At 39.5% G+C, this 72,089-nt stretch overlaps 1 protein-coding gene and 2 long non-coding RNA genes across 4 annotated transcripts in view; 2 read left to right on the top strand and 1 right to left on the bottom strand.

Moving 5' to 3' along the window:
* Positions 1-39, top strand: part of LOC132104668 (uncharacterized) — an 11,915-nt gene extending 11,876 nt beyond the window's left edge. Inside the window, exon 3 of the long non-coding RNA XR_009423567.1 lies at positions 1-39. This exon is cut by the window's left edge and continues 549 nt beyond it. This is a non-coding gene — a long non-coding RNA (uncharacterized LOC132104668).
* Positions 40-32,337: 32,298 nt separating this feature from the next.
* Positions 32,338-36,478, bottom strand: LOC132104125 (uncharacterized). Its single transcript, XR_009423512.1, has 3 exons — positions 35,710-36,478; positions 33,406-33,458; positions 32,338-32,884 (listed from the first exon to the last, which is right to left on the bottom strand). It is a non-coding gene; the product is annotated as an uncharacterized LOC132104125 (long non-coding RNA).
* A 177-nt stretch (positions 36,479-36,655) lies between these two features.
* On the top strand, positions 36,656-69,747 carry LOC132104124 (teashirt homolog 1-like). 2 transcript variants are annotated; one of them, XM_059509363.1, is made up of 2 exons: positions 36,656-37,751; positions 65,174-69,747. In XM_059509363.1, the coding sequence occupies exons 1-2, from the start codon at positions 37,712-37,714 to the stop codon at positions 68,548-68,550; spliced, it is 3,417 nt and encodes a 1,138-aa protein (XP_059365346.1). In that variant the 5' UTR covers positions 36,656-37,711; the 3' UTR covers positions 68,551-69,747. The 2 variants fall into 2 exon arrangements, with proteins under 2 accessions (XP_059365346.1, XP_059365345.1); XM_059509362.1 differs by lacking the exon at positions 36,656-37,751 and adding an exon at positions 38,905-38,990.
* The last annotated feature ends 2,342 nt before the right edge of the window (positions 69,748-72,089 follow it).

Genomic DNA, 72,089 nt, shown 5'->3' with positions numbered 1-72,089 from the left:
TGTAAAATAAACAACAGAGTTACCAACTGTACATCTGCTTATTACATGGCAAAAATAACAAATAAATTAATAAATTAATGAATGAACATGGAATACCGCATAAAAATATGAACATATAGAGTGGTGCACATAAGTGATGCGACCAGATCGAAAAACTTATGTGCTCCCCTGTACATATATATATACATGTGAGAAGAGAGCATGGAGTGATAGGAGAGACATGCAAATTGGTTGCCAGATACAACAGTCAGTTATAGTTTAGTGGTTATTATGCAAAAATACTTGAACCCCAGAATGGTGCAATGGATCGATCAAAATAAAGTATTTCAGAGAGCGAAAAAATAAAGAAAAAATAAAAAAATTATAACATTCTAACATTCATTCTTTCATTATTTTTTGACTATTATCACAACTAGCACAGTAACTTTAATGATAATAATTACAACATTTTTATTCAAAAGACAGACATTGTTTCATTAAATACAGTAACAAAACTTCAGTTCAATTCAAGTTTATTTGTATAGCGCATTTTACGATACAAATCATTTGAAAAGCAAATTTACAGACAATTAAGTTTCTACAATATTTACTAGTAGCTTATCAGTGGTGACTGTCAGTTGGGCGAAGTCGTGGCCTAGTGGTTAGAGAGTTTGACTTCTAACCCTAGGGTTGTGGGTTCGAGTCTCAGGCTGGCAATACCATGACTGAGGTGCCCTTGAGCAAGGCATCGAACCCCCAACTGCTGCAGGATAAATGGCTGCCCACTGCTCCTGGTGTTTGTTCATGGTGTGTGTGCACTTTGGATGGGTTAAATGCAGAGCATGAATTCTGAGTATGGGTCACCATACTTGGCTGTATGTCACATCACTTTTTTTTTAATCACTTTTATGTGAATATGACAGAAATGTTCAGAAAAATGAAAACAATCACACTTGTAGCAATATTTGGTAGTTCTGTATGTTGTTTCAGGGTTAGCATCATCTGAGGTCCTCTGAGGGGTTTGCATCATCTCTTCTCAGGTGTTCTGGATCCAGACTGAAGCTTGTGTAAATCCTAGTTACCACGGGATGTAAATCCTGTGGCAAAACAGAGAAACAAATAGAGACATTATTAGCATAGCTGCTGTTCCAACCAAGTAAAATTAATTAGTTTAACCCAAGCTAAAGAATAATAATGTGCATTTGATCAGATACAACTGCAGTCACAAATTATGAGATGCATTATTTGAATGCTTGGTGAAAGAGATGCGTTTTTAATCTATATTTAAACAGAGAGAGTGTGTCTGAACCCCGAACATTATCAGGAAGGCTATTCCAGATTTTGGAAGCCAAATGCGAAAAAGCTCTACCTCCTTTAGTGGATTTTCCTAGGAACTACCAAAAGCCCAGCATTTTGTGACTTTAGGGAGCGTGATGGATTGTAGCATGGTATAAGGCTAGTTCGGTACGCAGGAGCTAAACCATTTAGGGCTTTATAGGTAAGTAATAATAATTTGTTACTGATACGGAACTTAATAGGTAGCCAGTGCAGAGACTGTAAAATTGGGGTAATATGATCATATTTTCTTGACCTGGTAAGGTCTAGCCACTGCAATTTGGACTACCTGTAGCTTGTTTATTGAAGATGAAGGACAACCACCTACAAGTGCATTACAATAGTCCAGTCTAGAGGTCATAAATGCATGAACAAGCTTTTCTGCATCAGAAACAGGTACCATGTTTCGTAGCTTGGAAATGTTTCTAAGATGGAAGAATGCTGTTTTTGTAACATGGGAAATATGTTTTTCAAAAGACAATTTGATGTCTAATATAACACCCAGATTTTTGACTGTAGAGGAAGTAACAGTACATCAGTCTTGTTGCAAACTGTAATCTATGAGATTCTGTGTGCTGTTTTTTGGTCCAATAGGTCCAATATGTAATATGAGTATCATCAGCATAACAGTGAAAACTAATCCCGTATTTTATAATAATATTACCAAGGGGCAACATGTATATTGAAAATAGCACTCCCACTATCCTTGTGGCACTCCATATTTTACTGGTGATAAATGAGATGACTCCCCATTTAAATAAACAAAATGGTAGTGGTGGGACAGGTAGGATCTAAACCATCTTAGAGCCTGCCCTTGAATACCTGTATAGTTGATGATCTATGGTGTCGAACACAGCACTAAGATCAAGTAAATCTAGCAATGAGATGCAGCCTTGATCTGACGCTAGAAGCAAGTCATTTGTAATTTTAACAAGTGCAGTTTCTGTGCTATGGTGGGGCCTGAAACCTGACTGAAATTCTTCATACAGATCCATTTTTTTTTGCAGGAAGGAGCAAAATTAGGCAGACACAACTTTTTCTAAAATTTTAGATATTTAGCATGTTGTTGGTTTAGATGCAGTTTATTTAGCTCTTCCTGTCCTATAGTTGTAAAGCACTGCAGTTTATCTTTGGGTGCGATGGATGAAACTGAAGTATTACACTGTAGAATATAATATTTGTCAAAGGTGGGAAGAGTACCCAAAAACTGTACTCAAGTAAAAGTAAAAGTACTTATAGAAATATTTACTCAAGTAAAAGTAAAAGTACTAGTCTGAATAGTTACTTGAGTAAGAGTAAAAAAGTATTGGATAAAAAATCTACTCAAGTAGTTAGTTACTAGTTACTTTGGGTCATATATACGGAGCCTATTTTTATTTAGATATATAGATAAAATGTATGTAATGTATGTGTGTGTGTGTATAAATATATATATTTCATCAGCCTTTACTCCAGTCTTCAATGTCACATAATCCTTCAGAAATCATTCCAGTATGTTGATTTACTATCAATTATGTTCTTTTTATCTTTCTATTCATCAAATAATCCTAAACAAAATGTCACAGGTTCCAAAAAAAATATTAAGCAGCAAAACTGTTTCTTGCACTGGTAATAAATCAATATATTAGAATTATATTTTGAAGGATCATAACTCTGAAAACCGGAGTAACAGCTGCTGAAAATTCAGATTTGCATCACAAAATAAATTATATTTTAAAGTATGTATTATATATGTATAAATAACCTCTGAAACAGAGAAGAGTGAAAACTCTTTACTGAAGTTACTGAACATCTGAACATTAACGAACCAAATGCACATTGATGGATCTTCTTCTGTCTGCTTGCAGAAGTATATTTCTGCAAGCGTAAATATTGTGGAAATATCATAATTAATTGTGTCTAGGCATATGGGGGTCGTCATGTGACACACAGCAGCCACAACAGCATATTGGCAAATTATTATTAAGCATTATTTATTTTATTTTTTTCATTTTTATTAGAAACATTCCTAGACGCATGAACTATATAATGAAATATCTCGATTCTCACATTTCATAGAATGTTAATAATGATAATATGCGATGGTCAAAGTAGCCTAATTATGTAATTTATTATAAAACCCTGTCTGTTTACTTAAGTAACAGATATAGGTGTCATGCCATAACATATTTTTAATACGACTGACTTTATATTAAATGTGAATTTAACATTGAAAGTTAATGTGATATAAAAACTGCTACTAATCTTTCATTGTTCAGAAAGAGAGCAAATAACATTTACATTATCAAAGATCATTTTAGTCTAGAGTTTAATCACTCTCAGAAACTCCCATTAAAATCACTGAAACTGTTTTATCAATATCTTAATTATAGATTCGTACACACATCTGCACTTTGTTGTATTCAGTCAGTGAGCTAGTGAAGGAAGCACCGGCATTTTAGCGATGACTCATCTGAACACATCTGATTGGCCAATGCATTCATAAGCTCAACAGAATCTTGTGTGATTGGTTATAATGCGCAGCGCTGTAAAAACGCATCTATCTCTGGCTCAGCACCAGCCAGCGAACACAGATCTGAATTTAGCAGCTGATGATATGACTCGCTGAACGTACTCGCACCGGTGTGATTGTATTAAAACTAATAAAATCTTAATCGGCTATTTTTTGTCTTTTGCAAGTTGCATTCAACTTGACTCAATTGATACAACAATTGATACAACAAACTAATGTCATAGTGGTATCGTGTACTTTAATCGAATGTAGCCCAAGTTATTACCTGTTGAACAGCACACGCGGTGTTCATCTAATAAAGATCTTCATCGCCAGCAAATAATAGCCTTTGCAGATTTGCTTTCAATTCAGTGGAATATTTGGTGAATTGGGTGGCGTCTGGTTATTTGTTCATCTAGCCACTGTACTAAATAAAAATCTTGGATTGTTTTGGTTATTTTCAATGAGTTTGTGGATATGCTCGGCCCTGGCAGTTTTTGTAGCCTGTCTATAGCTGGACATACTGTTTTTCCACGCAATTCTAAAAACTTCCAAGTTAGTTTTTCTCCATTTGCACTCAACACTACGAATTTCTTTCTTGAGAGAGTGGGTATTACTGTTATACCATGGCACAGCAAGTTTTTCTCTAACCTTTTTCAATTTGATGGGGGAAACAGCTTCTAATGTATTAGAGAAGATAGTGCCCATGTTGACAGTCATTTCATCTAGTTTTTTTGGGTACACATAGCAGTTGAGATAAATCAGGCAGGTTATTTGCAAATCTGTCTTTGGTGGCTGGAACAATAGTTCTGCCCAGACGGTATCGCTGAGACATATAGTTAATATCAGTGATACACAGCATGCACGATACAAGGAAATGGTCGGTAACATCATCACTTTGAGGTATGATATCTATATCAGTAAGATCGATTCCATGCGATACAATTAAATCTAACATATAATTAAAACGATGAGTGGGCCCTTTGACATTTTGCTTGAGTCAAAAAGAGTTTATTAGGTCAGTAAATGCAAGTCCTAATGCATCATTTGTATTATTAATGTGAACATTAAAATCTCGGACGATTAGCGCTTTATCAACTGTAACCAGAAGGTCTGAGAGGAAATCTGCAAATTATTTTAGGAATTCTGTATATGGCCCTGCTGGTCTATACACAGTAGCCAGAGCAAGAGATACATTAGATTTCTTTTGTAAATCTGACAGTGTAACATTAAGCAGAAGTATTTCGAATGAGTTAAACCTGTATCCTGTTTACTGGGTAACATTGAGAATATCACTATACTGTATATTGTTGCAACACCTCCCCCATGACCAGTCTGACGGGTCTCATGCTTATAACAGTAGTTTGGTGGAGTAGACTCATTTAGACCAATATAATCATTTGGTTTTAGACAGGTATCAGTAAAGCAGAGTACATCAAAACTATGATCTGTGATCATTTCATTTACAATAACTGCTTTGGGTTTGAGTGATCTAATATTTATGAGCCCAAACTTTAAAAATAGTTTTTATTCATTTATTTTAAATTTTTCTGGTTTAATCACGATAATTTTTCTTGATCCTATATTAATTGTATATATTGACCCCACTATTCGGGGAACAGACACAGTCTTAATAGATTGGACAGCACTAGTCCTTCTATCATTTAAGCGGGTAGAACAAAAGTCATCATAGTAGTTACTTGAGAATTGGCTTACTAGTCACATCGACTAGTCAAACCGAACAGAAACTGCACCTGCACTTAATGTTGTCTCTTTTGAGTTCTGCTTTAGCTCAGCTAAAATAAACATCCTAGATTAATTGGGACTCTTTCTGGGGTACTTACCTGAGTGGCCCGCCTTTGAAGTCTTCAGCTGGTGCAAATGTGCTGCTCTCTTTTAACATGTGACAGATTGACTCTATTTTCAGCTGTGATGAACTGTTACGGTGAGAGAGACGTTGCAATTTGATGTATAATCTGTGACAAATGGTACGAAATGTGTGACAATAATAAAAGTCTAGTTAGTTATAGATATTATTTAGTTATAGATATTGTGTGCGTTCATATAAACGGTTTCATCAGGTATCATCTTGTTAGAGTGCACGCCATTGTTTCTAGCAGACTAAACTGTATTCAACTGTAATGTATTCAGTGTGGGCTGTTATGTACAGTTCATGGACAAATGACTCTTATGAAATGGTTCATTTTAATGAGACCGTAAAAAAGTTTTACAAAAACCATTAATGAGTTAGTGCTTCACTCAGTAAGTTAATCTTTCAGAGCTGTTACTAAGTTTACAGCCGACTCGCTCAGTGAGCCTTGAGTCATTTTTCAGTTATGTCTGATTCAAAATGAAGCTATGCGTAATTTATAGACTACCTGAGGTTTGTGAATGGTTAGTCATATGACAAAGTGTAATCCAGATACGTAAAGTTGTTTTGTTTTATTGACATTAATAATAATAATAATTATATTCTAAAAACACCCTTAATTTATATATATATATATATATATATATATATATATATATATATATATAGTATGAGGTCTGTTTGAAAGGTTGAATTGATTCTTAAGTAAAACTTTGTTAGGACAACATGTTGGAACCACAATATCCAGAACATCATTCATTCATTCATTTCATGCAGAAATTGTGACGCTAACAATGGAGGACAGGAGGCAGATGCAAGTAAAGGTAGTTTATTGACAGGAGTTGTGATGGATGAATGCTGGTGAGTGACGCAGGAACCACGATGGCAGCACAGACAGGTGGGTAGGTGATTTGAGTGCGTTGGTAGAGATGACGGTGGTGGTAGATCGGTGATCCGTGGTGATAATCCGTGAGTGACTGTGATAATCCAAAGTAGACCGAACAGGAAACAGGGCAAGGACAGGAACACAGGAGCACGAACAGACATCAACACATGGACCTCAAACAACGATCTGACAAACAGGAGACGAAAGACAGGGCGTTATATAGGCGGTTGGAATGAGATGCACCTGCCGCTGATCAGGCGATCAGTGGCCACACCCACATGAACCAATCAACATGACATAACATGACTACAGCTGGAGACGGTGCGTTCACGAACCGTGACAGTACCCCTCCTCCTAAGGACGCCTCCTGGCGTCCCCAGAATCTCTTACCTGTCGATTGTAATCATCGATAAGGGAGTGATCCAGGATGTCCCTGGCAGGTACCCAACTTCTCTCCTCCGGACCGTAACCCTCCCAGTCCACCAAGTACTGAAATCCGCGTCCCCTCCTTCTAGAGTCCAGAATACGATTTACCAAATAGGTGGTCTCCCCATCTACGAGACGCGGCGGGGGAGGGACCGGGGTAGACGGATTAATGGGAGAATGAAATACGGGCTTAATTTTGGACACATGAAAGGCGGGATGAATTCTCCTGTACGTAGGAGGGAGTTTAAGGCGGACTGCCACCGGACTAATGATTTTGGTGACAGTAAACGGGCCAATAAATTTGGGAGCCAATTTATTAGATACGGACCGGAGAGGAATATTCTTGGTTGAAAGCCACACCTTTTGACCCACGACGTATACGGGAGGCCTAGACCGGTGGCGATCGGCCTTGGCCTTGGTGCGCGCCCCCGCTTGGAGTAGAGTCTCACGGGCTCTGGTCCAAGTGCGGTGGCACCTCTGGACGAAGGCGTGAGCGGAGGGGACCGCAACTTCGGATTCCATACTGGGAAAAATAGGTGGCTGGTAACCTACACTACACTCAAAAGGAGATAGGCCCGTAGCTGATACTGGTAAGGTATTGTGGGCGTACTCCACCATAGACAATTGTTGGCTCCAGGAGGAAGGATTCTTGGAGACCAAACATCGCAACACCCTTTCCAAATCTTGGTTGGCTCTCTCGGTTTGACCATTGCTCTGGGGGTGAAACCCTGAGGACAGACTTACAGTCGCTCCCAGTAGTCTACAGAATTCTTGCCAAAATTTAGCCACAAATTGGGGTCCCCTGTCGGAAACCACGTCTATCGGGAGGCCATGTAAACGAAAGACGTGGTCTACGACGGTCAACGCTGTCTCCTTGGCTGAGGGTAATTTGGGCAAGGGAATAAAGTGGGCCGCCTTCGAGAACCGGTCCACCACGGTTAAAACTACCGTGTTTCCCTGGGAGGGTGGGAGGGCGGTAATAAAATCTAGAGCGATGTGGGACCAGGGTCTCGAAGGAACCGGCAGCGGTTGGAGTAACCCATCAGGGGGCCGATTGGAAGTCTTACCAGTGGCACAAACCGAGCAAGCCAAAACAAAACTGTGAATGTCGCGAGCCATAAGTGGCCACCAGAATCGTTGCTTGACTAAAAATCTAGTACGGTTAACCCCTGGATGGCAAGCTACATTCGAGCAATGTCCCCACTGGATAACGTTGGACCTTAATCCCTCCGGCACAAATAAACGGTTCGGTGGGCACCCGGGCGGAGGCGTTACCCCTTCTAAGGCCGTTCTGACCTTCGATTCGATCTCCCATGTGAGAGTGGAGACCACTAATGTCTCAGGAAAAATACACTCGGGAGTGGACGGGCGTTCGGAATGGTCAAAAATACGCGACAAAGAATCGGGTTTGATATTTTTGGAACCCGGGTGGTACGAGATAGTAAAGTCAAAACGTCCGAAAAAAGTGCCCACCGAGCCTGCCTGGAGTTCAACCTCTTGGCGGTGCTAATGTACTCTATGAAAAATATGAAAAATACGCGCAAGGGTGGACCTTGTCGTCTAAGGGAGAACGTTGAGATAACACCGCCTCTGATGCGTCGACCTCCACCACGAACTGACGTGTAGGGTCAGGGGTAATCAGAATAGGGGCTGAACTGAAACGGCTCTTCAGTTTGGCAAACACAGCCTCAGCTGTGTCCGACCACCTGAACGCAGTCTTGGCGGAGGTCAAGGCGGTCAGAGGTGCGGCTAGTTGGCTGAAGTTGCGAATAAAACGCCGGTAGAAGTTAGCGAACCCCAGAAACCTCTGTAGGGCCTTACGGGAATCTGGGCTTGGCCATTCTACCACAGCCTTAACCTTCTCGGGATCCATGCGTATTCCCTCAGTCGACACGATATACCCCAAAAATGGAATTGACTGTGCATGAAATTCGCATTTCTCCGCCTTGACAAAAAGCCCATTCTCTAGCAACCTCTGAAGCACTCGTTGGACGTGCTGCACATGTTCCTGGAGAGAAGAAGAAAAAATCAATATGTCGTCCAGGTAGACATAAATGAACTGATCGATCATATCTCGCAGCACGTCGTTGACAAGTGCCTGGAAGACCGCTGGGGAGTTGGAGAGCCCAAAGGGCATAACCAAGTATTCAAAGTGCCCTCTGGGGGTGTTAAAAGCGGTCTTCCATTCATCCCCCTCCCTGATCCGAACCAAATGATACGCATTGCGTAAGTCCAGTTTTGTGAAAATTGACGCTCCCTGCAACCTCTCGAAGGCCGAAGACATCAACGGCAAAGGATAAGTATTCTTTACCGTGATGTTGTTCAGTCCCCGGTAATCAATACAAGGTCGCAGAGATCCGTCCTTCTTTCCCACAAAAAAGAACCCCGCCCCCGCAGGAGAAGAGGAAGGGCGGATGAATTTAGAAGCTAGAGAATCAGAAATATATTTCTCCATAGCCTCCCTCTCTGGAACAGAAAGTGAATAGAGTTTGCCCTTAGGCGGAGACTTACCTGATAGTAAATCTATGGCACAGTCGTAAGGACGATGCGGAGGAAGAGAAGCAGCCCGAGACTTACTGAACACTTCCTTCAGATGGAGGTACTCAGCGGGCACGTTAGACAAATCCACCGCCTCCTCCTGCAACACAGACACAGACACAGACGGACAGGCAGACACTAGACAAGACTCATGACATCTTTTGCACCAAGACAAAACGGAGTTAGAGAGCCAGTCAATGCTAGGGTTGTGGAGGAGGAGCCAAGGGTGTCCGAGGACAATGGGTGCCAGGGGAGAGTCAAGGATGTGAAAAGAGATGGTTTCGGAGTGATTGCCAGAGGTGATGAGTGTAATGTCTTCAGTGATGTATGATATGGTGGGAAGTTGCTGACCAGTGAGGGCGTGAACCGTGATGTGGTGCGGAAGAGGTCTGAGGGGGATGTGGAGCTTGTGGGCTGATGTGCTGTCCATGAAGTTACCTTCTGCCCCGGAATCCAGTAGTGCCTGACAGTGATGTGTCTGTGCTGACCACCGCAGCCATACCGGGAGGAGCGTAGAAGATGATGGTGATGATGATGATGATGATGATGAGGTCTTCTCGGCGGAGATCCCACCCGATAGTAGCCTCATACGTACTACCGGGCCTGGCCTTTTACCGGACAGGCGTGGGCTTGATGTCCGGCTCCCCCGCAGTAAAGGCAAAGGCCCAGGGACCTCCGCCTCTCCTTCTCCTCCCGGGAAAGCCGAGCTCGCCCTACCTGCATGGGCTCGTGATCGTAGACGGGGCTGGCCACGTCCCCGCCACTGAACCGCACGTCTGCCGGTCCCCTGGATGGGGTGTTGAGTAGCCCCCTCCTCTCCATCCGTGCCAGACGTGCGTCGACCCGAAGGGCCAGCTCAATGAGTCCATTGAACGACGGGGGAAGGTCCAGGGCGTAGATCTCCCTCTGGACGCGGTCAGCCAGCCCATGCAGGAACATGTCCCACTGCGCCTCCTCGTTCCAATGGCACTCCGCCGCCAGTGTCCGGAACTCGATGGAGTAGTCCGAGACGGATCTCTCGTGCTGGCGCAACTCCGCCAGCCTCCTGGCCGCCTCCCGTCCTGCGGCGGCCCGATCAAAGACCCGTCTCATCTCGGCGGAGAGGGCCTGGAACGAGGCGCAGCATGGGTCCTGGTTCTCCCACACCGCTGTTCCCCACAATGCCGCCCTCCCAGAGAGCAGGGTCAGGACGAACGCCACCTTGGCCCTCTCAGTGGCGAACGTTCTAGGCTGGAGGGCAAAATGCATATCACAACGGTTAAGGAAAGCTCTACAATAATCGGGTTCACCTGAGTAAGCCTCCGGAATCGGGAGGCGTGGTTCCGGCTGGGAGGGGGCCTCCGATGGTGCTGGTGGAACAGGCGGTGTGAGTGGCGCAGTGGGAGCTCGTAATAGCTGGAACTGTTGGGTGAGCTCGGACACCTGCGTCACTAAAGCCTGAACCGCGCGACCAGTGTCGTTAAGAGTCCGCTCCTGGGAGTCCATCCTCCGAACACTGGCGCTGAGGAAAGCTTCGAGAGAGGAGGGTTGATTACTCGCTGCCTCCATGTTGGTCAGATCGTTCTGTGACGCTAACAATGGAGGACAGGAGGCAGATGCAAGTAAAGGTAGTTTATTGACAGGAGTTGTGATGGATGAATGCTGGTGAGTGACGCAGGAACCACGATGGCAGCACAGACAGGTGGGTAGGTGATTTGAGTGCGTTGGTAGAGATGACGGTGGTGGTAGATCGGTGATCCGTGGTGATAATCCGTGAGTGACTGTGATAATCCAAAGTAGACCGAACAGGAAACAGGGCAAGGACAGGAACACAGGAGCACGAACAGACATCAACACATGGACCTCAAACAACGATCTGACAAACAGGAGACGAAAGACAGGGCGTTATATAGGCGGTTGGAATGAGATGCACCTGCCGCTGATCAGGCGATCAGTGGCCACACCCACATGAACCAATCAACATGACATAACATGACTACAGCTGGAGACGGTGCGTTCACGAACCGTGACAGAAATACTATTACAAATACCAGTGATATTTATATGGCTGAGATAAAATCTGGATCACTGTGACAGCATGAAATTGGAATAAATGTATACACAATACACCTAGAAAAACATCTAAAATAAATTAATGATTTTGTTCTTAAAAGTGACAGTACAGGCATCTATAATATAAAGAAATTTTAACAACGTATTCTTATTGCAAATAAATGTTGTTCTTTTGAAATTTATATTCATCAACAAATCACGTATCATGAAAAATATATAATTGTTTCCACAAAAATAATAAGCAGCACGATTGTTCTTAACATTGATAATAATAAGAAATGTTTCCTGAGCAGCATATTGGACTTATTTCTGAAGGATCATGTGATCATGATTGCTAAAAGTTCAGCTTTGCCAAGATTAAATTACATTTTAAAATAAATTAAAGTAGAAAACAGTTATTTTAAAATGTAATAATATTTCACAGTATTCATGCTTTTGTATTTTTAATCAAATAAATGCAGCATTGGTGAGCATAAGAGACTAAGCATAAGATTTTGTCATTTATGAACTATCAAAGTCATTTGGCTCCTAAATATTTCATTTCAGAAGTCAATAGCTCTCATAAAGGGGTAAAAAGAGAGATTTCGCATCCCTTCATTCAACACAGAAGTAAGAAAAAGCCAGTAATATCAGAGGCAAAGATACCCACCAACCGTTAGAAGTGGGATCAAAGAGATAAATAAAAAGTGTATGAAAAAATTGGGAGGACAGAGGGGCATGATGGGGAGGGGAATCCTCATGCTCTTGTCCCTATGGCCTGACCCTGGCCTGTGGATGACCTCTCATTACACCCTTCTCGCTCACACTTAATATCTTTCTCCACATGTTGCCATGGAGAACAGGATCTAACTCATAACACACTAACCCCTCTCTCTCTCTCTCTCTCTCTCTCTCTCTCTCTCTCTCTCTCTCTCTCTCTGTCTGTCTCTCTCTCTCTCTCATATTAACTCTCTTTTTTGCACTATAGAGGGGGACCATAAAAGCTACCTCGCCCTGGGCTCCCTGTCTCCTATTAGTAAAAAAAAAATAATAATTTAAATCGACCTGATCTCACACTATCGTATGGTGCACAGCCTTTGATCGCCCCGCTGTGTCTCTCTCGTTTATGCGCCGTGTGGACAAATGATTAGATACAGATGCTCAGCTAAACTACATGGGGGAGCATGCACAGTAAATTTGTTGGTTTAAGGCCGGGTTTAGCATATTGTGTGCAGGGAGACGAGATGATAGAAAGAGGGAGGATCTGAAACATCATTGCAAAACTAGATGAAGCAGGGCAGGGACAGAGGAAGCCAGTGCATTTGGTTATTTGTCATTTGGCAGATGCTTGTTGTCCAAAATGATTTAAAGTACAGGTACAGGAACTCTTCTCCTGTAGCCCTTTACTTCTAAAAGAGTGTAGGGCCTTATGAAATTTAAGTTTTTAGTTTCATTTCCCCTCCCAAATTCAATTTATGGATTCAATTTAAACAACTAAATTAAATGTGAAAATATATATATATATATATAAAATCATGTCTAATGCTTATACTTTAAATTTATTTATTAAGAATTGATCAAAAATTACGTTTGTGCTGGTTCTCGTACCAACCTTTGTTTATGAGATTTTTAACAAGGTTACGAGCTTGTTTTAACACCTAAAGGTATTTGATTCAATGTCTTTATGCCAGCTTTTGTTGGGATGATTAGACGTTATAATGAATAAAATTCATAGCAATCAGTTAACGCATAATATTTGCAAATTAAATAATACAGGGAAAACAAAATGGCTTGAGGGTTGGTTTTGATTAGTGTTTCACTGTGATTGTTTGAAAATGTGTGTTGGGAAGTAACTAAATTCAATTAAAAGTTGCGACTACTAATTTGACTTTTTTTTTTTTTTTTTTTAGTGTGACAGTAGTTTGACTGTTTCCAGTGAAGCTTTTCTAAGTAACAAGCTACATTTTCCAGTAAGAAATGGTGTAGCATGACGAAATGTTTTTCTCACATTGTATTGCAGGTGCAATTTTAAAGTCAACAATCAAATACACTCTACACGCAACTTTCGTAAAAGTCATATCTCTCACACACAAAATACTGGGAAATATTTGAGTGAATAAGCTCATTCAGATGTAAAATTAACCAGTTCAGAAATGATTCACTGACTCACTTGAGTCTCGATATGACATTTTAAGTCTGTATGTATTTCTTTTTTCTGTGGAACACAAAAGAAGAGTTTGAAAACCAAACAACAGTAGAGTCATATATCATATAGAGCCAAATATCACAAGGGCTTCTTTATTCCAGTGATGGCATATAGAATTTTTAGTAGCCATTACTTCAGTCTTCAGTGACACATGGTCCTTCAGAAATCATAATTATATGCTGATTTGCTGCTCAAGAAACATTTATTATTATTATCAATGTTGAAAACAGCTTTGTTGCTTACAGTTTATACTTTTTTTCAGGATTCATTGATGAATAGAAAGTTCAAAAGTTCAGCATTTATTTAAAATAAAAATGTAAAGCATCGTTGCTTTATTTTCTTTCAAATAAAATATAAATCTAAAGTGACCACCAACTTTTGAACAGTAGTGAATACTGTAAAAACTATAAAAAAAATATATATATATTGTAAAAACAATATATATATGTATAGTTCCTCCAACCTGGTCTAAATTCTGGATAAAAAGTATAGCTAAGTAAAGTTTCACACACACACACACACACACACACACACACACACACACACACACACACACACACACACACACACACACACACACACACACACACACAAAGAGAGAGACTTGGAAGATTAAAGAAAGGTCTGATAAAAGGATGTACTACAAAGAGTGCAGGTAAAAAGGTAAAATATATGGTCAGTAGTTCACTCTAAGCAGAAATTAATTACATAACCTATTGCAGAGTGCTTGAAAAGTTCACGGTGCATGAAAAATTACTGTGAGCTACCTCCACCTTTATGGGATCATAAAATTATACTGTTGTACTAAAAATTTTTAATAAAGTGACAGAACATTTATTAAGACTGGCATATGTTGATAATCTAAGGAACAGGCATCGAGTCTTTAAAAGCAGTCTAAGGCTGGTCTAGTGTCACTTCTCAAAGGTCAATAATATTTTTTTTTAATACACCTTTAATGGTTTCTCTCCTCTTCAGGGACTTCCTCAAGATGCATAGTCGTGCACAGAAATGAAAAGCAGAATCGTTAAATGATCATCCTAATGAAGAAAGTGTAAAATATGACCTAGGTATAATATGGGATGGCTCAGAGTATTATGTGATATACAACATGGTGTGTGTATAAGTGTAATTAAGATGACCAGCAAAGAAATGGAAGGTCTGTATTGTGGCCTGATCAGAAGAGTTTGGTGAAGATCAGAGCTCGACCCGTCTCCTGTGGGATTTCAGCGTCCTGGTGTCATCTGAGGAACGAGTGCACACTACACTTGTTGTTGGGTGACTCAATAAGATGCAAGATTGGGAAATCCTGTGTTTGCCATATGAGATCACAGCACCAGAGACTGTTTACATGTTGTTTATTCCATGTCCATATTGTACAGTGTACAAACCGATCGATAATTTGTTCTTTGGCAAGGCAAAATAGATAGGCAAGGTTGGTATCTTAAAAAGGACAGTTCATCCAAAATTGAAAATTGTCATAATTTACTGATTCACATCATTCCGAACAGCTAGCTTTGTTCCCGTGGAAAACAAAATGTGATATTTTGAACAGTATTCATAATAGTGACCAGACGCTGTCAGTGTCCATAAAAGTGGTCCATACAACTCGTATATTCTTCTGAAGCCAAAGTGTTGTAATTCTCTAAAAATGTTTCCATCTGCTGTAACTCTCAAATCTCATTTGCACTTGCACACTATTCAGACTCGATGTGTGGAGACACTTCGCACCAGGTTTCATGACAGTGATGCAAATTGTAGCATTGTTTTTTAAGTGATTAATATTTTTATTTCACAAGGATGCATTAAATGAATCAAGAGTGACAGTAAAGACTTTACATTGTTACAAAAAATTTATTTGAAATAAATAGTGTTTTTTTATATTTTTCAAAGAATGTATCATGCTTTCCACAAAAATATTAAGCAGCACAACTGTTTTCAACGTTAATAATTACGATTTTAAATAAAAGCAGCCTTGGTCAGCATAAGAGAAATACTGAAAAATCTTATCAAGCCCAAAACTTTTCCATGTTTTATTTATTCAATCATCAAAACTTGAAAGGAGAGATTTGCATGCATGTATAAAATGCGTAATGTTGTAAAGCTTAACTATTTTATCTTGTAAAAAGGATGCCACAGGGTAAAAGCATCAGAAAGTCACAAAAATGTTCAATGAAATTGTGTCATGTGATCAGTCTTCTAAAATATTTAATAATGGCTCAGCCGTGGTTGGATTGTTATTTGTGCATGAGCTGAAGTATGTTTAGATGCAGCGCAACCCCTACATCCGAATGAAGCCCTGCACCCACAGACATGCCTGACTCTCCCATCAGGCCTTGCTGCCTGCGTCTGACAACACTCCAGCCTGTTAAGGTCAAGACCAACAGAGTGTCAGCGAGGATGATGATGATGTATTTTTTGACTCCCTTGTTTTTTTCCTCCTGTCTGCTCGACTTTATACTTTCTCCTTGTGCCAGTGTCAGCGGTCCATCTGCCCACTGCCGACTCAAACCCCGGCACGGGCGAGCTGATCCGTCTGAACCCTGTATCCAGCGATCCACCCACCCCTCCTCCACTGCCCGCCTGCCATCTTCGCCTCCCCCCATTTCAAAGCCACGATTGTGTGAACAAGAAAACACACAAATACACACATATGCCACCAAACTCATGTCAGGTAAACCACAACAATTACAATCTCACAGTCATAATGAAACAGTGACAAAATTATACCCTCCGATCCCCCTGAGAGTCACAAGATTTTAATATCTGACATTTCTGCACATTGACACATGTGCAGCAGCATCTGCTGCCTGGCTGTGAAATCTGCTCTTCTACGGTGTCTGTCTGTGAGTGGGTGGGTGTGTGCGCTTGTTTCTGTAAATATATATGTGTGCGTTTCTAAGTTTTTCAATATTCATGTGGCCCTGTATTTGTATTTATACAACCTAGTGATATGCTTAGGATACCTAATTTTTAATAATTAATTTTCTAATTATTAATATTTTTAAAAAGCTTTTAGTTTTATATTTTCAGGTTTCATGTTTTCACTTTAGCTTTAATTTTAGTAATTTTATGTGCTATTATTATTGTTAGTTTTTTTTTTGTAGTTTAAAGGGGTCATATGATGCAGTTAAAATTTTTCCTTTCTCTTTGGAGTGTTGCAAGTTCTTGGTACATAAAGAAGATCTGTAAAGTTGCAGACTAAAGTCTCAAATCCAAAGAGATATTCTTTATAAAAGTTTATATTTTTTATAATAGTTTATAAAAATCTCATCCACACAACCCTAAAATGGCTCATTCAAACACGCCCCCACATCTCTACGTCACTATGTGTGGAGATTTGCATAACGCTTGCCCAGATGTTCATGCAAAGAAAGAAAGCATACCTTTTATTCTCGTTGTAGTATTATTGTTGCCGCCACTACCATGTTGTATAGACGCTGTGTGTTTCACTGTAAAAGTGAAATTACTTTGGCCTTCCAAAAGAGGACGATATCCGTTTCGTCATGCCTGGAGCTGATCCGTTCTGGTCACTGAGGAAATCAACTTTGCACTACGGATCACCATATTGGCTTTCACCGTGGATGAATCGGATTCCAGCCCGGGGTTGTCACATGGTTGCCGCAAACCCAACAGATGCTCCTTCATAGAATTCACCGGCCGTGCTGTTCTCAAGCCCCCCGCCTCTGCTCACTCAAGCCCGCCTCCATTCACTCTAGGCCACGGCTCACTCTAGGCCTCCGGCCTCCGCTCACTCAAAGCTGCGTTGTGTGATGCTGTTTCGTTGAGAAAGCGAAACTACTTTGTTTGGCATTCAAAAAGAGGACACGACAAGAAATCATGTTTATATCATGTTTATAATGGGTTTTATGTTTATGTCTCATCGCTCTGGCCGGACAGGGCATCACAATATGTTAAGGGGTGTAACATTTCGGGCACACGCTTGAGATATTCGGCCAATCACAACGCACTGGATAGCTGGCCGATGAGCCTTGTAAAAATCGACGCGTTTCAGAAGGCGGGGTATAGAGGAGAAACAATAATGTACATTATGGAAAATAATGTTTTTTTTACATTAAAACACATTTCATTACACCAAATAATGTTCTTTTTAGCAGCATTATATGACCTCTTTTTTTTTTTTTTTTTTTTTTTTACTTTTTAGTGAGTTTTTTACTTTTCACAAGTTTTACTTAAACATAATCTTGTTTCAATTAGTTTCCAAGTCGACATTACAAGTTTCTTTAAGTAAAAGTTCTCTAATATATATTTTTTTATTTCATTTAGGCTCTTTTTTAATTGGTGAAAAAACTTTTTAATTGATTTTGTTAACAGTATTAGCAACATGCTAATTTACATTTATATACTTGAGTAACTAGAAGAACACTTCTACTTAAACTTATTAATTAACACTACTATTTAATGGATTATTTTAATAAAAAAAAACTTGTACATAGTTATACAAAAAGGGAATTATTTTACCCAGTAGTCATGTGCATGGTTAGCTTAGCAACATGCTAATTGACTATTATTTACAAAGTGGTTTGTATTTAAGGTATACAATATCACTCCTTCCTTTGAGAACAAACCAACAACCTTGACATTGCTAGCACAGTGGCTGTACAATTTGAGCAAATTCTAATGGAAAACTCCACCGAAAAAAGTTAGGGGCATGTTATTCTTGTAGCACTTCCTATTGAGAGTGTTCCCAATTAGTAAGTTAGGATGCTGTCTTAGAAGGCAGCTGCCTATGTAGGCAGTATGCAGCACGACAGCTCACTAGCTCTAGGAAAATGTGCACCTTATGTGTTTGTCTATTTGTGGCTATGTATGTGTGAGCACTACATCACTGTGTCTACACATAATTAGACCTCACCAACCGAACCAGCAGTCAGACTGCCAGTCGCTGGGATTGAATGAGAGAGACACTGGGCTGAGCAGTAGAGTTCCATAAACATCTCTGGGTTTGAGTCTAAGTGTTTGAGACTGCTGCCTTAGGGTGACATGAGTGTGTGTGATTCTGAGTGTGAGCCCGGAGCTAAAGGCTGAGGGCGGCATGAAAGATACGCTGGCGTCTCCCTTCCGCCACAGGCTGCACACTTTCCCAGTTCTCCCCACAGAGCAGCCTCACTCTTCCCCTGCAAAGCTGTCAGTGCCACTTCAGCGATGCCGCTTGTCTTTGTTCCAGTCAGATGAGGATGATACAGATGAGAAGATAGATAAGATAGACTGCAGGCTGGAGAGGAAGTGTTGGCCGCTGTTTGGGAGTCTGCAGCTTGAAACGCCTCGCGCGTGCTTTCTGGTGGCACGGCGGAAGTGTTAAATTGAAACTGTGCTCTGTGTAGTGTGAACAACTTGACGTATCTTAATGTCTTAACTCGAAGCCCCCTTGCCAACTCAACACATCAAAGTCGTCCTCACCTTTTGTGTGTTATATAACTATTTCGAGGCACTGTAAGAGGAAGAGGCCTATATATGCACACATTTTGATCTAAAGTGATAGTTGGGCACAATAAGAATAATAAACAATAATAGATATAATAATACACCAAAGAGAAGGCTGCATAAATTGGATGTGACATTACATCCAATATATGTAATTTTAGTACATACATATATGTATATGTATATATACAGTACAGACCAAAAGTTTGGACACACCTTCTCATTCAAAGAGTTTTCTTTATTTTCATGACTATGAAAATTGTAGATTCACACTGAAGGCATCAAAACCATGAATTAACACATGTGGAATTATATACATAACAAAAAAGTGTGAAACAACTGAAAATATTCATCATATTCTAGGTTCTTCAAAGTAGCCACCTTTTGCTTTGATTACTGCTTTGCACACTCTTGGCATTCTCTTGATGAGCTTCAAGAGGTAGTCACCTGAAATGGTCTTCCAACAGTCTTGAGGGAGTTCCCAGAGAGATGCTTAGCACTTGTTGGCCATTTTTTTTCTTCAGTCTGCGGTCCAGCTCACCCCTAAACCATCTCGATTGGGTTCAGGTCCGGTGACTGTGGAGGCCAGGTCATCTGGCGCAGCACCCCATCACTCTCTTTCTTGGTCAAATAGCCCTTGATGCCTTCGTTGTGACTCTACAATTTTCATAGTCATGAAAATCAAGAAAACTCTTTGAATGAGAAGGTGTGTCCAAACTTTTGGTCTGTACTGTATATATATATATATGCACACATATATATTTACATATCTGCATGTGTGTGTATGTAAATAAATAAATAAATATGCATACTTTCTAAACAGATTATGTCGTTTTCTAGTTTATCTTTATAAAACTGAAAATGAATATACACAATTGCATTTAGTATTTATTTGTTTTAATTTAATTATTCATTCAAATTGTATTTAGTATATATTTATTGTATAAAAACACAAAATATTATAAAAATATAAATTTATATTTAATTTGATTTATTTATATACATTTTCAGTTTTTATATCTCAATATATAAATGTACCATAAGACACATATATACGAAAAACCACTAAATTGTTTCTTCTGATCATGTCTTATCATGCCATGTGTACAGAATTAGTCAGAACCGCTTTTTATTTAGTCTCACCTGACCTTCTTGGGTTAAACAAGGTGTTTACTTTTTTGTTCAAGAGCCAGTTTCAATGTTAAACATGCTCTCAACACTTACCACTACATGATAGTTTCTGTATTTTAGTGAACAGAAAATCTTTTGTCTTGTGAGGAGGCATTCATTTATCTTTGCAGTGGGCCTTGACTGTGGTAATTGTGTGAGGGCAAGTGGTGTGCCGAGTAAATCTCTCTCTCTCTCTCTCTCTCTCTCTCTCTCTCTTTCTATTTGAGGCATGTAGATTCACTCTTTCCGACACGTGTGCATGCAAGAACCTTAAACTCAAACCTGCAGCACGTCATGTTGAGCACATCAGTCAGAATGGAGCACCAACACAAAGTAAATATTCCAAGTTCAGGACAACAATGGCTTTGAAAGTCCTAAAGAAAGTATTAATAGTGGCCTTTCATGTTACAGTACCCTACAGCCGCTGTTCGCATGTGTGTTTGCAATCTCTTTCTATAGTGCATCTGAAACATTTGTAGTACTGCGCAGAAAGTATGTTTGCTGCTGTGTTTTCTCTTTATGCAATTTGTGAGTTTCAGTATATAGTCAAGTACAGCCTATGTTTACAAAGATTCAACACGGTAACCATCATTTCCAGAACAATGCTATAGTTACCCGTACCTACAGTTCTTGTTTTCATATTAGCAACTACTGTCATTGAAAAGGTTTATGGAAAGGCTTCTTACATTATTGAAATGGGAACCCTGTGTGAATTTAATATGAATTTACAGTTGTAGCAGCTTTGTATTTTTATAGATACTGAATAAACAAACATTACACTTAAAAAATGTAGCATATTTCAGAGGAAAATGGGATGTTGGATAATGTTGGATTGTGAAAATTCACTATTTGACATAAAAAGGTTATTATTATTATCATTTTTTTAAGACTGAATATATAAATTAAAATAAATTGTTAAAATACTTTTATGAAGATTTTTTCTTTAGAATAATGCACAGTAATGTAAATCATTAAAAGCAAATAAGTACAGATATTATGTTGACTTAACATTATACTTTTGTAATTGGGAGGTGTAAGTGACAGACTGTGGTGATATAATGAACAAAGAATTTTTAACATTTTTTAAAATTCACAAATTATTATATTAAGAATGGACTTTCTGCCTGGACACTATCCATATTTCACTGCTGTCACACAACAAATAACATATTCCCTAACATAAACCATAATCAAAACCCCCATGCGGTCATGATTTTTCATAATCAACCGAAATACTCTGACATCCCTTTTTGCTTTCCACAAATTTCCCTCTGAATCTCCTAGTGAGCTTGTAAGAAACATCTCGGGAGTGTTTTCCACTGCTTGTGCTATTGAGGCTAAACAATTTCACTGCACTAATTGGCCAATGTCAGGCGTGACACTAGGATAAACAAACGCTGCTCAGAAAAACTGAGACAAATGTTGGCTAATTAAACTGATGGGGGAGAGAAAAAAGTTGACAAAAAAAATAATAATTGAAAAGAGAAAGAAGAAAAATCCCACCCTGTGACGCAGGCTTCATATTTCCAAACGTCTTTGCTTCTCTATTTAGTCTTTATTTGGCAAACGGAAGAATGAAATAAATGTATGTCGAGGTAAATAAATAAAAGCGGTTGTGTGGCAAAAATCAAAGCGATTTTGCGCTTTCGAGTCGTAACCTATGAAAGAGAGAGAGAGAGAGAGAGAGAGAGAGAGAGAGAGAGAGAGAGAGAAAACTTTATTAATCCCGAAAGGGAAACTGGTTTGCCACCAACTTAAAACATACAGCCAACAAGCACACCTAACACATAGCTAACACACATAAATAAATAATTCAACATTTAAAACCTATGAAAAACATGATTAAGAGACCAATGAGACATGGTTATAACAAGATACAATTGCACAATTCAGAAATGCAGGGCAAAGAACAGACAGTTCAACAGTTTGACAGTCAACAGTGTTCATTAAAATATCTGACCGCTGCAGGAACAAAAGTCCTTCTCAATCGCTCACTGGAGCACCGAGGCATAATTAAACGCTCGCTGAAAGAGCTTCTGAGTCCATTAAAAACACTATATAGTGGATGGCCTTCAAAAAACATAATTTTTAATTTCGACCTCATCCTCTTCTCCACAATGACTTCAAGTGAGTCTGGGATAAGACCAATAACTGAACCAGCTCTCTTGATCAGCTTATTTATCCTATTTTTATCATCAACAGATAAGCTGCCCCCCCAGCAAAGAACAGCATAAAAAAGAACACTAGCCAAGATCCCCTGATAGAAAACATCTAAAAGCTTTGTACTAATGTTAAAAGATCTGAGTTTTCTCAAAAAGAAAAGTCTTGACTGAGCCTTCTTTATTAAAACATTAGTATTCTCTTTCCAATTTAATTTTTCATCCAAATGGACACCTAGAAATTTATATGACTGAACAATTTCAATCGGCTGACCATTAATTGTGACTGGGAGGACCTTGTCCTTTTTCTTTCTAAAATCAATCACAAGTTCTTTAGTCTTCCCTATATTTAGTTTTAGAAAGTTTGACTCACACCAGCTAGAAAAAGACTTGACCTCCCTTCTATAAGCAAGGTCATCACCCTGATTAAGTAGACCTACTAAAGCAGTGTCGTCAGAGAATTTTTGTACCAGACAGGATGACTGACTGTGCCTATAGTCCGCAGTGTAAAGTGTAAATAAAAAGGGAGATAGAACTGTGCCCTGAGGTGCTCCAGTATTAGTTAAAATAATGTCAGACTGTTTGTTGCAAAACCTAACAAACTGTGGTCGTAATAACAGATAATCTAAAATCCAGGCAATAGTTGTATTATGCAATTTAAAATTAATTAATTTGTTAGCTAAAATATGTGGCTGTATAGTATTAAAAGCACTCGAAAAATCAAAAAACATGATTCTAACAGAACTAGCAGTAGTTTCGAGATGACTGTAAATATTATGTAACATAAATAATAGTGCATCGTCTACCCCCACATCCTTCCTGTATGCAAATTGCAAGGGATCCTGAAAAACAGACACCTGCCTAGTCAGATGATCAAGTACAGCCCTCTCAAAACATTTCATAATGTGTGATGTCAGAGCTATAGGCCTCAGATTAGCAAGACTATTTGACACCTTGGCTTTTTTAGGAATAGGAATAAGGCAAGATGTTTTCCACATAACCGGTACTTTAGCAGAGGACAGAGACAAAGAAAACAGTGAATGAAGGACAGAGCATAGCTGATCAGCACACACTTTTAAAGTACGTGGATGTACACCATCGGGACCTTCTGCCTTGTTTGGTTTAATACGCCTTAACTGCTGACGAACCTCTTCCATACTAAGATTAATAGCTGAACTACAGTCCTCAGAACTGCTCTGCCTTAGATTAGAGAGGACATTCTCATGTACAGAAGAGAAATCGCATTCATCAAACCTGGCAAAAAAAGTATTGGCATCATTAGCCTGTATACCCAATTTACATAAACTGGGATTACTAGTCCCATATCCAGTAATACGCTTCATACCATTCCATAGACCTCGTGTGTTGCTAATGGACATTTTACCTTCAACACTTTCCTTATATTTTTGTTTGCCCTGTCTGATGATGACTTTCAACTCCCTTTGGGCAACTTTAATCCTTTCTTTATCACCACTATAAAAGGCTGCTTTCTTATTATTAATAGCAGCTTTAACTTCTCTGGTGACCCATGGTTTATTATTGGGAAAGATTTTGATTTGTTTACACGGAATTACAGCATCGACACAATAATTAATATAACAAGTTACTTTGTCAGAGATACTGTCCAAGTCACTGTCTCCATCAAAAAACACAGACCAGTCGGTGCATTCAAAACACCCCTTTAGTGCTTCACAAGCATCATCTGACCAGACGCGCACAGTCTTTGTCGTAATCGGCTGTTTACGTATCACCGTTGAATATTTGGAAGTCAAGTTTATCAAATTATGGTCTGATTTACCCAGAGGAGGAAGCAATTTAGCAACATAGCCATCCTCAACATTTGTATAAAACAAGTCAATAGTGTTATCACCCCTCGTAGGACACATCACCATTTGTTTAAAAGATGGTAAGGTGGTGGAGAGAGTGCAGTGATTAAAATCCCCGTTTACAATAACCAGCGCATCTGGAGAAGAGCGCTGTAAGTCATGCGTGATTCTCGAAATTGTCTCAATGGCACACTTCCCATTTCCTGATGGTGGGATATACACCACCATGACAATAACATGGGAGAACTCCCTGGGTAGGTAGTAAGGTCTACAACTCACTGCAATGAGCTCAATATTCGGGTCACAGACTCTTTCTTTTACCGTAACATGTTGAGTATGGCACCAGCGGTTGTTCACATACAGACAGACACCTCCACCTTGCTTCTTACCCGTACTTGCTTGATCTCTGTCCATCCTGTGAAGTGTAAAGCCTTCCATCTCCACATGAGAATCAGGTATCCTATCAGACAGCCACGTCTCAGAAAGACAGAGTAAACCGGACTGCCGAAACGTGCGATCGAACTTCAAACAAGCTGTTAATTCATCCGCCTTGTTGACGAGAGAGCGGACATTCCCCATAGTAACCGAGGGTAAGACAGGTTTGTATCCCCGCCGACGGTTTCTGACTCGGACACCTCCTCTGCTGCCTCTCTTCCTAACTTTTGCCCTGGGCTTGATTTCTGATAGATCAACATCAGGATCCGATAGACTTGATGCTGTAAACCGCAACTGTAGAAGCCCATGCCGGCTGTACGCTATGACAGGCAGGCCCGGCTCTTTCATCACGTGGAATGTTTGTGCAACTTTCCAAACAATCAATATCCACAGCCACAGAAGGCAAACAAGTGTACGATTTTTAAGTGCAACCATAATCATGTCGTCAGGGATCGCTCACGCTAATAATCCAGAGTTAAGATACTTCCAAAAACAAAAAACTTAAAACCACATAAAACACAGACGCTCACACGCACAGTGGTGGCAGAGTCGCCAGCGAGGGGGCGGCGCCTCAGCAATATCCAAAAGAGGACAGAACGTTTGTTTTACTGAAGGCCTCAGATCTGCTGTATGATCGCTTCTCTCCATCTCCTTTATTCACTTCTGTCAATTTGTTACTCTCTGTCTGGTTTGTGAAATAAACAGCTTGATGACGGACCTTGGCTTTGTTTGCGTTGGACTTTGAGATGCGCTGGCACACACAGATGCATTTCCGTTTCTAAATCATTTCTCCATCTCTTCTTCCATAATCTCTCATGCTGTCTCTCTCCCTGTCTGAATTCCTGGTTTTACCACCCCGCTCCTCCACCTCCTACTCTGGAGCGCGTGTCACTGGATGTTTATAGGCTGTTGTTTTCGACGCTGATGACCATTGTCACACAGTGTTTCTATACCCATCTGCCCTGATGGATGGCCCCTCTCTGCGCTCATGCTGATATGAGTGTCCTTGATCAGCAGAGGAAGAGAGTGGGAGAGAGAGATGGAGGAGGGGGGCCAGCTGAGGTGGGGTTGGCACTACCTGTCCATCCACGGTCTCGGCAGACTGCAAACTTACTTCAGCCATGACACATGTAGATCAGCCCACTTACAGACACGCAGTGACACGGTGGTTGTAAATTGGGCCGCTGCCAGCTGAGGTGGGTGTGGACGCCGAGTCCCTTTCACTGGTTAATTGGCAACCAGCAGTCTGCTGAGGACAGAGCCTTCTTCACCGTACAGCTATGTTTAAAAGGATTCTGTGGGACAATGGAGTTGTAACGGGCCAAAGCTTTAATTAAAGACATAAGATGGCAGTCTCTGTTGTGCTTCTGTGTTTAGCAAACATCTGCAGAAGTTGCTTTTATTTTAAATACAGATGTAAGACTGCCAATTCAAGTTGCACTTAGGTTGAATATAAATACAGATTTCAATGCACAATATTCTTTCTCATACAATATTGATTCTTAAAACTCAAAAAATTACTTAACTTTTTGCCAGGGTTTAACAGACAATGTAGTCTGATTCAGGAACAAATGACTCTTACGAACCAGTTCTTTTGATTCTTAGTGATTCGTTATCCCACACTGATTTAGGAGTCTTATAAGCAGGTTATTTTAACGAGTCATTCAAAGAGACTCCTGAAATATGTGTGATTTTATGATTTAAAAATTAAGTCATTAATAATAAGAAATGATATATAGGCTATAATAACATTTACAGGAAATTGTTGTAATGTACAAAATTAAAAGGTTCCCTGAATTTGTTTCGTATGTAAGCAAAAGGGACATTATAATTGAGTCTCATGAGCCGGTTGTTTTAATGAATCAGTTAAAAAGAAATCCTTAATTATATATCATTTTAGTACTACTAATTTTAGAGTATTTGAAGCTTAACATGAAAAGGGTTGAAAATGCATGGTTAGGATGAGGTCACTTTAAGAAGTGGATTGTGGGCCATATGTGGAGTCGTTTTGAGTGTGTTTCATCTCTGATAAGAGTCATATTAATGATATTCTGTGTGGGACCAATGATAGCAGCGATTTACCTCAGCATTGTCATTTACTGATTGATTATCCCGTGATTTATGTTTTAATATAAAGGGGTGGGGGGTGGCGGGCGCACATAATACAATATCCACAGTTAAAATAACTTAACGAGCTGGAGGGAGGGAAAAAACAATGAAATTTCAAATGGATTGAACAGCTTATCAGTTATGACCCCTCTACACATACGCTCTAAGTGTGCGCGTGTATGTGTACATGAAGAAGAAACAGCGAGAAAGCAGAAGATTGAGAGCGAGTGAGTGTGTTTCCTCTGTAGACAGTAGGCTGATGATGAATTTTTAAACAGATCACACTGATAATTGTATTTCATATCTGTCAGTGACGAGAGGAGACTGGCCACTGAGATGCTATTTATGTCAGCGCACCTCGCTCGGTACAGCCCTCAATAAAACTCAAATCATGAGGGAGATTGTTAAGTCTCCCACAAGAATTATTAAATCGAAGGAAAATTTATGGATGACACTTTATAACAATTAATCAAGAGATGTTGATTAATAAAGTTCTCCTCCTCCTCCTCCGTTACTGGCGATGTCAGGCAGCTGAGCCGTCGTTGTCGTCACAGATATGGTTTTGTCATTCTTTCTGATTAATGCAGCCCAGACAGACACCTCCTCCTTTGCCCACCACACCCCAGCCCGGCGGCCCGACACACTCCAAGCACTTTCTACCTGTTAACCTTGAGAAAAGATTGTAATGAGTGAGGCAACAGAGAGCGAAGGAGATCATGTGGGACTAGCTGAAAAAATAAAAAATAATAAAAATGCAGATTTTTGAGAATGTCACCCAGCCAACCTTGTCACTGTGATTAGACCACTGTGATTAATTATTTTAGTAAGATTGAGCAATTAGGTCAGAATTGTGTGTATATGTGCAGGGACATCATGTACTTTTTAGTGGAAGTGGAAGACTATAATTTATTTATTTATTATTATTAGTACATTTTTATAGACACATATAGTGGGTTATAAATGCAAATTAAGAATATTTATACAAATTCAATTAATATAAACATTCAAAATTATGGATAGATATAGATATACATGAGTTTCATGAGCCGGTTTTCTTTCAAAAAACCTCAATAAATATAATTACATAGATATAGGTATAGATGACTACTGAGCTGGTTATAGTTCAAAAAGACTCAATAGATATATAATGCATATTATATATAGTTTATTGTTTGTATTACATACTATGTACATTGTATGGATAGTTATTGTATTAATTCAAATAGTATAAACAATATTAAAATACATAGAAGTACATATTTATCTATTATTACAATGTTAATTTTATATTATTGTGTGTGTGCGTGTGTGTATACATATACATATATATATATATATATACATATACATATATATATATATATATATATATATATATATACATATATATACATATACATACAACCCGAATTCCGGAAAAGTTGGGACGTTTTTTAAATTTTAATAAAATGAAAACTAAAAGACTTTCAAATCACATGAGCCAATATTTTATTCACAATAGAACATAGATAACATAGCAAATGTTTAAACTGAGAAAGTTTACAATTTTATGCACAAAATGAGCTCATTTCAATTTTGATTTCTGCTACAGGTCTCCTTAGGTCTCCTAGGTACCTTTCAGCATTCCCAGAGCCTTCCAAAACATGCAAGCTGCCCATACCGTATGCACTTATGCACCCCCATACCATCAGAGATGCTGGCTTTTGAACTGAACGCTGATAACATGCTGGAAGGTCTCCCTCCTCTTTAGCCCGGAGGACACGGCGTCCGTGATTTCCAACAAGAATGTCAAATTTGGACTCGTCTGACCATAAAACACTATTCCACTTTGAAATAGTCCATTTTAAATGAGCCTTGGCCCACAGGACACGACGGCGCTTCTGGACCATGTTCACATATGGCTTCCTTTTTGCATGATAGAGCTTTAGTTGGCATCTGCTGATGGCACGGCGGATTGTGTTTACCGACAGTGGTTTCTGAAAGTATTCCTGGGCCCATTTAGTAATGTCATTGACACAATCATGCCGATGAGTGATGCAGTGTCGTCTGAGAGCCCGAAGACCACGGGCATCCAATAAAGGTCTCCGGGCTTGTCCCTTACGCACAGAGATTTCTCCAGTTTCTCTGAATCTTTTGATGATGTTATGCACTGTAGATGATGAGATTTGCAAAGCCTTTGCAATTTGATGTTGAGGAACATTGTTTTTAAAGGAACATTGTTTTTACGCAGTCTTTCACAGATTGGAGAGCCTCTGCCCATCTTTACTTCTGAGAGACTCTGCTTCTCTAAGACAAAGCTTTTATAGCTAATCATGTTACAGACCTGATATCAATTAATTTAATTAATCACTAGATGTTCTCCCAGCTGAATCTTTTCAAAACTGCTTGCTTTTTTAGCCATTTGTTGCCCCCGTGCCAACTTTTTTGAGACCTGTAGCAGGCATTAAATTTTAAATGAGCTAATTAAGTGGATAAAAGTGTAAAATTTCTCAGTTTTAACATTTGCTACGTTATCTACGTTCTATTGTGAATAAAATATTGGCTCATGTGATTTGAAATTCCTTTAGTTTTCATTTTATTAAAATTTAAAAAACGTCCCAACTTTTCCGGAATTCGGGTTGTATATATACATATACATATATATACACATATATATATATATATATATATATATATATATATATATATAATTATATATATAATTTATTTTTTACTTGCCTTTACAGTATATTGCTATCAAATCTGAAGTGCCCTGAATTGGGCATAAAACTTCTGTATATGTGTGTGTATAAATAAAGGAGAATTTCTGTTGACGAGACCTCGAGAAAGAGAAAAATGTAGGAAAATCTCTGACTTGTGACCTGGCCAGTACTTGTGGAACAAAAAAAGCTCTCATTGAGAAAGATGTGCTTCGTGTGAACGTTTGCAGGGTAGTTTTGGGGTGGAGCAGGTCCATATATGTCTGATTTGCTGATCTAGTCTTGAGGCTGGCGTCATCGGTCGATGCCGCTGCAGAGACCAGCCAGAGCCAGCTGAGGCTTTTGGGAAGACAGGGACAAAGTTCAGGCTCCTGCCCAGGGTGTGGAGGGACAACGTAGGACCAGAAAACCTAGCCTTGTTCAACACCCAGATCAAAGTTAGTGAAGCTCTATAGAGTCGTTTGTGTGAATCAAACTATTTCTGGCTGAGAGAGTGAAGGGACGTTCAGTGTGGGAGATGGGGGACTGAAATGGTGCGTACGGAGCCTTCTCAGTGTTAAATAAACCAAAAACCCCTATATAAACACCTCCTGACTACTGAATTGTGTTTTGATAGGCAGACATATTTACTAAAATAAACACATATTGCAGGATTTGGCTGCGTTTGCTAGGCAAATGTTTTGGGTTGTATTTATTATATCATTTTACTAAAACTCTAAAGATAGTTTCCCCCATGTCTTTCTAGTAAAAAAACAAACAAAAAAAAAAAAAAAATCCTTTTGAATGGTCTTGGATATGCTGTTATCATATAACAGTTTGGCATCGTATGGGATATTTTAGCTTGACAATGGAGAAAAGAGAAAACATTTCTTGTTGTTCTTATTAATGCTTTTAGATCTTTTATAAAAACAAACACATTTCCACTAAGCGTCAGAAGTAGAGCACTCGGAGCAGCTTTAGGGGGTTGTTTTTCTTTTTGTTGCGTCAGTAGTGAGGAGAGATCTCTCTCAAACTGAAACCCCACAGGTTCTGAGATTAACTGAACCAAAAAAATAAAAAAATAACACTATTTTGTTTCTCTTAAAAACCATACATTATCAAAGGTGCCTCATGCATATCTTTGAACTAAAACGGTTACATCTTAATAATTACAGTTCAGATGAATAAAGGAACCAAATGTTTCTGTTTTTCATTCCGGAATCATTCGAAAATTATTCCCCATCTTCAGCTTTTTCAGCATTAAAATAAGACCTGGGCGCAAACAAACAAATAAATAAAAACCAACAGAACTACACTACTATATTATTTAATGACAAGATATGGAAAGAGGGGAAATATGCTTTAAAAAAATGAATATAAATCACGGTGTGTAGCTTTTGTTTTTCTCATTTCATTTCTTTCACTTTTTATAACAAATCATCCGGTCAATAAAACGCTGAGAGATATTTCCATTAATCCTATATGCTTAAATATAACTCCAAGAGTATATCTGTACCACGTTTTCTGGCCACTCTCTTTCCGAGCTTCTGCGGAAAATGATGTTTTTACAGAACATTTCCCTTTGCAACCAATCAAAGAGGTGCAGTCAGTGGTAATGAAACAGGAAAACATTTCAACACTCCTCTCTCCTCTTTAATGGCTGAAAAATGCTAATTGGAAGAAGACCGCATGTGTCAAAGAAAACAAAAAGAGGTGGTATGGCAGGCAGTGGGACTCATGTTGGAGGATGGTATTTTGAAATGTGAAATGTGTCACTTAACTCCTGCTGAAACGCACAGGGTTTGGAGGGGAGGATCGAGGAATGGAAGCCCCTCCTGAGCGTGGAGGTGCAGCGGAGCAGGAAGAGACGTTTATGAGGTAATAACCAGACGCATTCACACAGAGCATGAAAATCTGCTTAAAGAAACCAGAAAGGTCCAACTACATACTGATCCAGTCATTCCTAACACGTATCAGTCATTGATTTTCATGTGCATGACTTGTTGCGTACATACATACACTACATCTATTTAAAATTGTTTTCATTTCAGATCCCTATTTGGATTCTAAAAATGTCATTTGGTAGCATTTAATCTTTAAAACACTTTAATGCATTTAGCTGCATAGCAATAGGATTTTCTTAACATTTCAAAACTATTTAAAAAAAAAATCCCTATGTACCATTTCTGGATTCTCAAGTCAAATAAGTTTTGTGATCAGCATTTAGTGAAAGTACAAAAGTAATGAGTTATGTAAAGCTGTGTGATGGGCCTCCTTCCTCCAGAGAAAGGTGACATTTTAATTACCCTGCCTTATCTGATGGATTTCAAGATATTCTTCCCTGTAAAAGCCTTCTCTTTATTATTTTTGTATTATATATTCTAAGTTTTTGCCTGTCAGTGACTGTACAAAATTCATTTGACCGAGTAGTTGATTGAAGGTGGAAGTTTTTATATTGCATAAAACAGTTTTTATCAAGAGCTTCAAATATTTTCAGTGTGAGAAGCGTCTCCTGCTTTCATGACAAAAGACAAAATCCCTACGAAGGAATAATTGGGATCAAAAATATTTCTGACTTGAATAATATAAAACTTGCTTACCCGATTTTTTTCTTTTTATACCACCTTTTCATGAATTAATAAAAAATACATTTCATATATAATTTCAAATGATACAAAAGACACCATAACTTTGTCCACTATCCTTTATTTGCATAATTGTATACATAACAACAGCAAATAAATGAAGCAGCAAATTGTTTCTATATTATTTCAAACACTAAAAATTAACAATTATTTAAAGTCAAAATATAATTGTGTAATATGTATTTTATTAATACAGTAAAATGTAAAAAAGGTAATTATTAGCAATATAACAAAAAGCTCAAGAATAAATAGCAACAACAGCTGATTCAGTGATCGAGGCCTATATAAGTGTAATACTGTATACATTTTTATAAGTGAATGCAGATATGTTGTAATATTAGCTTTAATAAACATAATTGCAGTGGTGGCATGTGAAATGGCTTTGATCGTGATCGCAGACTTAAGGTTACACCGCACAGCCGGTGTGGTGTATTATTACTACTATTTGGGTTGCTGCGTTTAAGTGCAGTTATAATTTTAGCTGTACTGAGGTTAATACCCAAATACTAATCACTATCAATAACCGCATGGCTTCATGTACAATTGTGAACAGTGTACAGCTTTACAAAAAATATATATAATATTAAATTATCCTAAATACAAGTGTTGCTGACCTCTGACCTGCAATATTGTCCTTTTTGGAGAATGGCAACATCACCTATAAGACAAGAACAACATTTTGGAAGCATAATCAATACATCTGAGTCAAATGCAATGTTAGAATACTTTTTCACAAGAGTCACAAAGCTATATCTGTAACCCCATGGGGGAGATGTGTTGCTGAAAATGCAGTATCCTGTAATTGGTATTTATCTTGCCTGCTGATTTTGTGAAATACATAATTTTTATAAAAAACAAAACAAAAACATGCATATATATATATAAAACATTTTTTTTTTTGTCAAAAACATTGTCATTGACATGCTATAGTGTTTCTTTATTCAGAATTACAGCAGTGACAGCATGCTATGTTATTGTTTATTAACCTTCAGATTTCGGCTTACGTTTCTGTGGACACGTATGACGGCATTCCGCCTCGTGTAGCGTGCGAGCAATTTGGATCATAATTTGCTGATGTGATATGACATGCTACACACACACATATATATATATATATATATATATATATATATATATATATATATATATATATATAAAAACTACTTCAAAGACTATCACCTCAAATCTCCCTTGCTTTTTTAGTTCCAGTCTTGTAACATCCGTGAGCGGTCCTTTAAGCAGACAGCGTAATATTAAGACATGAAGAATTTCCTCAACATATAATGTGCATTATAGCATGTCCTGCCATTTTAATGCAAATAGGGCCATCTTAACATCTACAGTAAATAGCCGATCAGATTGAAAAGCGTATAAATCTGAGGTTATTTTTCATAGCATAAGGGAGATGAACCAAATCCAGTTTCTGTCAGTCATTATAAAGTATACACATATAAAAACTGTGAAAGAGAATCAGTTTAAAACAGTATTATATAACACCATAAAAAGCATAACGTATATAATCCCTCAGTGTGATGCTGCTCTCTTTAAATGCTTTAATTGATAAATTAAAAATTAAAATATGTATTACTTATAATAAATGCATGTTGTGGGTGAGGACGTAGATTGAGGGACCCAAATTTTTTTTTTATACAATTCACTGATGCTTAAATGCTCTTGTTTTTTTTTTTTATCATCTCGAATCATTCATTTAATAAGAAACTAAAAAACTTGTGCAGGAAAGACAAACATGAACATTTCTTCTATTAGAGATTAAACTAGGACTGTAGAGCTGAAAATGGCACATTTCATGCTCCACATGAACCTTTCAAAGTGTGTTGGCATTGCATCTCGAGGTTTATGCTTGTGTTTGCGTGGCATACCCTCAAACATGCATTTTACAAAACAATAAGATGTACTACACTGAATAAGATGATAGGTACACACGAACATTTATGTATTATATATGGACAGCCATTCCCAAAACACATAAAACACACACACACACACACACAAGCATACACTGACCTGTCGACCCTAACTAATGCTCACTACCAAAATTTGCGTTGCCGATGATTTGTGCTGGCACATATTAATAAAATACAAAGTGCATAAATAATGGCTCGTTTTATGTTTCATTAGGTGGTAGAAAAAGATGTGACCATTATAATTCTCTAACACATCAATAAAAATACTGTAACTATTTGTATATCTACTCATCTAAAATTATTTCTACAGGCTTGTAGCAGATCATCAGCATGCAATGAGCACAGCTGTGGATAATTCACCATGCCAAGACAATCTCGTCTGGGTTTGGTGAACGATAAGAAACCCAGCATGAATTTTTTTAATGCATGTTTTTTTGTTTACACTTTTCATTACAGTGATAATGTTACAGTCAAATTACTGTTACAAATGAACAATATATATATATATATATATATATATATATATATATATATATATGTAATATGTAATAATTTTTGGGGGATTTGTAAATTCATATTGTTATTGTTGCTGCTTAAAATATATTTCGCACAGACACTGTTATATTAAAGCATTACATTCCTTTTAAATGCACACTAACACCTTGAAGGGAACATCATCACAATGCTAAATACCAAAAATAAAAATAAAAAAAAATCTCTAAGGCAATGCCACAAGCTCCAAACAAAGAAGAAGAAGAAGGAAAAAAAGTCACTGACTTTAAAGTCTGTTAGGATAGACTTAATAATGCGCAATGATATGAATAACACGAGAAAAAAAACTGCATTTATTTCTGAAGAATGCAAATGAATTTCAATGGGACAGTTGCACAGTGAGCAACGGTTTAAGAAAAGTGGAAGAACAGTGAAGAGCTTCCTACTCAAATGTTTTTTATTTATTTATTTTTTCACGGTGATATTAATAATAATAAATATACTAATTATTAATAGCAGTGTTATAAAAATTATATGTAATAAAAGTTTAAAATAATTGGATTGCTAGAAAATACACAGAAATCGCACGTTTATTTAAAAAGCAAAAGCTAATTATCATTGTGCTGTCGTCTTTCGTCGACACCGAAAAAAATCTGTTGTTTAACAAACAATAATCTCGGGAAACCGTAGTATTTTAACCCAGTAATCCTCCTGCTCTATAGCGGGAGAAATCTCGGCTTCTTGGAGCCCGATGGTGACGTAAGAGCCATCAACATCGACAGGCTGATCGAGGTAGTCGCGAGGATGGATAGATGGACAGATGTTGGGGCGGAACTTGGACATATTTCCACATTATTATCCCCTACCGACAAGCGTACAGCATAAATGATCAGTTAGATTGCAACTGGCAATAGCTCAAGGATGCGCAGCACCGTCAAAGGTAAGAACATGATTTTAACGTCGCGTGCAGAAATATCAACGTTTTGGCGGCGGTGGTGATGGTGTGTAATATCTTAGCCTGGCTTGTTCGTACATTTACACTACACTAACAACTGTGTACACTCACCGGGGTGCGATATGCAAGGCGAAGCTCTCGCGTCGGTCCACAAACTTAATGATCCACTGAAATAGCAGCAGAATCCCCGCGCGACGAAGAACCTTAAAATCCGTTAGAAACATCGGGCGACCGGAGCGAGCAAAGGCCACCTCAAAAAATCACTCGGATTTCTCGCGTTCCCCTTCCGAGCGACTTCAAAAACGCACCCACCCACTAGCCGACTTCTAGAAAGAGTGGACATTGCGTCAACGCTGGTATAAAGACAAAAACAAAGTTGAGATTTAAGTCTGATTTTGGGGGGTGCCAGGTTCACCGGTGTCAACAAAGTACTGAAGAGCAGATATGCGGTGGATTTATTACAGGTCTTAACCTAATAGGATCCGAAATGTCTAACACCGTGGACTCGTTATTTAATTTGTGGATGTTTTGCAATCGATGAATAAGTAATGTGTAAGCGTTGTAGAGAGGCTTGTTACGGTCATACTCAACTTGTTCCAGGAGTCCCTCCCCTTCCCGTGCAAAGTGTTCACTTCCTAGTAAGGTGTAACGAATCAATCCGTAACTTCCAACTTTCCTTTTTTTCGGCGATGAAAAAAAAAGGTCGCAAATAATTTCCTTTAAGCGTTTGAGTGCGTGGAATAGTTCGCGGTGTTGTTCGCCCCGGCAAACGTGCGCGAGGCCTAAACAAAACTGGCAAAAAGGGGGGAAAAAGAGTGAAAGGATCAAAGAAATGTTAAATGCATGGAAATAAAATGAAATGTTTACAGCGGACTCCCCCTCCTCTGTGTTTGAATGTTTGCGCGTGACGTGAAACTTATTTTATTTTCAAGAGGACGACGAGAACTCTGCATAACTGGAAGAACAGCAGGCTAGTACAACCAAAGTTAATTTTTAATACCACTGTTTTGTTGTTGTTTTAATAAAACCCCATCCTGATATTTTTATGTGAATGGACCACATCCAAACAAGTGATGCATTCTCCAAAAAGGCAGTTCGTTGTCTTTCAAACGCTCCTGTTTTGTGGGGAGGGAGAAAACAGAACAATTAAAAAGATTGACAGGTGGGTTTTCACTGTCAGAATGACGCTCCGGAGGGGTGGAGTAAAGAGAGAGGCAGGAAAGGCAACTCGATGTGTCTGTCTATCAGTTGAGACTGTCTGAACCGCTCACGCATCCTGAACGTGCGATACATGTTTCAGCGTAGAACCGCGAGACCAAAAACGCCGTTTCGCTCCCTCGAGTTTTCTTTTTTTCTTTTTTTTGAAGAGTAATTAGTTTACGTTCGTTGCGAGAGAGTGTGTTTTTTGTTTATATATCGCTCTGTAGTAAACGCGTCACGCTCGCCCGAATCAACTGTCCACATGTTTCCCTAAGCGTGGACGGACAGTGTGTTTGGTGAATATCGTGAGGAGCACGAGCAGAGACTCTTAACTGCGCGCGTGGGGAATTTCTAGTCCGTTGAAAATGCGCACTGAGCTCGAGCTCAGTGACTGACATTAACTGTCTCCTGTCTGCCTGTCTCTTCCCTTGGTTTTGTCCCATTTTTAGGCTTTTCACCGAACGAGAGGACGGAAATACAGTTGGACGGGCTCTCCATGACTGGAAGTTTCTTCCGTTTTGCTACAAACTATTGCCATAATCTAAGGAAAACCTAAGGAAGCCTTTTTTCTTTTTTTTTTCTGTGTGTTTCTGCACCGTTAGACATGGACAGGAGATATTTCTATGCTCTTGGTAATCATGCTATGACTTAGAATTATTTAAGGTGTCGGCCAGATACACCTCCTTTTGTGTTTACAGACGTCTTAAGTCTGTAAAAACATCAACCCCTGACCCCTCTTAGACTTTGCATCGGCTCAAAGTGACTTTAAAGAGGTGGAATAAAAAAAAGACTCTGAAGAAAAGAGGAGCGCGTTAATACATGCTTTATTACATTTTTTAAAATTAATTCTTTCCCGCCCGTCACTGGCATTTTGATTCTGTATGAGAAGTCAAGTGGAGGGGACGACGACAGCATGCCGCGCAGAAAGCAGCAAGCGCCGAGGCGCTCTTCAGGTAAGCGGTGCATGCATGGTTTGTTTACTAATAATACTGCATAGGGAGTGATTACTTGCACTTCATTATTGTGTTGTTTGAAATGCTTAATCTAAATATTACATGCAGTTTTTACTTAAAAGCATGTCAGAACAAATGTAGCCTACTTTCCTTCAGAATGCATTAGATTTGCTTAACAAAAAACCCTGTGAGTAGAACGCGTGAGTAACTTTTTTGAAGTTGTGCCAGATTAAAACTTATTACTCCACCGTGGCCTATATAGTCGATTGAAAATGTAGTTTCAAAGTGCTCCAGTTCGTCTGTTTAGATGCGGATTGCCATTCTTGATTTGATGCTTGATTGATCGCCTGTCATGTGACCGCCTTTGATCTATTCATTCCTGATAAACATCAGTAAATCATTCACCATGGAAACACGCATGCGCCGTTGGGCCGTAGCCACTCAAAGGACAACTTTTGCCCCCGTCGTGCGGGAAAACAGAGAAAGGAAAGAAGTTTTCGGCAGGGTTATACTATTTTTCCCCCTCATTCAAAGAGAGGGAGAGAAAAGGGTGGTAAGGGATTGCTGGGGCGTGTCGAGAGCACAAAATGTAGCAGAGATAACATTTCTTCCCTTCACTGAGCAAGGCCTGTGTACTAAGATCTGTTTTCCTCTCAGTTCAATTTATTCATGTGAAAGGTACCTGTGCTCTTTGATGTTACAAGAGAGAGTTGGTTTCAGTTTTTAATTAATCTGCCATGAAGAGCAAGAGAGCGAACCTCTGATTTGTGATGATAAACTTGGATTTGTTTTGGGGTGATTAAACATAAAATAGCCATATATTTTAAACCATTTTTGTTGTATTGTACTAAGGGAGTTCTTACCTAGTCCCTTTGGCTTTCTTTTTTCTGCATTTTTTTTATTCCCCTAGTTTTATTTAATCTCTGTGACTAACAGGTCCATTCTCTCCCAAATGAAGGCTCTCTTTCAAGTTCAAGCGTCAGCAGAGTTACAGACCTGCAGAATTAGGCCCCGATATTTGACTGATGAGGGAACAGCCGACATACCAGACAATCTGCTAACACTAACAAGTGCGATACATAGTTGAGGTTTCATTCCTTTGCACTGAAAAACATTTTTTATTCCTTTATTTTACATTTACCTTTCTGTTCAGCAGAGGGAAGTGGTGTTTTGAAGGGATTATGTCGTCTCCCAGGCTGTATGGTGAGACTGACATGGGGAGTTCGAAAGCTCACAGAGGTGAGATGGCGCCTGGTAATCTGACCTGGCAGCTCCTCCACAAAAACAAGCCATCAGCCCCCTCCACCTCAGCTGAATATTGATTTAATTTTCTCTGTTCTGACAGGCATGTTCATCATTTGCTTTAATGGTCATTCAAAAGTTGGCAGGCACATTGTTTCCGTTTTTCCCAGAGCCTGACACTTTCCACTCTCCATCAAAATAAAAATGTTAGGAATTATTGATTGAGGGAATAAAAAGAAAAACCGCTTAACTTGACAAGGTGATTTGTTTTTACTAAAACTTCTTCCAAATCATTCAAGCTGCCTTAGTATTTTTTATTTTGCACTCTGCGTTAAAAGCACTTTACCACTGCTCCAACGCTTCACTCTTCCGTTATGCTCCACCTCTTTTAACGGATGACTTTGCCTCGATTTGGTTGCTATCATTGCCATTGTTTGCTCTGAGTGATTTACATGCACCAGCTGTGGGCTCAGGTCGTTTTGGTGCAGTGGGATCGGAGTGGCCCTCTCTGTGTTGGGCTGCTGCAGTCATTTGTATTTATTTGTTGGCTTTTCTCTGAAATAGACACAGGCCTCCCACGTAGAGCACAGACTGTGTCTGTGAGTTTCAGCTCTAGCAGAGAGGAGCCAGGGGAGGACTCGGCAATGAATGTGGTATCTCTCTGCTGCTCCAGGTTTCATTTGGTTTTGTGTTTTCACAACCTCCCACACAGATAGAGACACGCTCAGTTCATGTCCATTCCACGCACCTCTGTCCTCTGGAAAGCCGGGACATTAACATTGCCATGAGGTGGTTTGCAGTATTTTTTTTCTGTTATTACTTTAACTTCAGTTTCTCCCCCTCTTTTATTTTGTACTTTTTTACCTTTTAGATAATTCTCTTTAATGTTTACGTATTTGAATTCTATTCTATATATATATATATATATATATATATATATATATATATATAAAAACCGCTACACACAAAAACACTTGAAAGAAGAAGAAAATAAAACGTGAGGAGTGAGGAACCAGCACAGGGAGTCATTAAAACGCATCCTGTCCTCAGCACCAGAGGCTTCTTAATTATCCGACTTAAAGGTAAGGGTTCCTCTGCTGGCTTCATTAGGGAGGAACCCTAATTATCTGAGCTCCTGATGGATTTGTGACAGGCTCTACTGATTAAAGCTGACAAATTCAGCGAAGTGTCAGGTCTGCAGCTGCCTTGATGTAATCAAGTTGATATTATACAGTCCCTTTAGCCTGTAGTGCTGAATTAACTCAATTTTCTGGTGCAGGTGACAAATGGACTTTGCTACCTGACTAATCACGTCACCGTGGCAATGCTGCCTAATGACCTCGGTAATCCAGGCTCTTAACCGCACCGCTGGGCCCAGAAAGCATTTGAGGCAACCAATCAGAACAGCCCCTGCGTTAGCCAATCGAGACTGGCGCTCGGCAAACACAACATCATTCTGTCTCAGTGCTGATGGACGTACCACTGTTCTGTGTCATTGGGCGCACTGCCGTTTGAGCTCTGAGTGTACCAACACACCGTGCTCCTGCTGACAATAATCGCACTACCACGCTTTCGAAATTTCAGAATTTGAGTGCTGTTGCGTGGCTCGCTTTGCTTAAGCTTTTCAGTGCAGTGTTGCATACAAATCGGCCAGCTTTGAATTTACAGATTATTTAATGTGCAGGGCTGTTAACAGCTCAATTGTGATTTATGTTTTTGTAGCAAGAGTATGAGGTTAATCCCTTTTATTCTTTTAAACAAATTTATTATATTGCATTAAAGATGTGGAGGTTTTGTTGTAGTTTGTTAAAAAAGCATGGTGCCTCTTTATATTCATTCTCATATCAGGTGAGAAATGTGAAATATCCTGAATTATCTTTTCTCATTTTGGGATGTATTTGTATTAAGAGATAGGCATTGATGGCCATCATTTGTTTTTTTCGTGTACGGCACAAATAATAGAAATAAATCTGTAGGGGTACATTTAGATGTCATGTTTTGTCTGTTGTGTTTTCTTTATGCCTTTTTTCATGCTGGCAAAAAAAATCTATCTGCAAGACGTGAAAATACAGCATGACATCTTGGCTCACCTTGGGTTGGCTTTTCTGGAGGGTAGACGTGAGAGAGGATGAGTCATTAACAGGTGACATTGACCCATTTAGTCAATATTCATGTTGGGACCCACCACTTACAACTAATAGTTTAATTTGCATTTGGGGATCAAGCCAGTGGCCTATAGGAAATCAAAGCGTGTCCAGTTATTCTGAGTCCTGAGTTTGCCGTTCCCCTTGTCCGAGATCGTAGAGGTTGAGTTTGATTAATGAAGATCGATGACCGGTTTTGTGGTAAGAGTGGATCAAAATTAAAATATGTTGGGACTTTGCATGAGCCAAGTGTGATGGTTCACAGTCTGTGGTAAACAGTGCTTTGTGTGTGGTTTTAATGAGCTTAGTCACATTTGGGAGTTATCTGGTTTCCGCAAGTTTTGTAAAGTCTAAAATTAAGAATACTTCCAGACGTGTGTTTGTGTGTGGAAAAAAAGTGAGTGTGTCTGCTGATAGATGCTGAAAAACGAGAGCACAGAAGACCACAAAAAGCTAGCGTGGCACCAGAGGAGGTTTGGATTAGAAGTACTGAAGCATTATGGGAACTACAAACTATCAAAAGGGCCAGCTGTATTTTCTCTCTCTCTCTCTCTTTCTCTCTCTCTCCCTCTCCTCATCCTGTCTGTTTTGATCCCCCAAGTTTCATTTCTCCGCTAATTTAGTCCACAGCGAGTCAGTAAGATGAGGGGGGACAAAAGAGAGAAAAGCTTAAGTCATGACCCAGAAACGGGAGTCTCCAAGCTAGAGGAGTACACGGAGGTCAACGTGTACCCAGGGGAGCCTGTGTCTGCCTTCTCTCTGTCCTGCCATGCACTCATCTGTTGCTGCTTTCCCTTGCTTTTTTCCCTGGCTCACAGGAAGGATGGTGTGTTTTTAAAGGCTCGGCTGAGTTTTCTCATCCCAGTATGCCGTTTTCCTCATGGTGTGCCTTATACATCCTAATCAGATAAAACACAAACGGCTTGGCCAACAGATCTGTGCTGATGTTTACAACGGGCCAGCAGGAGATTGAGCTTTGATGCTTGTGTTGTAGGATCTGAGGAGCATCGCGAACAGGACGATGCTGTTTGTGACAGTATCTGATTAGTTGTGTATTTTTATAGATGGCTTAGTTATTGTGAGATTTCAATGGTTGACATCATTTTATCAAGAACGGCCTGGTGTACTAAGGATCAAGCCTTGCGGACATACATTCATATTTAGCAATATTCATTTTGACAGCATGAAACAAAAGGAAGCTCTTTGATGATGTTAAGTAAACACCCATGAAGCCCCCTCAAACTCGGGAAAGTCACGTCCTGGGACTCACTGTTCCTCCTCCCATCAACCACTGTATCCTCAACTCAAAATATCCTGCCTGTCTGAACACAAAAGACCAGCTAAAGACAGATGAAAGAGAGAAAGCACACTTTGTAGTTTTGTCTGCTGGTCCCTTTGCCTTATTTTCGTAAACCAAAGTTGTACATTATGTTTGAGGTCATAAGGAAAAGTACTGTCTACGCCAAACAAAACTGCAAAAATATTGACCGTTTTCAAACAAGTTTTTAAAATGCTTCCCCTTCTGTCATTGGCCAGAAAAGAAAAATCCAGCCTCTTAACGTTTGTTTGGGCTATTCGGGATGTTTAAACAAACAGTACTGGGTCTCATCCACTAATAATTGCATTTTTAAATAATTCCATTTTAACATTCTTTAAAATTTGTACGCATAGGAGAACTTCCCAGATAAATTTTCTGACTAGATATTATGAACATTAAAAAAAAAAAAAGTGTACAAAAGTTAACTGGTGAACCAAAATGTTTAAATGCAGATTTTATGCACACTTGGTGAATTAGACCCAGTGTTATGATAGCTTATTTGCTCTAAATGTGAAACTTGTATATGTAATTTTTATATTAGAAAATGACGCGTTTAACTCCAAGAAAGGGCCTCGGGAACAAGATTGTGAATCTGAGGGTTTTGTGAGAAAGCAGAGATGTTCAAAAATGCAGAAAGTATGGGGAAAGAAGGAAGAAGTGAAAAAAAATGAAGGAAGTGAGCGATAGAAGAAAGGAGTGGGTCTCAGAAAGGTATTAGAGCTGACAGATGAAGAGGAGTGGGGAGAAATTCTCCCGCAGCAGCTGGGACTGCAGTCATTATCCTGACAGGTGTCAATTAAGAATTACTGCCTGCCTCAGTCCTCTGCGCAGCCCAGCTGTCTGCGCAGGAAAGAAATAACACTTTACCCTTGTCACTTTGTTAGTTCATAGCCATAGCCTCCGAAAATGAGTCGCCCCAACACTAATCGATAACCAGTGTATTAGCAATTATTTTGCACATTGATTTACGAGGGCCAACGACTTCTTCTGTGCTGTTATTAGCCCTTGATTAGATCTGCCCGCACAAGTGAATGCACACACACACATTTACACACACATTCATAGCATGCTGCCCTGTTGCCAGGTGGATATATGTTTCCTGTGAGGCCCCGAGGTCTAGAACAATCTTAGTGCACAGTCTTAGTGGCCCTGTTGGGCCTTCCATCACCCGTGGCCGTTACGGAGACAGGCCCCTCTTAAGCCCCACATACACCCATACACACACAAACATGTACAACACCTCTGTGTGGGTTGAAATACAGCCTCATTTCAGACTGGCCCAGGATGAACGCTGATAGGGTTTGAGTATGTGTGTGTGAGAGAAGGGCTTGTAAAAGGCAAGAGTATTAGTGTGGTGTCGTGGTCTGTTTCAGCTAAATTAATGGCCCTTTGCTCTAGAAGGTGCTCCTGGTTACCGAGAGTTATGGTTGACCAGATAGGGGGCTTCTGGGTAATGTCTGTGTGAAGGAGTGCTGATCCTTTGCTACATTTATTTTCATGCCTGCGGTTATTTAATACTCAACTTTAAAGCCGTCGTCAAGAACTTTGTAGGTGTCTTTAGGGCTCTGTAACAAGTGTGATGGTGCGAGATCTAAATTTTGGGATTTATTTGTTGTAAAAGAGCTAGTTCACCCATAAATAAAGATTCTGTCATAATTTACTCTCCCTTGGGTCGTTGTCTCCATACAGTTACAAAGAAGCTTTCAAACTTATAATTGATATAATACCATTCGAAAATGTGTTCCGCAAGGATGCATTAAATTGATCAGAAGTGATAGTAAAACATTTATGATGTGACACTGAAGACTGGATTAATGGCTGCTGAAAATTCAGCTTTGCCATCACATGAATAAATCATGTTTTAAAATGTATGAAAACAGAAAATAGTTATTTTAAAATTGTAATGATGGATTTTTACTGCATTTTGATCGAATAAATGCAGCCCTGGAGAGCATAAGAAACTTCAAACAGATTTCAAAAACATACAAAAAAAAAATCTTCTCAATCCTTACTTTATATTAATGTGGGCATGTATATTTTGAAATGTATAAGCTTCAGTCATCGTTTATTGTAATTAAATGGAAAAGTTTGACCAGCACAGTATTCAAACCTTAATTTTTTGTGTTTCATAGAAGAAAGTAAGTCATACTGCTTTGAAATGAAATTTGAGGTGAGTAAATTACATTACAGGTGATTAAATGATGCCAGAAATTTATTTTTGGTGAACTATGCCTGTAAATATTGTACTTTCACAATGAGGTAACTAGGTTATAATGTCTCCCAAGTCTGAAATCGTCCTCTCACCCTTACGTAGTGGCGGATTGTTCTTTATACTTGAGAGTGGGATTCGCGTTTGCTCGAGTGTGACCTTTGACCTACAGGAACTAAAAAGAGAACCTAATCCCTGGGTCCCACTGATGTGGCAATGTAAGAATGGAGATCCCTTTCCCTCCACTCTTGATCAGAGGCGTTACGATTCTCCTCTATGAGCGCTAAGCCACTGGACACACAATGAGTGGATAAAGATAAGCCTCCAGCTTGTGTTGACACTCTCATTGAGCCCCATAATGCACTGCTCCGGATCGCTCTCATAAAGACCCGGCTCTTCTTTTTACAAGGCGTATTTGAACGGTCGCACAAAATGCCTCGATTTTCTGTTTTTATCCTGACACTTTCATTGCTCGTTTTTCATGTGATGTTTAAGACCGCATTTGCAGTCCATCACCCCTAAAGCTAGGTAAAGAGCTATGTGTCACCCCCATCTCCTGCTGAGGGTCACTTTTATTAGCTTCATTGATAAAAACCTGCCTGTACACACAGACAATAGCTGGTGGATCTTGGCTGTATTTTTATTTTATTTTTCTTCTGGATTGAGAAGTGTTTTATTTAACTGATAGGATGTTATCCTTTTTTTTTATTGTCCCCAGTTTTATGGTGCTGATAAGGCATCTGGGGAAAGTGTAGCCTATTGCAAATCGGTACAGTTTCTTTTGTAGAGGGACAACTGGTAGGATGGTTCCCTTTCTCACTATATATCATCACTGTATGCTTTCCAATCTTTGATTTAAGCAAAATATGAATCTGTAACTTACATATTTAAGAGTTAATATCAGTTTTAAAATGACTAATGTGACTAAAATAACATCTGGTTTTCCTTTCATTCATGCACAGAAGCCCTGAGGAACATGAACTGTATTCGAATCTTCCTCATATTCGTTAATAGATGGGCGAACATGTCGTGACTAGACTCCCAGACTAAACTTTATAGGTATTTAAAGTGATTTGGACACAATCACATTCAAATGCCAAATGCCACATGTTTTGAGAGGCCTAAAGCTTATTTGGAGATGGACTCGTCCAGACAGTGTCAATCATAGTGCTAAGCCTTTGCTCTGAATCTTCTGTCTGAGAAACCAGCGGGGGGTGTCCTCTCCAAATCTGTTCCCACCTCCCCTCCCCTTCTTGTTTTTGCCCTCTTCTCAACTGGCCACCCCTTTTTAAAAAAAAAAAAAAAAAAAGCCATTTGCCTCCCAGTTAGACTTCAGCGTGTGCACACATACACATACGCCAAGTCTATGACACAAATGAGGATCACCTATTAACCTTGTCTAGCTGACTGAAAGCCATACGGTTGTTGGAACTTTAACCGAGGGACGCATCATTGATCATTGACTTGTTCTGTTCGGCCCTTGAAGTCTGTGAGCTTGGGAACTTGAGATGAACAGATGTGCTTTAAAGAAGAAAAGTCAGGTGACTCAAAACGAGGAACGCAAACATTTACTCTTCCATTAACAGATCTGGGCTTTATAAAAGCAAGAAAACTATCTAGGGAAGGTTTAAATCAACAATAGAGGTTCTAGATCTTAGTACAGATTGAAAGTCTTAACATGTCAGGTCAGAAATTCAGTATCTCAGGCCTAAACTAGTTCTAAACTAAAACATTATGATGTGTCAATCATATTTGATAAAAACCTAGGGAATGTGCCAGGGAATTTTTTTAAATATTTTTTTGGACCCCCAATAGGAGACGAGCAGTTTCAGTGTTCTGCTGAAATGTAGAGTTGACGTATCGGTGTTTTTGCATATATGTGTGTGTGTGTGTGTAGCTCTTCACTAGCGCACCGTCTCCATGTTAAATTGGTTATGGCAGCGCAATCCAGCCCTACTTAGAGCCGTCAGAGAAACCACTGTGTGACGAGCCTCAGTGAGGACGTGTCATAAATACTGAGGTGTCGTTTCTTTCATGTAAATATACCTCTATTTCAAGTATCGTCCATCAATACTGCACATGGGGGGAGATATCTAGCTGCTGCACAAAGTGTGTTCTCTGGAAAACTGCAGCAGCTCCTATTAGGCGTAGTTTTGTCTTGGAGTAAAAGAAACACTTTAAGGGGGCATATATAAGGTGTTTTTTATTGTTTTTTTTATTTGCTTAAGCATTCCCCTCCACCACTAAACTTTGTTTTCTTGTGCCCCAAAAAATTTTATTTAGTTTTCCATGACCATTTTCCACTCTGTCTCAGATCCAGATAATTAAAGGTAACATAAACATATATATACATAAAGCTAGTGTCAGCTGAGAAAATAGTTTGTTATTGTTTTTTTTAAACATATACAGACAATTTTTTATTTATATTACATGCACTGAATAACTGTTCATACTACTAAAAATAATTTAGAATTCCTGGTTTTGCTTTGTACATTTAAAGATTTAAACTACTGTTCAAAAGTTTGTGGTCGGAAAGATAATTTATTTTTTATGTTTTAAAAGAATTCTCTTATGCACACCAAGTCTTAATTTGTTAATGAAAAATTGGATAATTTATGGATAATTTAGTTTGACACTTATTGTGAAATAAAATGTTTAAATAATTGTTTTCACTTGTAATATTTAAAAATTAAATTTTTTCCTTTGATGGGAAAACACATTATAAATGTCTTTGCTGTCACTTCTAAATTTAATGCACCCTTGCTGAATAAAATGAATCAATAACTCTTGCTGACCTGTTGTGATAAATTGTGGACACATCTACGTACTTGACGACAATGCGCATGATGTTATTGTTTACACAGTCATCAAGGATACGCAGAGCGAATGTGGGCAGCCACGCCATCATTTTCAAAAGTCTCAGTTTTGGTCCGTTTACACTGAAATGCAACCCCAGAGTTTTCAAACTAAATGGGGTCTGCAGCGTTTTCAAAAGTCTCCGTTTACGAGGGTCGAAAACGTCGGAGTAGTGAAAATGATAGTCGTACCCGTATCAAAAGTTATGCGTTTAAAAAAAAAAATGCACTAGTGTAAACAGGGCCTTAGTTTCTAGAATTAATGTTGCGTGGACCTGCAAGTTAGTTGGAGTTTGTCTGTGTAGCATACATTATACAAACTAGGAAAATTCAAGCTTTCCTTGATATGCTCATTTAAAATCACTGTACCTTGAAGGTTTTGGCATTTGCTGCCAGACAGTGAGGAACCAGAGCCACTTTGCAGGTTGAGTGTGACGTTTCCAGCCATTTGCCTTCGAAATGGCAGTGATTTGAAGTTTAAGTGAATAGTGGCTCTCAAGCCTAATGTTAGGACACTGTTGTGGGACAGACAGTGCAAGGAGGAGGGGCCAGCAGTCTAAAACCCATCACTCATTGGTTAATGATACTCTCCTCTCATTTAGCCTCTCCACTCTTCCATTCCCTCCTTCTTTTAACCCTTCACAAATCGAACGCGGAGTCATCCACAGTTCACGACCCCAGGTGGTCAGGAAAGCACTACCACGCCCTGGAGGGTCCGTTTGATAGTGTGTGTCTGTGTGTATGTTTTTCTTAAACTGTTGTCCAGGTGCCAGTTTCTCCACAACTTCATCGCCACTGCTCTGTTTTTTGTCTCACCGCCTGTTTGTCTGGTGTCAGTCTCACGGCTTGTGTGCGCACGAGGTGTTTTTTGAACCCGGTGGCAGATTTATTGCCTTTGAGCTGTTATTGCGGTGTAAGAGCTGAAAAGTGTCTTTCTGTTCCTGTCACTAAAGTATGTCAGATGTTTTTCCTTCATCGTTTTAAGGTGTCTGTTGATTGTAACCCACTGGCTGTATAAAGTTCAGGATTGCAGATGAAGACATGTAAAGCATTTGCCTCGTGTATGTTTGCTGTTTGTAATAGGATTTAAACATGCGACAATCAAAGTTCTACATAAGCCCCGCCTCTTGTGTTTGTTTGTTGTATTTTTTGACTAATTTGCCTTCAGCTACCAATAAGAGTATAATCAATTTTACCATAGTTAAAACTATTTTAAATCCCGATTTCCTCCCACATCAGCGTTGAAAATGTGAAAATTGTCATCAAATTCAGTTTTTGGTCTTGCAAAAACGTTAGTCTGCACAAACAATTTTTTGTGTGGCTCACTGACGTCCATCCTTGAGCTTTTCCTCAAACTGTCAACTAACAAAATGCAAAATGAAAACCTCCCTCCCTCCTGCACTCCCTCTCTCTCTCTCTCTCTCTCTCTCTCTCTCTCTTCCTTTCCACAGTATCCTCTTTTCTCACACTAAATTTAGGTCACAGCTGTAAAGACAATGAGGCTGATTTGAGTATTTCTCTAGTACTTCCTCTGATGTTTGGTTTTTGTCTGCAAATAGACATGTTTCTTCCAAGTACAGATTGGTAGTATCTCAGTAGTGATAATGTGTCTGTTTGTTTCCTATCAGGTAAAGAGAAACCCCAGAACTGTGGAATTAAAGCCTTTTACCCATAATCCATCAGACCTGGGTTTGTTATTCCCTCACTGCAAACCTTAAATCAATCTACAAATTCAGTTCTGTGTCGATGCTCATAAAAGGCTCTCATTTCGCTTTAAAAAAATGAAGAGAAAAGAATGGGAGAAGAAAAAGCAGCTGTGTAGGAAAGCAGGGACCTTATATAAAGGGCATGGTCTGCGTCCATGCCAGAAAAGCCTGATTTCCTTTTGCAGTGCGGCCATACATCAGAGGCCCTCCCAGCTGGACTGTCACACTCTGACAGAATGACATGTGTCATTTATCAAAGGGGCCAGAGCTTGGGAAAACTCGTATGACAAAGCCTGGGAGAGTTCATTCCCCCTTATCCACGACACACACACATATAATCCATCTCTCTCGTTCTTTCACTCTCTCACACACACAATTCCCTCCCACCTATTCGCTGTCCTGTTGCCAAAAAATGAGTCTGTAATATTTCTGTCATCTACACACCAACTTGCTGTTCTTTTCCTCTTTCTCTCTTTCACTTTATTTCAAAGTTTTCACTGTGTGTTATTCTTCTCAAAAGCTGTTTTGCAGTAGCAACTCTTCATCCACATAATTCCTGCGTTAATTACAGAATCGTGTGTGTATATAAAGTGATTAAACCCTGTGTAATGAAGCTGAAGATCTCAGATATCCTATATTGCATGAGCGTTCTGTTGGAATCCATTCGTCATCTCAAGCAAACTTCATTCTTAAGTCTACTAACACCAGCTGAGAGAGAGCGGGAAGGAGAGGGGTCAAATATAGTTCACACCGCTGTGTACTACTCTACAGGGCACATTCACCCATCACTCAAAATGTGCTTTCTGTCTCTCACTCTGAGGGGTGGGAATAGATGAATTCCACAGCCTCTGAGCTCTAAGTTCCAGTGCTGCGTGGCCGACCTTTGACCCCTTAAATGAGCTCTGAATATGTGGAGTGTAATGATCCTAGCGCTGTAAACATTTAATGATGCAGTGACTGTCATGGGAATCTTCACATTCCCCACCCAGAGAGAATGTCAAAGAGAAGATCCTGTTTGTGAGTTTAAGTTTATGAAGTATGACTTTTCGTTTGCTTTAAGCATGAATCTTTGTGTACCAAAGTACCAATCTTTGTTCTGAATAAGTCAAACATCTTTGAGTTTGAGTCATGGCTATTGGCAATTTGAGCTACAATGCTTATGTAGGTGATAAATTAATTATCATTAATTTTCATTCAAATTCTATTAATTTTCTATTAATTTATGAAGTCAAATCTGGCTTATTTTCAGTATGAATCTTCTGCTGTGAGAAGCAATTCATGGTCTTATCAAAACTTTGAGTGTGTATCTTTTGCTCAGAGTACAAATCTAATACATTGAGCCATGTTTTCTTTGTGATAGCTTGTTCTCGGAACAAATCTTCTGCTCTGTGCTTTGAGCAAAGTTTCAAGATCGGAGGAAAAGATTTCTACGTGGAGTACCAGTCTTCTCTAAGTATGAATCTTCTGCTTTGAGTCAAATCTAGCTCGGTCTCAGGATATGAATCGTCTGCTTGGAGAAAACTATGTGAGCTCAAAGCATTATTCTTTGTATGAGTCTTCGAACAAATCTTTGCTCTGAGCATGAGTTTTTGTGCAAGTCTTTGTTCTAAATTAGACACATAACATCTTTATTACATGTAAACATCAGTTTTAAAAAAAGTGTTAAAGTTGCCAAGTGAAAATAAAAGTTGTATGGCAAATTGTGCTTATGTAGATGATTTGAAGTTGAATTTGGCTCACTCTTAGTTCAGATTTTCTGCTCTGAGCAGTGAATCTTTGGCTTGGAGAACAAATCTGTTGCTACATTGAGCCATGTCACTTATTTCTTTGATTCAGTGTCGAATCTGGTTCACTCATAGTATTAATCTTTTGCTCCGAACAAACTCGTTTCCTCAGAGCAAAAGATTCATACTCAGATTACCAGTCTTATGCTCTGGCTTTCGGTCAAAGTGCAAATCTTTTACATTATACATTAAGCCATAGGGTGAAAACTAATGTGGCCGATGCCATTCCCCCTTTCTTCTCCCCATCCGTCCCGAGGACGAATCTTCATTCCAAGTACGAATTAGTTAGAACTAATTAGTTCGTCCAAATACTTCATTCACAGGTCATTTTGTTGAGCTCTTTTCCGCAGGATATGAAAATTATGAATAAAAAATGGAAAGAACAAGATTAAATGAATAAAAATCTGTATTGGTACGTGGTGCTGTACGACATCATCTTCCCTTCAGGAGGAAATCTCTCTCTCAGCAGGTTGCCACTGCTCCTTTCACAGATTCTCTTTTCTCTCTCTCCCCTCCACTTCTCCTCATGTTCCCCTCCCTCCCTCCCTCCCTCCCTCCATCTCTCCCTCCCTCGCGGTGGCAGGGCAGGCCTTTTCATTTGTCTTCATAAGCCTAATTTATTTTTGCAGCCAGATGTGAGCTGACAGGCATCAGTCAGTGGGGCTGCTGCCCCCCCCCCCCCACCATACTCAGGTCAGCAAAGCAGTCACGTCTCTCCGTTTGACTGAGTCCCCCATCAACATTACACAAGATGGATGTGTCTTTAAAGGCCAGATTGATTGTGGATATCGGAGTTATGGCATCATTTATCATGGTGAATATTATTTAGGTGCACAGGAAGAACAAGAGAGAGGAGATGGGGGACGGCGTATTGTTAGAGGGCAATTGGAAGGCTGTGAATGTTTAATTGTGTGTGTGTGAGAGAGGAAGGAGAGGTTGTTTGTTTCTAGAAGGTTTAGCGAGTTTTGCTATGATTTTGCTTCTGCCTGGGAATATCATGTTGTGTTGAGGGATGAGCTTTTTGCACCCCCCCCCCACTCCCTTTTTTCTCTCTCCTGCTCACTCGCTCTCTCTGTCTCTGATGTGTTGTTATTGATTGTGTGTGATGTGGGCCTCTCTGTGATTTAGTGCTCCTCTCAGGACCCTCCATACACTCTGCTTTTCTCTCAGCCCACTTTCACGCCCATCACAGAAGCTTCTGGAAAAAAAGAAAGAGTCTCCTGCTCTTTGTGTGGCTGGGCCCAGGGTCAGCGAAGAGTGTTCAGGACACCAAACAACAAATTAATCATTTTCCGTCCCTCAGCTTAAGTCTCTCAATGTGTCGAAGCTGAGGTAAGGTTTATTGTTAGATACAGCAACACGTTTTCCTTTCTGCTTTTCTCTAGTCATCTTTCATCTCTCTTTAGGAAGGGGGGATTACTATTATAACCATAACTTCCTTATTGTGAAATGTGATTGTGGACGATGTAGAGCAGTTGCAGCAGATGGCACATGTGCTCTGACACTTTGAGCCAAGGTGCTCATGTGGACGATGCGGGTTCAGATCTCGGTGGTGTCCTTTTTTTATTTTTAATCCTTTTCCATATTTGTTTTTTGCTCCAAATCTTTTTTCTTTTTTCTTCTATTTTACAGATTTAGTATATTATATTGTTTCTCTTATTGTTATTATTTTTTAATTTGTCATGTTATTTTCTGATTCAGTTCCATTTTACTACCGTCTCTAAAGATTTTTAATGAAATGTTTTAATCTCTATTTTACTAAATTAGTATATTTTACTGTATTTTCTTTCTACTATTATTATTATTATTGTCCTTTTCCACAATTTTTTAGTCTTATCTCTACTGTATTTTTTATATTTCTTTTTGTTTTGTGTCTTTAGAAGTTTAACCTTTTTGATTAAACAAAATTAGTATAATTCAGTATTTTTTTTCTAATGCTGTTGTTACTTGATAATGCATATTTTTTTATTAGTATTACACATTTGCCAAACATTTACACATTTGACATTTATCCAGAGTGTTTTAAAGTGCTTTCTAGATTTGCATGTTAATGTTTAATATGTTTATTCATTAGTAATCTTGCATTACTAGCGTTATGCTCTCTACCAGTTGCTCTACTATGGCCATGAACCATTTTCTATTCATTTAAAATACTTTTTTGTGTATGTTTTTGTGTGTGTGTGTATTTTGGCACAGCAAATACCATGACTGGTCCATTCGTTTTTCCCTGCTCACTTCACTGATGTCATTGACGCAGGAGCTAGTAGTTGCCCCTGAGCAGACCAAGGGCAAATGCAACACCAACAAACCCTTCACAGAGCAGGCGTGAATTGAACAAAAAAAAGAGAATACGGATGAAATCAGACATAGGCAGTGAAAGGTAGACAGTAGAGGAGAGCAGCACATTTTATGGGATGGTATGGAGCATTATTTACGACACCGGCCCCTTTTTTTCCCCCAGCTTGGAAATGCTCTTTGGAGCGCAACCTGATATCCAGTAGTAACAGTCTGGTCTTCAGAGAGCTGCTAAAGTTTACAGTGATCTGACCCTCAGGGGCCTCCATCACAGATCATATAAAACAGGAAATCAGGAATAATGTTTTTAATTCTGTGCTCCTATAGCATTACAGGATGTTGAAAGGCAAAGTTCCAGAGTGTATATGTGTGAAGGGGCTCTCCAGTGAACACTGACTGTCCATATTTGTCTGTATCCTACAGTATTTCAGTGATTTTGCCATATGTATATATGTGTGCGTCCGGGGATCTCCACCAAACGGCTGCTGCCTATATTTGTCTCTCACATGTGCAGGGTTTCCCGGTCAGGGAAGGGTCAGGCTCTGGGGATGTATGTGTGTGTTAGATGAGGGGTGGGATGACGGCACTGGCACATTTGATTGATGGGTAATTGTGCAACCAGACTCAGCTAGACTGAACTGGGGAGGTCACGGCCCAAGAGAGTAGGTGCTTTTTGTCTTTCTCAATTTTTCTTGTCCCTCTCTGTGATGTCTTGCCATTATCTTTTTGTATTTTATTGAATTCTTTTATTAAGTACTAGTAGTTGATCTTTCTTTTTTTTTTCTTTGTCTCTCTCTCTCTTTCAGCTGACCATCTTCTTTTCTCTCCTCCACTTCGCTGTTTACTTTGTCCCTCTTCCCAGGATTCCTCCTGTAGATTTTTTTTTTCTTTTTACGTGAATTCTTTTCTGTAGTCACATGTTAATTATGGCCATTCATCAGAAGTGTCCTCTTTCAAGAAACTTTTTTCGACAAAGTGCTCTCATCGCAATCACTTTTGTCATGGTTTAGAGTAGACCATAATCTATGATCTGCTATCGAACCCTGTTTTGTACTTTGCTGCAGTCATATTTTACCCCTCAAATTTAGGAACTTGTCGCACAGCGATTCTTGGATGCTCCCCTTGCCGCGTTTACAGGTGCTGAACGGAACCTTGCTTCACGGCTGTTTTTCCTCTGATACACTCCATATTAGATTACAAACAACCCACCATTCACCAAACAGCTGCATTTCAGTCACAGATTTGACAGGAAGTCTTTAGCTCGTGATAAATAAGACAACATCAACAAACACGTGTATCGCATTCCTGCTAAATTTGATTTCTTTTTTGCTACTTTTAGAAATAAAGTAACCGGTTTGGGAAATGTCACCAGTAAGATTCGAACTTTGTACTGCAGGCTCTACTGTTTTTCATCTTTTTCTTTCCGAGCAGCCTGGTTTATGGTAATTATCCATATTTAGGATCTTCTATCAACTGGTAGTTGCTAGGCAATGGGAGCAGCTGCTGTGTGTGTGTGTGTGTGTGTGTGTGTGTATGTGTGTTTGGGCTGGCGAGTTTTCTGTCAGGTACTCTGCTTAGGTGATGGCCTAGTGGAGAGGCTGTGCTGGGGGATTTAAAGAGACAAAAAACACAATTTTTTTCCTTCATCCTTGTTTTCTAGCTCTCTTTCTCCTGCTCTCAGTTTCCTTCATAGCTCCCTCCACATGGGGGTTCTCTGTCTGTTCTGACATTGTTGTGTCTCTGAGCACCAGGGTGGATGGTGTGTTATCTGTTTTCTCAGTGAGGTCACGGCGTTGGGGAGGCACTTTATACAGGTGGCGTGTTTGGACTCCAAACCTCTGGATTTAACTCAGGATTAGGGTAGCTTTTGAACCTGTGACCAAAGGCAAGCATTTTTTTTTTCAACCGAAATAACTATTTCCCATAAAGGGCCAGATGGGGACGAGACTGCAGTGCTTAGGATATAATGGCCATTGTCTCACGGCTGGGCTCTTCCTCTATGACAATGGCGAAGGGTGATTTATTGACTGCGCCTGACCACTGACGGCCCACCAACCGCTATGACCAAACCTGGAGAAAAACCCTGGAGAAATCAAGAAGCATAAAGAAATGGAAAAAAACACTGCAATGCAGGAACAAGCAGCAGGAGATTGAGGATAAACGAACAATATGAAATATTTGTTTATTTTACAGCTGAAGAGATTAATAGAGACCGCTGCATAGATGTTTGGAAAATCAGTTATTGAAGTCATTATTGATTGCAATGCACATGCTGGCTTTGTTCTTCTCCTGCCTCAGATACCAGGATCAAGCAGAACCCCTGGAAGTCAGGCCTGTTATATTCATTCTTCTCTCGTCTGAATGCTAGCATAGCTCTTCACCTCAGTTCAAGGGAACCACAAGCCCTGCTTATCGAAAACACATTTTTAATTATGTGTGCGAAATGGGATGTATTAACAATAAAACTAAATGTCTTGTTTACAAACATTAATTTACCTCAATTCCATTAATTTTCCAAGCCATTCAAATATTTGATTTGATATCTTCCTTGAATTCCAACTGAAACTTGCGTTGTGTATCAGATGTGTGTTGCACACAAACACTCTATCAGCAGCGCTAATTACAAGAAGGTAATTATTTGTGGAAGTATTCAGGTGAAAATTGAGGCACCTTCAATTACTCAGCAATCATGAGTGTGGTTTAATTAGCTAACATGCACTCGGTTAGCCTCTCCTTGTTTACTCGGCTCTCCATAATTCAGTGTGGAGCTCGCACAATAACAACATGCAGCACAGCTGCTTCATTCAGAATGGAAACGACTTGGGGTGATTCTTCACTTGAGGGAACTTTTCTGTCCCCTAGGATGTATTTAAAAAAAAATAAAAAAATTATTCTAGTTTTAAAGGATACGTTACAGTAGCTTTCAAAGATTTTTTTTATGTCATAAACATTTGTTTTTATTGGCTTTTATTTGAACGTTATTTTAATTTTCAATTTTGACCGTGTTTTAGCTTCCTCTTACAGTAGAAGGCCATGTCCACACGTACATGGGTATTTTTATAAACCGTTTTTCCTTCCATTTAAAAAAAAAAAAAAATCTCCATCCACATAAAAACGCAAAAGCTTGCTATGAAGCACTTCCAAGAACATGCCAAGCCAACAGGTGGCGATATAATCTCAACCGTAAAGCCATGTTGGCCAAAGTTTCCAGTAGATGGAGATAACAGGGCATGCTCCAACATCACAAGCCAAAATCTTCGGTTTCACTGTATACACGATAACACTGCAACCGGAGTTTTCTAAAATCTTCACCCTGGCAGGGGTTTTCAAAAATTTTCAGTTTCGTTGATCTGGTGTTGCGTTTGCGTCTGGACAAACTGCCAAACCGCATAAAAAAAACTGTGGTTTTGAAACTACCTGCATTCGTGTGCACAGGGCCTTAGTGTTACAGTCAGGAAAATATTACTGTGTACTTTTATAAAGAACTTAATATAATGTTTATTTGGGGAGCCAATCTACAAGGACCGTACTGTAGAATAAAAAAAAATGATGATCAGTCTTTATTTTTGTAAAATATGAATACAGGATTTATTTTATTATTATTATTTTTTGCATTATGATCTATGACTAGATTTTTTAAATGTCATTACCAAATTGGTTAGTATTTAAGATTTTTAATTGAGGAAAAAATCAATTTAAATTGATTTTTGTATATGAAAAATACATGGAGACAGGAAACAACAATTTGAAGTTATTTTTCAAAATTAAGCAGGCAATGGTTATTCCTATCTGAAGAATCACTCTTTAACTGACAAAGGCTCAGTAAGAAAAGCTGGATTTTTTTTTCTTTTTCAACCAGAGATGATTTTTATTTTTTTATTCAGTATCCATATTTTGTGCTTTACAAACATCTGAAGGAGATGTCTTTTAAAAGTGTGTATTGTTTTACTAATCATTTTATCCAATAATGTGCCTTTTTTAAAGAAGTTAACTTAAATTGAGGAGATATAGTGTTGAGCTACATATATCTCTGGCCTAGTGAGGGCATTACAGTAACGTGCTAATTTATGCTGTCCACTTTTCTAGGTAACTTTGTTTTTATCTCAACTTAGGGCCAAGTATTAATTTAAATAAATGTAAACTGCAAATAAATTTTTTGGTTTATCTTCCTTTTTTCTACAACCAGCGCAGCTATTTATGCTATATTTAAGTAGTGAAGCAAACGTTAGCTACACACATGTGCTTCCTCTCTTTAAACTATGTCTGACCTCACCGTACTCTTGCAGGGTGGATTACCTAAGTAAAGTAAATTGCTGTTAATAATCCGTTAATTGAGCCCTTTCATTATTCAGCAAGCATTTTGATATCAGCGTTCAGCAGTCTTGGGGGATGATGGGACGTGAGCGCCTTGTTGTGGTTTGTGCGGCTATGAGGACATAACTGTGGCTAAAGGAGACAGACCCCGTCTCACTCCCCCGGTGCTGCTGTCACCTCTGCTTTACGCTTCCCTCCCTATTGTTTGAAGCTAATGTAAAAAGCACTGTCTATATGACCCATTTTAGCAGCCCATTAGCATAATTTGGCTGTCGCATGGCCACCGAGTTAATGTACTTGCAAATGACAGGGAAAGTGTGTTATACGACCTTAGGGTTTTTAAAAATTAAATGACAAAGTAGGCCGCACTTTGCATAAGTATGGACTTGACATTGGAGCGTGTGTGCACGCGTCTGTGTGTGTTATCAAGTGAATGAGTGATTTTGTAGTGTGTCAGTATGAGGTGAAAGCATTTACACAGTAGTATTTTAATTTGTTCATCTACTTATCAAAACTTAATTGTTTCTTTTTTTTTAATTTTTTTATTGGAAGAGATACAGAAAGCATTAGTCAAATTTGATATTTTAGCATTTTTAATGGCTTGTGAACTAGGGTTATTATATTTAAATAAGACTAAAACTGAAACTAAAATTTAAGACCATAAAAACACACTAAAAAACTAAAACTGAAATAAAAATGTATAAAACTATATAGACATATTAAAAATGACAAAAACACACAATAAAACTGCAAAAACTTTAATGAAAATGGAAAATATAGAAATAAAATTGTATTAAAAATTATAATTTGTCAAAAATTATTAATTAAAAACTATTAACTGTATTAACAATAGATCTATTTATTTATTATTGTTTCGTATTTCACACCCAAATATTCTTAAAATAATCAAATGTAATCTGAAGGAATAACTTTTAAGTCATTAATGCACAATTATCAGGCTATTTTTCTTGTGTTCTCCTTTCTGTTTGATGTAATTCCCCGTATTTTTAACAGAGCGTTCGGTTGGCCTAGTTATATACCTCCATCCATACTTGTCCACAAGTATCTAAAGCAAAAAGATGAATTTGGAGCGCAGAATGGAATGCCACACCAGTTCTTCAGGGGCCTAAAGCTATTCCGCCATATGGTGGCCTATTCCACATGGAGGATGGTGGGAGGGGGCTGGGCCAGCCTTTTACAAGAGATGCTTAAAGAGGCAAAGCAGATATTAATTCAGAGAGCCTACTCCAGAGTGTCCGCAGGAGCACAAATCACTGTCAGCGGATACGGAGAGGTGGGCAGGGTCCGTGTAAAACGCCCGTCTGCACTTCAAAGCCTTCTTTTGTTTAGTCTGTAATAAAGTTAGATGTGTCTCACAGAGAAAAGGGATGAAAAAAGCCTGGAGACCGAACACAAAGGAAGTCCTCAAAGAGGACGATTGTGTGGAAGATGGTGAAAAATGTGAAGGCTTTTCTCCTCTCATAGGTTCACATTGGGCTAGAGAGAGAGAGAAAGAGGGAGGGGGTCAGATCTACAAGCCAAAGCCCCCTCAGAAATCTGTCCATCTCCACAGTGCCCTTATTACTTTGAACAGCAGCCATCAATCAGTGAGCGTCCGCAGAATAGAAACAACGATCATTATTCACAGTTCATAATAAATGGAACAAAGGAAGTAAGTGCAAAAAAGGTTTACAGGAAGAGTCCAAAAGGAACACTTGCCAAGCGACAAATGGGAGTTAGAATTACCATTGGAGATTAATTTTAACAATGTTACTTCCATTGAACTGCAACATAATGCACGGCTTGAATCAAATCGTAAGAATGATAATCTGACCCTCACTGATGGAGTGACGTAAGTGTTTCAACACAAACCAAAGCCAAAAAAACCATCAGTTGTTACCTTTACCTCAGTAAATAACTTGATTTTAGAAAATGCCTTTTTAATTAAATGTTGCAAATCGTATGGAATGTATCAATACAAAATGTATATATTAGAAACATATACTAGGAAGTTATGTAATGACTTGCACAGTTTGTAACTAATATGCATAATATGCAAAAACTAAAACACTATTCTGATAAACACACATTTTGAATGACTTTTTCTTTTTTTATTTACCAACAAAATTAACAAAATCATTAACAAAATGTTAATTTTGGACTCTTTTTACAGTTACCTGTCTGAGAAACTGGCACAATTCACTACACCTAAACAACATATTGTCGACCTCTGTTTACTGTGGTAAATTTAGAAAGACATTTCACCCAGGAGTTCTGATATGTTGTAACACTCACATTCTGCATTCATTTCTAGAAGCGTCGCAGTTGCGTTCGCCAGTTTCACAGACAGCCCTGCCAGATTGCAGCAGGCCATAAGTGGACTGGGGCAGACAGCATCATGCTACCGAAGCCTTGTTTTAACTGCCCTGGAAAAAGGGGAGAGAGAGAGATTGCTGCATTCTCACTGACATGCAGAGCATTACCATAATTGGCTTTTCTACATGATAGGACAGAGGAAATAATAATGTCATTTTATTTACAGCCTTCAGTGTCCTGCCCCCCTCCTCCTTTTCTCTTTCTCTCTCCATCTCTTCTCCCTGTCTGCCTTCAGCATGCTGCGTAGGTCAAAAGACATGGTTTGATCAACCCTGTCCAAAGGCATCAAAGTTGAGTGGCATGTAATGGAGACCCAGTGACAAACCACATCGACCAGCCAAATAAGGCTTGCCAGTTTTCCCATTAAAATGTCGGGTAAACGGTGCAGCTTTCCTCTGCACACTCTAAAACCACTCTGACCGGCTAAATCAGCCGACTGAGGGAAGGCAGAATTGGACATTAGTAGTGCAAATGACTGTAGTGATTGCCCCCTCTCCTCGTTGATAAAATAAATAAGAGGAAGGAGGCGGGTGAGAGAGAGAGGTGTCGGTGGGCTGCGTTAGTGACAGTCGAGGAAGGAGAGCCCTTCTGCTTCTCTGCTCTGTCCATGAGCATTCTTGTTCCCCTTTTCGAGTTTGAATACTTAGGCCTGACACGTCTCAAGCGCACAAGCCAGCTCAATCCGACAGACCTGGTTTTGTCCAGCAGACCACTTGGAAGCAGCAGAAAATATGTATTTTTGAAGAACAACAAATGTTTTTGGCCCTCCAAAATCACTTTCTTCCAATACGTAACAAGCTCTTTAAGCAACGTTTTGAGGCATCATAAGTAAGCAAGATGGTTATTAAAGTTCTTTAGTGTTATATGCTATTTAATGTACGTTTATGTAATTTAGTTGTTAGCATTGTGTTCTGCAGTTTATATGGGAAATTTGAGTTTGAATCCAGTCTGCAAATTATTTCCTGTTATTTCAACCCTAAATAATTGTTAAACAGAGCTTTAATGTGTATTTTGTAAATTTTTGCTTGCAGAAACAATTCAATTTCTTCTAGAGTCACGGCTTGCTAATTTTCCACTGTTTGTTGGGCAACTGCATGCAAATCTCAATGCTCGTATGTGGGCGGTGTTTCTGAGAGCTGGCATTGGCTGTGTTTGTGTGTGTGTGCAGTGTCATGGGTGTCTATAGCAAGAAGGTTCACTCTTCGGCTGATCTTTGTTGGCTGAGACGGGGAGCTCTGCTCGTGTGTGTATGTCCTGCTCATGCCCTGTTGCTGTGTCACCTGTCTAAACTCAATGGGATCTCAGCAGCCACAGTGACAGCTCCACTCTGGACACAGATGGCCACGCTTTCCTGCACAACACACATACGCGCACACACCTCGTACATGCACACAAGCACAAGTACCCGGTGCTCTGGCTGATCGTTTTAGATGTTGGTGGGCACTCAAGAACATACACACCTTTGTTCTGTTTGTCCGCACAGAGGTAAGGACAATCCTAAAATTGTGTTGAGGGGGAATTGCACATTCAAAATATTATCAGCCTAAATATTAATTAGATGCCATCATTCTTGTCAGGTAGTTTTAAATTATTAGCTGGAAGGCATGTGAGTGTGTGGGTGTGTGCACCTACATAATATTTATGTTTAAATATTTGTAAATTGGGTAAAAATTTAGGTGTGTACTGGAATCTAATGAATTGGAAAAAAATAATATTTTCTTTTGGCCTCCTGAATTTGATGAATTTTGTTGAAAAAGAGTTTCAGGCCTTGTTTTGTATGCTATCCCTGGAAAGTGCCTGCTTCTCTCAGTAAATCAAACTCTTTCTCATTCCCCAACACATCAAAAGCATCGTCTTTTTATAGCAACTATTGATTCGCTTAATTGTGTGTATTCTTAACAACTTATCTGTGCCGTTTTCTCCCGACAGTACAATGCGGGCTTATTTTTGACTGACAAACACAACAAGCCCCTCTCCCCCTCCCTCTCCTCTTAATCCCTCTCTCATTGTTTGGCTTGATGTTTAAAGGCAGGCCCCCTATAAGAGATGTCAGCAGTCAAACTTCTGATTGGGTTATTAAGTATGAGCTGTCGTTGCCGTCGTCTGGCGGGTTTCTTTTTTTTGACGTAGATGGCAAAAAATTGCCAAGTCGTGTTTGACGGCTTGATGCGAGGACAGTGACATGCCAACGCACATGCCTGTCAGATGCCACGCGGTGTCAGGGGCTGAGGAGACGCGCTCGATTTAGTGTCAGGTTCTGCCCATCTCTGCAAAAAAAGCCTTCCCGTTCAAGCTTTCTACTGCGCCCCCATCTCACTTTCCTCTCTCTCACGGCCTCTCTATCACTCTCTCTGTAATTACAGCAAAGATGAAGAACTTCTCTGTTTGTTTTAACGTGATAAGCTGTCTTAAATGCTGCAGTGACTTGAGGGAATTATCAGGGCTTCAATCCACTGAACCGTGTTTCAGCGTGAACATTTCTTTTAAAGCGATATTTGGATAAGTGATTTATTTGACAGTTCGTAATGTTTATTTCACCAAATCCTTTTTTTTTTTTTTTTGTATAATGCCGCCGCTTTGATTTCTCAGAGGAACTGACAGATTGAAATCTGTCAGAGAGCTTGGGCGGTATCAGTGATTCTTTAGGATCAGAAGCCGTCCTTAAAGAATATCCGAATAACGGGAACGCCACGTTTTCCAGCTGTTCACGCCCCATACAGCTTCCTCCACGCAGCTGTAAATGGCACCTTCCAAAGATCAGGTACGGAGTCCGTTCTGATTACGTTTGTTCAGCTGCACGCCGTTTGAAGCTGACAGCACATCTGCTTCAACCAGTGAGACGGATCTTGGCATCTCGGACAGACATCTCCTGGTGGCTCGCTGAGATAAAGGAACAACTCTTCATGCACTGCCTGTCTCTTTTTCTTCTCTTTTACTCCCTCAATCTCCTCTTCTGCTACTGCTTTTTCCTGCTCTGTCTCTTCCTATTGCCTTCAAAGTTGTGCAGGCTGTTATTGTGGCTTTTCTTTTTCGTGTTGTGTTCAAAATGGCTGATAGTAACAAAACCGCTCTCACAAAGCGAACAGGAGGAGTTTTTGTGGCTGGACACTCTGTGAAGATGCATGCGCACACAAGCACGCTCGAAAGAGGTACTTTGATGTGTTTAGATGACGGAGAGCTCATTTTGTTTATCTCCCACTGCAGATCGAAACCAGCTGATGAAACCGGAATTTAATCCTACCGCTCCTCATTAAGCACTTGGTCTCATGGACCTTTATTCTCTTTTCATTAAGCGAATTAAACGAGTAGCATTCTCTCCCTCTCTCTCCCTCTTTTTGTCTCGCAGCTGTGGGTGCCGACAGTGGGCTATCACTCAGTTTTCTCTGTCATAGCTTTGTCTGCACACAATAGAATGAAGGAGCTTTTTGTGGCTGAAACATGAAACCTTACATTTGTGAACATTATTGTTCTGTTCCTTTTCCCCCATGTAATACATCTTATTACCACACATTTAGCTGAGGAAAATAAGCATTTTCTGGTGTGTGGTGTAGGCAACATTTTTCAGTATGCTCTTTTTTTTTTTTTTTTTTTTTTACCTTGAGAAATAAATGTACACTTAGCAGTAATATGCAGAGGAAAAAAGAGCCGTATTGGCACAAATAAGCATAAATGTGTGTTTCTGAAACAGGCATTTGTGGGCCGATGCAGTTTTCACTAAATAACAATGCATTAACTGGTTCTGATCAATCCGCTGGGACTCTTTTGGTCAAAATATTTACAACGGAGGAAGACATTGATGCCAATGCTTAGAGAGCAGGTGGCCGATATAGTACAGATATACATGTAAAGCAATTTAAAATCAATATGAAATCCAAAATTACCCTAGTCACTTTATTTAAAGGATATTTCATCCAAAAATTGTAATGTCATTAAATCACCCAATGTCATTCCAAACCTGCTTGACTTTTCCAAAAGAAAATATTTTAAAGATTGTTTCAACAGTTATTGTACAAATAATTCAATTAATTTGGCTCCAAAACAACAATGGACCACACTGACTTTTTGTTGCATGGACCAAAAACAAGCCTTCCATTTAATTTTTAAAGTTAATGAAGTTATTGACAATTTGGAAGTAGATTTTGAGACTTATGCAAAAACAAATCCTGCTTAATCCATAGTTATCAGTCAGTAATGAAATACTGACCAATTAACCAGCCTATCACTAGAAGGAAAGTTCTCTAAAGATGGTTATGTATCCTCCTGTCTTTTCTCTCATTCTCTTTTTTTTCCCCGGTTGCTGCACACTCTCTTGACTCCCTGAAAGTTAGTACAGTATGGACCATGACAACATGACATGCCATTTCCACTTGCATTTTAGCATGATTCGCTGCAAGAACTTCCATCGCCTCTGCCAATAGCATTGAGGCACCCCGTGCTGCATCCCTGGCAATAACTCAGACACAATCTCACACTCAGAGGAGTCTAGCTTGGCTAGTGCAAGGGAAAACTGGATCAATGTCACACACAGTCTGTGCCCTCTAACTACAGGGAAAAGGAAGATGAGAAAGAGAGAGAGAGTAGTCAATATGGTGCTGTTCATGTGGAGTTAATTTTTGTAAACAAAAGGGTTGGGGGGGTAAATTTTGTGATATTGGGTGTAAATGATGCTTTTTTTTTTGGAATGATATATTAATAATCATAATAGAATTTATTTTTATTTTTTTGACAGTGCTATCACATTACCATTTTGGCTTTAGCATATACTTATAATATTCATCTGTATTTAAAAAAAAACAAAAAAAAAAACTAGAAACTTTTTTTTTTTTGCTTTAGAGGACTGATTTTCAAGGGAGGACTCTCCTCTGCCCTCTTTACCCTTGCTGAGCTGTTACACAGGATAGCTTTGTTAGTCTCAACAGTGAAGGGTGCTATCTATCATAGTCAAGATATGGATGTTTGCCACTTTATAATTGCAAACCTGCGTCCTCTGCCAGGACTATTGACAAAAAATCTCTTTAGGATCATTATGTAGGCATGCACACACACGTACAATGATACGTTTTCTCCACCTAGTCCATCTAAAGTGAATTAACTTATTCAACAATCTATGTTAAGTTGCACATTTGGGGGGCTCTTTTGTCTCACCATCTGTTTTTTGCCTTTTGTTTTGTTTTCTCAGCCTATGTGCCGGAGGACGAGCTTAAGGCAGCGAAGATAGATGAGGAGCACCTGCAGGACGACGGACTCTCCTTAGATGGTCAGGACGCAGAGTACCTGTGTTATGAAGAAGATGATGTCCGTGAACAGCTGAGCTACCAGAACTCTCCACTCAGCAATGGCACCAACCCAGATGCTGGCTACGGCTCACCCCTCAGCGACACCAGCGATCACCTGGCTGACTTCAAAAGCACCTCCTCCAAAGAGGGCCAGGATAAAGAGGAGGTTGAAGACATGGAGTCAGACGCTGGACTATCTTTGCAGGACAGCCTGGCACAGATGAAAGCAGTCTATGCAAACCTGATTTCTGATGCTTCCTGGTCGAGTATCACAAAAGACATTATGAAAGGCAAGCAGGTTAGCGCTAGTAGCATTAACAGTACTCAAAGCAGCCACAAGGGGAACAACAACATTGCAAATAGCCATGCAAGCAGCATGACAAGCAGTGGAGCTAGCAGCAGCAGCAACGCTAGTGCTAGCATGAAGACAAATGTGACGCCGAGCAGCAATTCTACAAAAGCCACCTTATTAAACAATGCCAGCATTGGACCCATCAACGGTGCTAATAGTGGGGGTGTTGCATATGACTGGCACCAAGCAGCTCTTGCTAAAACCTTACAGCATATGCCCTACCACCTCATGCCTGAACCGAGTCTCTTCAGCACAGTGCAGCTGTACCGACAAAACAATAAGCTGTATGGGCCTGTCTTTACAGGTGCCAGCAAGTTCAGGTGCAAGGACTGTAGTGCAGCCTACGACACGCTTGTAGGTCTCACGGTGCACATGAACGAAACGGGCCATTACCGCGATGATAACAAGGACAAGGAAGAGGAAAAGGGTAAGAAATGGTCCAAGCCGCGGAAACGATCCTTAATGGAGATGGAGGGCAAAGAAGATGCTCAAAAAGTCCTGAAATGCATGTATTGCGGCCACTCGTTTGAATCCCTACAGGACTTGAGTGTCCACATGATCAAAACTAAACACTACCAGAAAGTGCCTCTCAAAGAACCAATGCCAGCTCTTGCCTCAAAGCTGGTGCCCTCCACCAAAAAACGAGTGTTCCAGGACCTGATGTCTCCATGTTCACCTGAGTCAATCTCAAGCACCCCTGGCATTCCACTGGCAGAGACTGCAACCACCAAAGATCAGAAGATTTCCAACCCATATGTCACAGCTAATAACCGTTACGGCTACCAAAACGGTGCAAGTTATACCTGGCAGTTTGAGGCCCGAAAAGCACAAATTCTTAAGTGTATGGAGTGTGGGAGTTCCCATGACACTTTACAGCAGTTGACAGCCCATATGATGGTGACTGGACATTTTCTCAAAGTCACAAATTCTGCTTCTAAAAAGGGTAAGCAATTAGTTTTTGACCCTGTGGTGGAAGAGAAAATCCAATCCATTCCTCTTCCACCCACGACAACTCGTCTGCCGGCTCCCACTATCAAGTCCCAGCCTGATTCACCAGTACACCCATCTGCCATGGATGAAAGGAAGGAGTCAGAAGAGGAGAAAGTGGAGGAGCCAGAGGAGAAGAAAATTAAGCAAGAGAAAGAGGATCCTGTTGAGAAGGTGGAAAAGACGGCGAAACCCAGCCATTACAAATATCTAAGAGAAGAGGATCTTGAAGAGTCTCCTAAAGGTGGACTAGATATTCTCAAGTCATTAGAAAATACGGTTTCCAGTGCAATCAGTAAGGCTCAGACCGGTACGCCCACCTGGGGTGGATATCCCAGCATTCATGCCGCCTACCAGTTCCAAGGGTCTGTGAAATCATCTCTACCTGCTGTCCAGAGTGTCCAGATTCAACCAACATTCAATGCCAGCGGCTTGAAATCTTTGACCTCTGACTCCAACACTCTGATCCATTCTCCAAGCAGCCCATCACCACCTCCAAACCATAAAAGCAATGTCCTAGCCATGGAAGAGTTGGTGGAAAAAGTAACAGGAAAAATCTCTTCAAAGAAAGACAGGGATGAAAAATCTACTGAACGTGGCTCCAGACATCTCACTGCTGAATTACCCTCTCCTGTTCTCAAAGACCGAAAGGACCTGCCAAGAACAGAAGATCTTAGCAAGCCAACAAAAAATGGCACAGTGGATAAAGACCTAGAGCATGTTCCGGTTTGGGAAGGAGAATACAAAGAAAGCCATGCCGATAATCCTCTAAAGAATGGAACGGATGTCCTCAAAACGCAAGTCAGCAATGTTTGCAGTAATTTAGGAATCATCACTGACCACTCACCAGAGCAGCCTTTAGTCAGTCCCCTCAGTGCATTGCAGTCTATCATGAACACTCATTTGGGTAAGGCCTCCAAAACAGTCAGCCCACTCCTAGACCCACTAGCAATGCTGTACAAGATCAGCAACAACATGATGGAAAAGCCCATGTACAGTCCAGCTCAGGTTAAGCAAGTCGAGCCCATCAACAGATATTACGACAATGAAGACGATCAGCCCATGGACTTGACAAAGGCTAAAAGTGGCAACGGACCCACAAATAATTGTTCATTCACTGTTATTAGCAACAGCAACATCACAAACTGCACCCGACCCATCTTGTCCACGCGAACTGAATCCTCATCTCCTCTTCGGGAGAATGCCCTAATGGACATCTCTGACATGGTGAAGAACCTCACGGGTCACCTGACGCCAAAGTCATCAACCCCTTCCTCTGTATCTGAAAAATCGGATGCAGATGGCTGTGCTTTTGAGGATGGCCTGGAGGATCTTTCGCCTGTTCAGAAGAAGAAAGGCAGGCAATCAAACTGGAACCCTCAGCATCTGCTGATCCTTCAGGCTCAGTTTGCATCCAGCCTTCGGGAAACCCCTGACGGAAAGTTCATCATTACAGACCTAGGTCCTCAGGAGCGTGTACATATTTGTAAGTTTACAGGTCTCTCCATGACCACCATCTCCCACTGGTTGGCGAACGTCAAGTACCAACTCAGGCGGACAGGTGGAACAAAGTTTCTGAAGAACATAGACTCGGGACAGCCAATGTTTCTGTGTAGTGATTGTGCCTCCCAGTTCAGAACTCCATCCACATACATTAACCACTTAGAGTCCCACTTGGGCTTTAGCTTGAAGGACCTCTCAAAGTTATCAATAGACCTCATAAGAGACCAGCAAGCAGTCACTAAAATGATTACAGATAAGACATTTAGTGCCCTTGGCTTGACTGAGGAGGACTCTAATTCCATATTTCAGTGCAAACTGTGCAATAGGACTTTTGTCAGCAAGCACGCAGTGAAACTGCACCTAAGCAAAACGCATGGAAAGTCACCGGAGGACCACCTGATCTTTGTTACTGAGCTGGAAAAGTTAGAAAAAGCCTAAGGAAAGCAGGCTGGTGGCAGTGAAGTGACTGGATTGAGAATCATTGCACTACATCTCTGTACTGAACTGAGCCTTCAAAATCAGTCCAACTTCTGTCATGAAACTGCCTGATTGGACCATGACCTGTTTCTATTTTTTCCCTCGTTTTTTGTCTCTTGATTTCCATATCCTGCTTTGTACTGTATTTATCTGATATGTCGGTTATGTGCATGTTTTTTTTTTTTTCTTTTTCTTTCTGAGTGACTTAATTTAAACAGAATTTACAGTTTGTACTCTGTTGAATTGGGAATGAAACAAACATGGTATCCATGGGCATGGTCTAAAACAAAATGGCAAAAGAACTGAATAGATCAAGTTGCATTGTACTGAACTCTTTCTATACGTCAAAAAAGACTGACTTCATTAAAGCACTCCATAGTGTTGAATGTTATGAGAATATGTATAAAATGAGACGGAGCTATTTTGTTAAGTTGAGCTCCAATTTTCAGATATTGGCTTGAAATAAATCAAACAGCAACCCTTTGAAGTGAAAACAATGCATTGTAGATTTTGTTGAGTCTTCTAAACCTCGAAGGATATTGAAGAATTTGACAGGCTGCCTATGATTATACACTTTGGTTTTTCAAAGGCATTTGTTTGTTTTTAATAATCATAGTTTTTTTTTTTAAGTATCATTTTATACAGTAGCAATTTGAAACGTATGCTTTGGTACCACTGTTTCTCTTTCTATGGTTTCACTTTGGTTTCAACCTGTAAAGACTATTGAAATCTTATAAACAGCACATATATTTAAATGATCAGCGAAGATGTGTAAATTTCCATCATATCTTGCCAATTGCCGCAGCTCAACATTGTTTGTATGGTGTGCATTCTTTTATATTGTCATTTTATATATAGTAAATGAAAAGGAAATAATATGTACAGAGATGTATATGCATTATAAGTGCTGTAGAGCCACAAATCATCCTTTAGTTGAACTAAGTTCTCTGATGTGGTAAATATGACTGAAGGAGTTGCATCGCTGTTGATGCATAGATTATGAGAGGGAATCAAGCAATGCAAAACATGAAATACAGTACATTTCAGTGTTTTATCATGCCATTGTGAAAAGTCCCATCAATTCCCTTAATTAAAAAGGAAAAAAAAATGTTTTTGTCCCTTAATTGTAAAATAAAACCTAAAGCATTTCTTGATTAATGCTGTTCTCCATTTGGTCATTTGTGTGTTTTTCTCTTTTCCTGCAACCAACAATTAATGGCTGTGAACACATTTTCTTCTACTTTATGGGCTTTATTTTTGCTACTTCGAAGTTGAAATGTTTGTATGTTCATTGTCCATTTTGCCTTTGTTATTCTTTGAATGCAGCGCCTTTTCTGTGCTGTATGTAAATGAGAGAGATGTTTCTAGACACAAAATATCCTGCTGGTAAACAGGAAACACTCTCTCTCGCTGGAGCCAAAATGGGCAAAGAACTTGTGGATTCCATTGATCCAGACCTTTCTCTTTTTTTTTCTTTTTGGAGGATCTTAGTGCAGTCCCTGTACGTATTCTATGTAAATTACAGCAATCATGACAACTGCGACATTGTGAGTACGTGCAGAGCAGAGTGAAACATCGGGAGATAGAAGCAGTTTAAGCAGATTTGCATTTTTTTTTCTCTCTTGTTCACACAAGCGCTCTCCAAGCATTTCACAGGGATTTCAGACATAGAAATAAATGCCCGATTTCTAGTGGGATCGAAGATTTACTCTTTTCAGCTCAATTACTGAGTGATTATACGTGTGGACACAGGGGGCTTGAGGAGAAACAAAACAAGAAGGGAAAGGGCTGAAATATGCAGTGTTTGCACAATAATCTCAATCTCCATTTGAAGCCGCTTTGGGGAGTTGCAGTATCAAATCCCTTGTTAGTTGCCCTATTTGAAAGTATCCTCTCACTCAAATTGGCATGTTTTGATTTCCCAGTGGTCCCATACTGAATATTCTGAGCCTCCATATGCTAGTTTTGCTTTCCTCAATTACTGCAATTCTTTTTCATTTTCATGCGAAAGGCAGGAAATCTGTGCAAACTGTTGGACATATTAAGCCATATATATCCAAAAGTATCCAACTACTTTTGCATAAATAGCCAAATGTGTCATCCAGATAATTATTTTTTACACATGAAGGAAGCAGGTTTAGGCTTTGAATATTTTCTGGAGTAGATTTAAAACTATTAATTTATTCAAGTCATGGTTCTGGCGTAACTTTTCCACGCATTGGAATATCTTCGATATAATAAGCTGAAAGCAATTTTGTTATTGAAATCAAACCTTTTTAGTATGGAGCAGACTAAAGTGTATTATAAAATGAAGCCTTCCATTTCCTTCCACATCTGGGGTCCCAACGCACATGAAGATAAAGGGGCTGTGCTGGGTCTCTGTTAAAGAATTGACTCATCTATCCGCAGATATCTTATGCTATGAGAAACAGAAGTTTGTAGAAGCATTTCACGTCATAAGCTCCAGTTAAATGCAAATGCAGTTATAGGTTTTGGATGCCTTGCAACTTGCAAAAAGTGGCAATAACATTTTTATAAGTAAACAAGCGTTTTTCATCTGTTCAGCATGTGTTCCTGCCAAGTACATTCTTAATATACACATTAATAAGTGACTATAAGTGACGTGACATTCAGCCAAGTATGGTGACCCATACTCAGAATTTGTGCTCTGCATTTAACCCATCCGAAGTGCACACACACAGAGCAGTGAACACACACACACACTGTGAACACACACCCGGAGCAGTGGGCAGCCATTTATGCTGCAGCGCCCAGGGAGCAGTTGGGGGTTCAATGCCTTGCTCAAGGGCACCTAAGTCGTGGTATTGAAGGTGGAGAGAGAACTGTACATGCACTTCCCCCACCCACAATTCCTGCCGGCCCGGGACTCGAACTCACAACCTTTCGATTGGGAGTCCAACTCTCTAACCATTAGGCCACGACTTCCCTTAAAGAAGTCGTGGCAAAGCATAATCATGATAGATGGAATTAAATTCATAAGTCTAGTGACAAAGGTGTTTATTGATTAATGAACAAAATTGATTAATCAAACAAATATGTAGTTTAGAGATCAAAATAGATCCCCAATTGTGCAGTCACCACTCTAAATTAACTCTAAAAAGATGTTTCATATCGAGACAGGATGAAGGTTTGAAGGAAAGCAGAATTTTGAATGTCTTTCCATGTCAAACATCAGTGTCATTACTGATGCAACTAATCACTGGGAATTCATCAGCTTAACCTTGTGACTCACATTTTGTTATTTCACTTCAAGCAAACAGGAAATAAATCATCTCGGTCTGTTCCTCTGCTGCTCAACCTCACAGACAGACGGCAAAGCATAAATATGATGGCACACAAAAGAATTCATTGGTGGGACTATGATGAATTTTAACTGGTTACAATTTGCTGTTTTCAAAAGGCAAAGCAGTGAGACCTCAGCATCATTTGAATGTTCCCTATCGAAATTGCACACTTTATCCTGAGAGGAATAAGTTGAC

This window comes from Carassius carassius, chromosome 25 (genome assembly GCF_963082965.1).
Source record: "Carassius carassius chromosome 25, fCarCar2.1, whole genome shotgun sequence".
Classification (NCBI taxonomy): Eukaryota; Metazoa; Chordata; class Actinopteri; order Cypriniformes; family Cyprinidae; genus Carassius; species Carassius carassius.
Note: the sequence above shows the minus strand (reverse complement) of the source record. Positions and strands in the feature narration are given on the sequence as shown.

Bases quoted from the DNA above. Each gene is read 5' to 3' on its own strand.
- LOC132104124 (XM_059509362.1), top strand. From the start codon at position 38,933: ATGTCGTCTCCCAGGCTGTATGGTGAGACTGACATGGGGAGTTCGAAA. The intron at 38,991-65,173 runs GTGAGATGGCGC...TTGTTTTCTCAG, and splicing joins GAGTTCGAAAGCTCACAGAG to CCTATGTGCCGGAGGACGAG.